We start from the raw sequence: 72,089 nt of genomic DNA on the forward strand, positions 1-72,089 counted from the left end.
ATTTTCTAAAAAAACCTCGTATCTCAGTTTTTGGCATAATTTGAAAATGCCTCTTGCCCTTGACATTGTGTGTACATTTCATGATGAATGGTCCAAAAGAAATGGACCAAAATTACTTGGAAAAAAGTCTGGTTCCATTGACTTACATTAAAAGTAAAGTAGGTTTTTTCCTTCTCCTGTAAAGTTACCATTTTGGAGATACAAGGTTTTCTTCCGATAACAGTGATATATAATCTTTGCAGTCTGCACTCTGTATTTCTGTCACATTGGAGGCATAGAGGTTGGATGCATATGCAAGTTGCTTTTATTACAATATCAAGACTCAAAGTCTAAAAAAACAGAACAGCGAAGGTCCACAAAAGAAACAAACCCATTACATAACAAAACCAGAAACATGACGGGAGAAACCAGGAAACAAACAGAGAAAATGCAAGACAAGGACTAAACCAAACACGGGGGTATAAATACACAAAGGGAAAACAAGCAACACCTGGAAAGAACAAGAGAGCAGAGCTACAGACAGGTGGGGCAGATAACAAGGGGGCAGGACCAAGAAGAAGACACAGAACGAAACAACAACAAAAGCAGATAGCACAAGAAAACAAAAGGCACATTAAGTAAACTAATCAATAACTTGATAACTACTTTTTTATTATCGATGTTATCGATAATATTGATTAGCTGTTGTAGTGCTAACAGATAACCAAGTTTTTTAACAATACCCAGCCTGAGAAAGGTCCCAGTTAATTTAGACTAAAAGTACCTTTTTTCAGTGTAATCTCACCCTAAAGTCTTAGCAAACAGCTTTGACTGAATAATGCCCTGACTTCGTATCAGTTACAAGAAAAATGTTATTGGCTTAGTTTGATTCACACCACAGTATATATGTGCATGCCATGATGCTAGCTAGCAACCAATGTTCAAATAGCTGAAGTAGAGCTGGGCGATATGGCCAAAAACGTTATCACGATAAACAAAACTCATATCGTTCGATATCGATACATATCGCGATAAATGTCAAATCATTATTTCTTTCACGTTTGAAGGCTGATTTTGCTCCTGGGTGGTTAATTGCGGTTTTAAACTATCACTTATGGTCCGATCGTGACAAACACTTGGCAAACAGTGGAACATTTCACTAATCTGTCTTGGGACAGTGGGAGAAAGTTTCTGAGCTGTTTTTATCAGCTGGAAAAGCACAGCTGCAATTTTTGTAATAGTCATGATTTAAGAAAGAAAGCAGATTATTTTAGCTGTCTGGTGTCGAGCGCTCGGCTACCCCGCTACAAACGCTAAACAAGTGGCCAACAACAGCGCTGAACTCTTTAGTTTCTCAACGACGTCAACTCGGTTCGGTAGGTCACTGCTGTCACTCCTACCACATCCATGTCAGAGCAGATCACAGTATTCAGACACCAGCTAGACGGCTGGGTTTCTCTATGCTACCGTAGTAGTTTAAGGGGTGAACCGCAGTATATCTGACGCTCGCTGTGTAAAAGCATTATCTGCAGTGTGAATCTCTCACACCAGTCACAGAGTCCTCCTTTTAGGCATGTTTAAACTGAAAGCGGTGATTTTGTGTCTTGTTTGATCTACTGTATCATCAATTCACTGTGTCGTGCCGGAGCGCCGCTTCAATTAGCCAGCAGCTAAAAACAGCTAGCCTGGAAAGACAGCGCTCTCCCGCTCTCCAACGCCTCACAGCTTCCTCAGTTTACTTTCGAACATGAACCTACTTCTTTCTTTCACTTTCGTTGCTCGAGAATGCACTAATACTAACATATGATGGTTTGGCGCTGTAACACGGCGCTGCAGACGTGATTTAACACCGCTAAAGTTGTTAGGATGTACGGAAAGAGGTGAGTTCACCGTAGGACAGTTACGTCACTGACCTCGTCACTCTGTCACAGGAGAACAGATCGCCGGTCGCTCCACTCAAACAGGGACTGTATAACTCCACGTTTCAGATGTAGCTAAAGTATATTTGGCGACCCTTTTTTTTTTTTACTCGTGGCCTCCTCCCTCTCTAATCAAGTCGAAAAACTCGGAAGTGCGCCCTCTCCTGGCAACAGCAGAGTAGAGTCGCTTTCCTTGCAGTAGAAAACGCCACCAGGGCTTTCGCTAAAACGTGGAAGTGTGAGAACAGTGTATTATAACGAACATTTTTCGAACCTGTCTTATAGCTCTATCGAGGAAAAGTTATATCGCGATACTTATCATTATTGTTTTATCGCCCAGCCCTAAGCTGCAGCTGGTCAGCTTTCTGTTTAGACAATACATTAGATGTTTACCCCTAAAAAACCTTGATTATGAGACAAAAAATACACTCAATGTATCCTAAGAGTGTGACATTTCACACTTATAATGATAAATACCGTTTGAAATAAAAAAAATACATTTTAACTGTAGATATTTTGACCAAAAAAAACACTGTTGTGTGCTTCAGTCTTTCTACCACATAACGACCGCTATAAGTTCTCTGTGTGCTCAGTTTGCAGATACCAGTATTTATACTCTTTCCAGAGCTTCGTCCATACATATGCAAGATACATCTGTACGTCCAAAGAAGAACTGATGTCATAACGCTATGTGTCATGGGTATTTTATGAAAATCTGCAAAATAAAAATTAAAGAAATGGTCAAATCATTTCTCTTCAGCATGGACTAGAGTCAGTGTACTCGATGAGTCTTCCTCTTTTCACACACAAACAGCCCCGTCTGGGCTTTGCTGCGACTGTGTGTGTCCGGGGAGTTCACCAATCTTCCCTCAGATAGAGGAGCTGAAGTGTGACGGCTCGTTAAAGAAGAACAAAGCCCCTCACCTTTCTTTATCACTAATATGCACCTGGAGAGCTGCTGTGCTTTATGATAAACACACACACAGACACACAAACACACACGTCAGAAAATGTGTTTACACCCCTTACCACAACTCACCAAAAGCTCAGCCCTATTGCAAGAGCCACTGTAAACAGCCAAAGTCGATTTGTGTGCACTTCATTGTTGCTTAACAATGCTGTGCAGAAGTCAAGAGATCACACTTCAATCAATTAATTAATTAATTTCCCATCACAAAAGTCATTAGTTACAAATTAATTATTTGGCATCAGGAAAAAAAAAACACCTTGTAGATGTAAAGTCAGAGACGATAGCTCATCTGCTGCTGCACAGTTTGCGTTGGTCATCCTCTAGTCCTTCATCAGTGGTCACAGGAAGCTGCCCACAGGACGCTGTTGACTGGATATTTTTGGTTGGTGGACTATTCTCAGTCCAGCAGTGACACTGAGGTTTAAAAACTCCAGCAGCACTGCTGTGTCTGATCCACTCAGACCAGCGCAACAAACACTAACACACCACCACCACATCAGTGTTACTGCAATGCTGAGAATGACCCACCACCCAAATAGTACCTGCTCTGTGAGGGTCCATGGGGGTCCTGACCACTGAAGAACAGGGTAAAAGGGGGCTAACAAAGTATCAGAGAAACAGATGGACTACAGTCTGTAACTGTAGAACTACAAAGTGCACCTATATAGTAAGTGGAGCTGATAAAATGGACAATGAGCGTAGAAACAAGGATCATAGTGGTCATAATGATATGCCTGATCGGTGTATATATAACAGGAAATCACACAGAAGCCTCAACAACTAAAAAAATAAATATTTCAAAATCAGTGTTTAGTGTGTTTACCATTTGCTTTTATCACAGCTTCCATTTTTTTCGGGAGACTTGGTTTCGGTTTTTCAAAGAAATCTGCAAGGATATTTTTCCACACCTCCAAAGTCTCCTCAGAAATCTCTTGTGCGAAATGAATAACTTGGACTTAGTGACTGCGTTAACTGGAAATTAATTCATTGAAGTGTGATTTCTTCAGTTAAATAAATAAAGGATGGCCTGTGACTTTTGCACAGTACTGTATGTCTCATGCGGTGTTTTCTGCACAGTAATAAGCAGATGGAGATGGACCAACAGCGAATTTCTACAAACTATTTACTTTCCTCCTGGGAGAATCAAATCCAGACTGATCTCAACTCCAAAGCAGCAGGGAAACATATCACTGTTGTCGGAAGAAAACCTGGTATCTCTGTTTCTGTTGTTTTTCAGTTTTTGACATCATTTGAAAATTCCTGTTGGCCTTTACACTGTATGTAAATTTCATGATGAATGGACCAAAAGAAACGGCCCAAAATTACTTGGAAAAAATTCTGGTTCCATTCACTTACATTAAAAGTAAAGTAGGTTTTTTTCCTTTACCTGTAAAGTTACCATTTTGGAGGTTTTCTTCCGACAGCAGCGACTTGTTTCATTCAAATGATAAACTGAAATGCACTCTTTCACGGTAGCAAATCAGATGTACAGTCTCACGGGCTCTCGGTGAAAGGTCAGTAGCCTGGATGAGTAAATGTCATGAGAGAATGGGATGACAGAGTGGTCTAAAGTTAGCTGCCTGTGCAGTATAAACGTGCGTGTGTATCCTGACCCCAGACCGAAGCAGCCACTGCCACACCTCCATAAAGCACTCCAAAGATCCTGTTATGTCCCTTCACTCGAAACTAATACCACTCCTTCCCACCTCATCTGCACTCCCCCCTTCACTCGCTCTCTCTCCCCGATTTGATAACAAATATTCCCTCACCTAAATTAGAAATGTGAAGTAATTATACCACCAGCCCTCCTACGGGTTATTCATAGGAGTCAGCCGTTGTAAGGGAGCTTTCGTTATATAAATAGGTTACTTCAGAGGGTGACTTTAATTATGTTGGTTTCAAACAGAACATGAGTGCACGATTCCAGTGGGATTCGGCATCACCGGCTCTTTGTTAACTGAGCACAAATGTATGCCAGTGAGGAGCATCAGCGCAGACTCTACGCTCAATTTATTCAGCCGCCGGTGAATAATTCCACTAATAATAAAGATCGCAAGAAACACAAGGATCTCCTTTCAAGAGCAAAAGGAAGAAAAAAGAGGAAGTGTGCATGGTTTTCAAGGACACGTTTTTAAACAATCATGTTGGTTTATACAGATTGGTTGTTGGGTGAAGATATTTTGTGTAATTATGTGATGCAATGCATTGCGTCATGTATATATGTATGGGTTGATAAGTGGCTTTAGGGCAAGCTGACATTGGCAAGTTTGGGTCAATTAAAACAAACCCTGGTGCGATTGCTCTGTTAGTGTGGTTCAACAGAACAAGTGAGAACACTGCCATTTTAACTCTGTTGTGCTGCAAATAACCTCCTCTTTCTCAGGTGTTCTTGGTCTGCTTCCAACTAACTTTGGTGTGGTTTGTTTGAAATATGAACACAAAACGGACCAATGATGTGCAAACGGATTGAACACAGAATGAACCAGCTGTTCGTCTCGACCGAAGCAGACAATTTTCGATATTTTGTATTGCTGGGCTGCAGGAGTCAGTTTCCTAGTCCACCAGCTAAATAGGGAGCAGGGAGCCGTTTGAGATTCAGCCCCAGCGTGTGAAAATTGGCGTCGTCAGAATGGCAGACTGGGTCAAAGGTAATTTGGTGACCAAAAAGTACTTTTAAACTGAAAGTTTTTGCATTAAACAGTGCTGTGTTACAGATGTTCACTGTTATACAAGTAAAGTTTTTAAAAATCATGAAATGTCTGCAATATACAGCAATGGGCAGCCGAACGTTCTTCTCTTCATTCAGCGGTCAATGGATGCTGAGCAACGATACCGTACTCTAATGGAACTACATTTCTTGGCGGAATACTTATTTATGTCCATTATTATTAATAATACCTTAAATAATTGTCTAAAACATTGTGCATTTTAATATATTTTGTGTTGGCTGCCGTTTTATAAAAGCAATAAGCCCCTTGAGGCAGTGGGTTACTACAATTTTTTCACTGGGAAGGGAGTTTTCGCGAGAACACCCTTCCCCGTGATAAAATCGCAGTAACCCAGTAAATGTTTTATAAAAGCAGCAAAACACTTGCTTATTTCTTTCTCACAGGACATACATAAAAGCCACAAGCTCGGTTAAGCCAGAGTACAGCATGGTTCAGAAAGACAGTGGATATTATCCCAGCTACTGTTGCCAAATGTATGTCCTAAAACTGCCCAACCATTTGTGATTTTTTCTCTCCGTATGACTTCTGTTTACAACTTTGATGGTTTGATGTCACATATGTCATTGTGAATGCTTTGTTCTGGACCAACAGACCCAAACTACAACTACAAACGCATCCTTTAAAAAGTACTAGCAGGCCTCTGTCACTACATTCTAACAAAAATCCTCTTACAGAACTTGGCCATCCAGCAAATGAGACGTCCACCTGAAGCAGCCAGGCCTTGAAGTACCACATTAGTCTCTAAGACACATTCTCACTACACACAACATTTTCTAAGAGGAGGAATTCACACTAATTCAAAGCATATTTGATGCTAATTCATGTATAAACGTATGCTATGTTAGCTTGCCGCTGTATAGCACACCTCACATACAAAAATGTTTACAAAATTTGGTTCAGCAGAAGAAGAAACAAACTACTCATCCATAAAGTTTTAGGACCACGAATGCACAGCCTTTGAGATGCTTTCAGCAATAAAACAGCGATGTACGCTCGTATGTATGTATGTATATCTTGGTCTCTGTTGAGCACCAGCACTGGGGCAAACCTGCATCCCCATGCTAATATTTCACAATCATACAAAAACATAATCCATCTGTTTGACAGTGGGGAAATTTATAGCTGCCTCATTGATTGGTTTTGCCGGACACAATGGCGGTAAATTGCAGGCCGTCTGGTAAATGCAGCCAGTCAGAAGTATACAAGTAATTCTTTCACGGCTGCTGATTGAAACATAATTCCAATATGCACCCCTCGCCTCACCCTTCCTTAAAACCTTGAAAATGACAACATTCCCAAAAGTCCACTGTTTTAATTTGGGAAAAATATTAATTAGGGGTCAGATTTGTGGACATTTTATGTGATCTTTCAAAATAATTAAAATGTCAGAGAAAATAAATATGCACACAGGGTTCTGAGAGGCTAAAATTTCAATCCATCTTACTCAAGTGCTGTGGGAAGAAAATGACACTGGTGTAAAAGATTTCCCTAAGATTCCATCTGCTTATCAGCAATACTTAACCACAGTTATTCTTTTACGCTTATAAAAATAAAACAGTGCTAAGATTTGATAAGCAATTAATATGAAAAAAAAAAACAAACGTACAAATTAACCTACAAACTTTCACACATTTTTGAAACACTAAAATACATTTTAAAGAGCATAACAACCATTATGGCATTGAGCTCCAGTCCCAGCACTTGCGAGAAAAGGATAGTTTCTGAAATGACAGTTTCAAGTAAAGAGTTGCACAATAACATGCTGTAAAGAGCAGAACGTAATCAGAGCCAATACAACTGCGAGACGCACCTCTAATCTCAGGCAAACCCAGCATGAGACATGGCTGCATATATATCCATTGCGTCACTTTGGGTTGACAAGTTCTGGGGACAAGGACAGGAAAAATACATGCAAAATCAATGAACAAAACAGGTTCGCAACTAGACTCACAGTACTTACAGTACAATCACTATAATATTTCGACTCCATGTCTAAGAGACTACACTATATTTTTAATCCGCAGCCCAGCAGTCTAGAACTGCAGTAGAAAGCCTTTCACTGCTGATGATGCTTCTTAGATATCACTGCAAGAATTAAGTGATATATGATAATAAACACAGCCATCAGCGGTGTATTGAATTTGATTATAATGTTTAGTATATGCCGCGACCCAGAAGGATAAGCGATTTAGATGATGTATGTATGTTTAGTATATATAATGTTTAATATTTCCACTTGATTCATGTATTTTTTTGCACTTCAGCAATATAATAAGAAGGTGCAAAGTTTGCAGAGTCCAACCAATCATTAAATCGTGTATGACTTCGGGTATTTCCGCAATAACTACTAAAACGCGAAAAATGCCGAAGTACTGTACGGAATACAGCGCTTCAAACGCCCAGATTAAAAATAACAACTTACGTTTTTACCGGTAACTTTATTATGGTAACTTTACCTTACTGCGCGAGGAGAGCTGCCTTAGGTTAGCTAGGTTAGCTAGGTTAGCTAGCCTGATCAAATTCAGAGGGAATTCGCTCAAAACGCTCATGTTGAATCAACACTCAGTGTCCGTATCAAACGTGTGCTGGTGTGAATTATATAGATGGGATACAGACAGACTATTACCTCAAATAATAACAGCGAGAACACCTGAAATACGTTATTTGTCTCACCTGTAAGTTAGCTAGCTGGCGCTCCTCACAGCAACACAAGCGACCGTTGGATTTGCTCTCGCGCTCTTCCGTTAAATTTTAAAATTTAAACGGGCGCCTGTGGCTCGCGCGGAGTGCAGCAGGAGGAGCCGGATAAAGGCTTCATTTAGCCACACTAACACGTCTCTTTAGTTCACTGCAGCTTCCTGTGCTGCAGATGGAGAAACGCTTCCACAGCACCGTCCGGAGGCCTATTTTATTATTATTGCTTATAATCTACTAGTGTTTTTATTCTTTTATGTATGTCGTTTCCATATGACAGACTATACAAAAGCTTTTAGAAAGTGCTGGGGATCAACCCAGGCATTAAAAATAGCACTGTAATATTGTTTCAGGCTGGTTGTCTTGAAATTTTAAGTTTACTTAACTGCAATCAATAAGTTAATAGAATATAAAACACAGATTATTGTTCTGTTAACGAACTATTATAAGTCCCATGAACTCAAAATGTTAATCAGAATTCTTACTTTTTAAAGTTAAAACACTGAATCAATTTACAGTGTGGACTAGGGTTGTAACCATCCCAGAATTTTGATTTTGTTACCAAACAATATTACGGCTGTAAGTTAAAATCACTCACTGAACACTAAATGTTTATTAGAACACAGAAAAATATCAATTTTTTACAGCTTAATAATGTTTTATTTTTATTTTTTTTATTAATCTCTTTTTTTATGAAACTCTTCAAATGGAGGTAAAATACAATGCCAACCAACTTTGGGCAACTCCATCCTGGGTTTTAAAAATAGTACAAACTCAGTCATTTCATAAAGTGTTGAGGAAAAAAAGACATACCTAACTAAATAAATAAATAAATATGGAGTCATGTTTGCAGTGTACATTCTGTCTACGCTGTACTGAATCAGTATGACTTACCGTTAAATATACAAGGAAATCAAGGTTTTCTCCAGTCTGAGTTATCATATCAACGCTGTACACTCTGCGTTTATCGCTCCGCACTGCATTTGTAAAGTTTGCCTCTTTCTGCAAAAGGCCTTTTGGGGTTGGGCTTTAATCATTAAATGCAAACTGCATTTTGTACTACAAGTAACGCGGGGCAGACATGTACATACTCGGGTCAAACGGTGCAACACAGATGTGAATGATTGCACTAAAATATTAATGGGATATGCAAAGCAGCCAGGGAAATCACAGCACTGTTTAGCTGAGAGCGGCAGGCCAAGGAGGTGAACTGATAAATGAACAACTGAACCAGCTCCAGTGATTGGCTCACGCGTCTGCCTCTCATCTGTTTGTACGCAATACATGTATTTATGACCAGAACTGAAAGTGTGATGGGTGAACGTGCTGTAGGGGGTTAAGCTGAAGGGTAATCATCATGAGCATTCACATGTTGCCTACTGGTGAGTGTTGAGACACAGGGAGAGGGAGAGAGAGAGAGAGAGAGAGAGTGCTGAGTTCTGACCTTGTTAACTAATGTCCAGCAAGGATCCAGTTACCACTGCTGCCGTTCTCAGCTCTTTCAAAACAGAGAGGAGGGGGAACTTCCCCTCCGCTGTAGAACCTCATCTCTGCTCCTTCATCAGTCACTTCAAACAGTGTCACTAATTGACATAGGCTCTCCAATAGATTGCCAATAAATTATTTTTTAATTTGTTTTAGGCAAAAGAATCTGAATAAAATCCTTTGTGCAGTTGAACCCATATTGGACCTATTTGACTTAACTACAAGTAAATTTACTATTTCTAAAGAAATAAGAACATTCAAATGCAATTATGCATATGGTTACACGGTTACCAATATATTCTCAGCATTTGTCATAAAATATGCTGTGACACAATTGATATTTAGAGGTGTTTGTCCATGTTAGACATATTTTCTGCATTTATATACAACCTCATTTCCAAACAAGTTGGGATGCTGTGCAAAATGTAAATAAAAATAGTGCAGTGTGATGTGCAAATCATTTAAACCCTATATCTAATTACAAATAATACAAAGACAGCATATCAAATGTTGAAAATGAGAAATTTTATTGTTATTTTTAAAATATGTGCCCATTTTGAATTTGATGCCAACAACACATTCCAAAAAAGTTGGGACGGGGGCCTGTTCACCACTGTGTTTCATCACCTCTTCTTTTAACAGCACTCTCTAAGCGTTTGGGAACTGAGGAGACGCTGCTGTAGTTTTGAAAGTGAAATGTTTTCCTGTTCTTGTTTGATACAGGATTTCAGCTGCTCATCAGTTCAGAGTCTCCTTTGTTGTATTTTTCTTTTCATAATGCACCAAATGTTTTCACTGCTGACAGGTCTGGACTGCAGGCTGGTCAGTTTAGCACCTTTAATATGGATCAATGCTGCTGTAATACATGCAGAATGTGATTGTCTTGCTGAAATAACCAAGGCCTTCCCTGAAAAAGACGTCGTCTGGATGGTAGCAAAACTGTATCGTTCAGCATTAATGGTGCCTTCACAGATGAGCACGTCACCCATGCCATGTGCACTAATGCCCCCCTACACCATCATGAATACTGGCTTTTGGACTGAGCACTGATAACAAGCTGAGTGGTCTTTAGCCCGGAGGACACAGTGTCCATAATTTCCAAAAGGAATTTCAAATGTTGATTCATCAGACCACAGTACACTTTTCCACTTTGCCTAAGTGCATCTTAAATGAGCTCAGGCCCAGAGAAGGTGGCAGCATTTCTGGATCCTGTTTATATTTGGTTGCTTCTTTGCTTGGTATTCTTTTAACTTGCATTTGTGGATGCAGCGATGAACTGTTTTCACACACAGTGGTTTTAAGAAGTCTGAGCCCATGCAGTGATTTCCACTGTAGAATCAAGAGTGGTGAACCTCTCCCCATCTTTACTTCTGAAAGACTTCTTATAGCCACTCATGTTACTGACCTGTTGTGAATTAACCTAATAAGTTGTGAGATGTTCCACCAGGTGCTTTTTAGCATTACACAACTTTACCAGTCTTTTGTTGCCCCCGTCCCAACTTTTTTGAAACGTGTTGTTGACATCAAATTCAAAATTGATATATATTTTTCAAAAACAATAACATTTCTTAGTTTCAAAATTTTATATGTTGTCTTTGTACTATTTCCAATTAAATATAGGATTTACCATCACTGCATTTTGTTTTTATTTACATTTTTTGAGTTGTACTCATAGGCCTATGGAGTGAGTCAGTGTAGGCTAACGCACAGAACTCTGTACTCTGTTGAACTCTGAGCCAGAGACAGGCACAGGGTCTTAATGGCACTTTTCATCTCCAGGCACATGACTTGAGTTGGGCCTATCTGCCGTTGCCAGGAGCAACATTTGGTCCACTTTAGCGTGCCCTGTGCTTCCCGCCTTCTCTCCATTTCAGATAAAGCCACTTGGCGAGATTTTCCCTCCGAGATAGCATGCCAAGAACTGCAACCTTGCCTTGCGTGGAGTGCAGGATTGGCCAACAATAAGCAGATAGAGATATGACCAAAAATATTTATATAAACACACGTGTACGTCATGACTCAGTCCCCACTGGAAAAATACACTTCCAGTGGAGCTGGAGTTTGAAGTGAAAGTGTGATATATCAAAAGAGTAAATAGCACAGAAATGTTACAGTTGAAAGCAAATAGCTGGTGTCCAAAGGAAAAGGGATGATAAGCAATGCAGGGACAGATGTTGCTTTGCTCTGATAGAGTTAAATAGTCTGATTATTATCATACTAGGGTAAAATGGGAATTCCACCAAATTTTACATTATACATAATTCAATCTCTCAGATGTTAACAATCCTTCAGAGCAGTCTGATGTGAAATAGTACACCGTAGAGAATTTTCTTTTTAGTGGTGGTGATGAGCATCAGGGGTTTTGGTGTCTACAACACAAAAATAACCATATTATTTACATTCTAAATTGATAAGTAAACCTACAAAAGGTCTTCTGAGTTTTTGTATGTAATGTTGATGGTAAAATAGTGGGATATCCAAAACAAATACGTTTTATTTGGGTACTATTTTGTCTTACAACATTTAGACAGGGGTCATCAAATAGATTGACCTAGGGCCAAATTCTCACAGAGCAAATACTTTTTGGTCCAGACCCCTACTTATATAGCCAAACACCCCAGTCAGTTAAACAGCTGGTGTTAATAAAGAACACAGTGGCTATTGAGGATGGCTTGTATGCACCATACGGCCAAAAGTACATGGAGATCTGATCACACTTAAATGAGCTTGGTTTTGGGGTGTGTCTGTGGGAATTTGTGCCCATTCAGTCAAAAAATTATTTGCCAGGTCAGGCACTGCAGGCCACTGGAGTTCCTCCACATTAAACTCATCAAATCATGTGTTTATGGACCTTGCTTTGTTCACAGAAGCACAATTAGGCTGGAACAGGAAAGGGCCTTACCCAAACCGTTACCACAAAGTGAAATGCATATAATTGTCTAAAACGTCTTTGTATGCTGTAGCATTTACATTACTCTTCAATAGAACTAAGGGGCCGAGCCCAAACCCTAAAAAACAGCCTTAGGCCATTATTCCTCCTCCACCAAACTTTACTGTCAGCCCTATGCATGCTCTCCCTGCATCTGCCAAACCCAGATTCGTCCACCAGACTGCCAGATAGTGAAGCGTGATTCATCACTCCAGAGAACACATTTACACTCCTCCAGAGTCCAGTGGCGGCGTGCTTTTCACAATTCCAGCAGACGCTTCGCTTTGTGCATAGCGATATTAGGCCTGTGCTCATCTGCTCAGCCATGGAAACCCATTTTGTAGTTCCCAATGTACAACTACTGTCCTATGTGCTTTTTTGTTAGCTTCTTACAGGCCATGACGAAAGTCAGAAAACCTATCTACATTTTCGATGTACCTGACTTCATCATCTTACTTCAAAGTGTGTTCATGTGGTGCCTCGTGGCTGGACACCCATTTTTCCTCAGTAAAAGTGAGACCACTTGAAAGCGCTATTAGTATTAGCTCAACAGAATTTCCCTGGGACCTCAGCACCTTGCCTCCAACTTCGCTCCTGCACTCCCACACGAAATCAGGTTCCCATGCAGCCGTGGTTCGATGTAGGCCAGCAAAATCATTGTTACGACAGTGGGGGTAAAATTACACCCCAGCGTTGGTAGAGGAGGCTTTTTCTTCCGTCTGTGCGAAGATGCTGCGTTAAGTGCGAGAGCCTGAGGAAAGATGAAGCACGGCGTCGTTCTTCTCCTTAAGTAGCTCTCTGGGGACCTTGGCTGTCTCTAAGGAGCCGGCAGGTACTTGGGCCCGCTGTCTTCACCACTACTACAAACGTGCCTGAAATCTTCACATCTCACATGATAACACGCCGGTTCCAACTAAACGCAGACGCTCTCCCTCTCAAGGAAAGATAAATATGTAGCCCCGGAATCACAAATATGAAACCCTATGGGGACCGCTTCCTAAAAATAGCAAATCTATCGCACACCACAGTGGCTGCCACAATACATTATAAACCATTTAAATTGGCAAACAACTGAAAGTACTAGTAAGGCTTCATAACTAAATGCATATGGCCAAGTGTAAGAAGATGCTTATTTAAAAAAACAAAAGGTGCAATCTGAATTAAACTGTTGTGCTCACACCAGAATTAAGCCACAGCGTGACAGAAACAGCGGCAATCGTGTTAGTGTCAAACTAACGCCGCTTTTTCCCTGATGTTCCATCAATACCTCACTCAGGTGTAGTGGGCTGAGAAGAAGTGAGGAAAGAATGGGAGGGAGGGAAGGAGGGAAAGGGGGGGCTAACAAGACTTGCTGCCTTGAGCCACCGCCGTCTCTGACTGACACTCTCTTAAGTGAGTAAAGATTTGTTCTGCTAGGAGCGGCAGTTTAGAGCACAGGGGAGAATCATAATGCGTGAGAAGGAGAGAGAGAGAGAGAGAGAGAGAGAGAGGGACTGAAAACAATAGCAAAACTCAGACGTCATACAAAATATGAAAAAGCATTATGACACAATATCATAATCTACAAAAAAATTCCTTTATGTTTGACATGCCATCTCTTTCACTGATTTAGTTTGGCGTGTAGTGTGTAACTCTTTGCCAGAGACTTCTATGACAAATCAACTCTCTGGAAGCTGCTCATTTAAAACGTTTCAGTGTTTAAAACAAGAAAACTGAAGAACGACGGGAAAAAAGCACAAGGAAAGAGTCATTATGCAGGCTAAACAGTGCACAAAGTCAGCTAACATATTCAGAACAGTCGCAATCAGTAAGCCCTCTGACACAATATGTAATCTTGAGGGAAAATCAATGACGTGTCCAAAACTATAATTGCTACTCCCAAACTGCTTCAGTAGCAATATGCTTCCGAAGGAACCTCCAACGCAGCAAAAAAATGCCCCTCCACTGTTCGCTGGATTACAGAGCCTTTTAATGACCTGATCCTCAACAGAAAATTACAGGCAAGAGACGATACCCTTTAACCTCCCAGGATCCTATGAAACTGAGAATAATAAGAAAATTATGCCTGGCTAATATGCATTTCTGAATCAAACACATATTATGATATAAAACCTATAAATAATTTATAGAGCCTGGTAATGACAGCTGAATAGTAACTACACAGAATGCATAGTAACAAGTAGCCGACTGGATGTCAGTCTATTATGACATCCTCAAAATTTCATTCCTAAATTGTTTATTTCCGCAAAAATAACTGCACTTTTAAAGGCTTTTTCTTTAAGATTATTCATCGCCAGTTTCACCCACTACTGAGGGTCTCCCACATCACACAGTTCTACCAAGCTGGAATGGTGAAGGCTGCATCCGTCCTTCATCCGAGTCACATGAAACCAGCCACCACATCTTTTTGAACTGCCACTAACGCAACATCATCGGTCAGCTCAACACGTTTGGAAGAGAACACTAACTGCCAATTCTGTTACGTTAGCTAACAGACCCCCAGGCTAGTATCGCACTGAAGGGGGAAAGGGAGGACCATCCTACCCACCCAGAGAGAGTGAAGCCAATTATGCTCTCTTGTAGTTCCGGCCACGAATGGCTGTGTTATCACAGGGGATTGAACTCTCAACCTTCCGACAACAGGAGACTGAACTCACAGTCTCCTGATGTGAGCTCCCAACAATGTTTAGATGGTTGTGCCTTGGATCCTCTAAAACCTCTAAAAGCCTTTCTGAAATGTGCCACTGCTGTTTTGCAGGTGCATTCTGTCCTGTCCAGCTTATTTGCAAACCTCAGAAAAAATGAAATGCAGTGACATTTATTGGCCCTCATTCATCAAAACAAACTTGACCGCCTTTAATGATGTACCAACTTCTCTGCATCTGATTCATGAAATTTTTGTTTGGCGTGGAAACAAGTGGAGATTTGTAATGATGAATCAGCTTCAGTGCATGAAATCAAGTGCCAGCCTACCAGTGCCTGATTTACATATATTTTACATGAAACATGACCTAATTCATGTCATTCATGCAGATGTTTTGGTGGAGATACAACAAAACTACAGCATTCAGTGGCTCATCTATGTTTGCAGGTGGAGTTCTGAGGTCAAGCACTGCACCAAACTTCGTAGTGATTTAAATGACAACGACTGGAAAAAATAAGATGAAAATAAACAAAACTTTGTTCTTGTTTGTCTTAGTTTTTTTTAAGATGGTAGAACAATGTGATTGTGTAGTGTGATTATTTTTTACAATTATATTTCATAAGTATAACTGTTTTTTTCTACTTTTATTTTTATTATTGGTATTGTAGATGACATTGATAGTAGTTTGGGTTAATTAACCACAAATCAAGCATTTTTAGAAGCTGTTAAACTATTACCCTCAAATTTACACACACACTTCCACCAGACGCGAGTTAGATTGTACAGATACGCTGAAGATTGACGAATAACAAAACAGTCCGTGAAATTTGTGCATGCTCATTTTATGATTGAATTTGACAGCATGCAGCTTCTATGAAAAAGGGTCATTATATATTGTGAAAAGGTCTTCACCTGTGTCATATGTTGACCATATAAGCCACTCTTAGTGAACAGTACTATTGTAAAATGCTATGTTGACTGCCAGGTGAAGAAAAACAACTGATTCACAACCAGAATAATGTTTTCATAATCAGAGACGGGACAATCACACACTGTGGTAAATCCTCAGATAAGCATGCTGATTTGCACGTATACAAATCTAAATTACATCATCAGCTGAGGTACAGATGCAGGAATAAATATGAAGCAATGTGAAGATGCCTCCAGGCTATTGCTACCTGAATAAGATGTGTCCTATATTTCTGTCCTTATGCATAGACATGGTTTATGGGACGTAGCCCACATTGTGAAATTCAATCATTAGGACAGTCACAGTGCCTTGACTTCATATAAGAGCCCCCAGCCGGTTCTGACTTTACAATCATTATGATACACTACTGCCCTAACGCATGGCAAGAAATGGAGAGAAAAAAAAATTGACACTCGAAAAAATGTTTTAATGGGCCACCCTCCTCCAAAGCAACAGCCGCCTTTTGCAAAGACTAACCCTCCGCAATTAGTCTAATTAATGTGAAACAATGGAGCGCACGGCCACTTATCAAATTGATTGTTCTCCCTATAGAAGGGGGAGCGCGGCAGGCCCGGCCTTGTAAAGGGCGACTAATTTCGGGAGATGATTGGAGTTGTCACGTTGCTGTGGGCCAATTACCTCCTGACTCCGGTCATGGGCGGCGGAAGAGATAATTAGCATGCGTTTAAGAGGGCCGCGCGCAAGCCCTATTCTAATTAGCCGCACATCGTCATAATACGGCCAGTCGAGGTGGAGAGAGTTCACGCAGTGGAGGAACTTTGGTTTGGTGGTCAGGTGACCATACATACAGCGCAACCCCCACATACTCCCCTCCCCCAACCTCATAATGATTGGGATTTTTTCCCCTCTTTTTTCTCATTGGACGGGGAAAAAAGCTCTCGCTGAGTCCCCTAAGCTCATCTCCAGCAGCTTAAGGGAGCCACTTTTCTCAGAGTCCTATAAACTGTCTCCCTCTCTTCTGTAGCTGCCGCAAATCCATCATTAATCCTTTCAATTAATTTATTCTAGCGGGCTTCTCTCAAGGTTTAGCCCCCGTGATTTAATATAGCACAATGTTGCCGCACCGGCACTGAAATTAGAAACTGCAGCCTCTGCAGCACGAGGTGAAGCGCCCTTCTGCTTTGTTCTGGACCCCCCACCTTAAAAAAAACACGCAGGAAGTGGCGGGTGAGAGGTGTGGCCTTTTCGTGGAAAGTGGAGTGTCTAGTTCAGGCTACTGAACCTGAAAAGAGGATTCTCCGGTGGGTCTACATCCGCGACATTCTCTTAATGACCGTTTTACATTTTTAATTAATTCCATTTGACACCATTGAGAATTTTCATACGTGGTAATTGCAGGAGAAAAGGGCTCGGGGGTGTAGAGTGTGTGCTAATGTATCTCTGCTCAGCTCAGGCTGCTCCTCCACCGTTCTGCAAAAGGATGGTTCGGTTGGAGTCTGAGAGTCAGAGTAGGCCCTGAATAACTAACGATAGCTTTGCTTGAAGTTAGTGGTTCAGTGCAAAGACAAAGGAAGCCACAGTCAGACCCCTATCTGCCAGTCTCTGTTAGCACTGACCGGACCACCTCTTACCTAACTATGACAGTAGTTCCTTTTTGAAGCATATGTTCTGTCTATCAAACCAGTAAATAGACCATGACCATGTAACAACACTGGAAATGGAAATCTATCCCAGACCTTACTTTGTAAGCAAGCAGCAATTTGTCCTTCTGGCAATTTCATTGTGCGTTTTATATGCAAGGAGGGAAAGCGTGGCAGGGAATCTGCATCTTGCAGCTGAACTTGTTTCCGTCGTATTGTAAATGAAGGCAATTATTCAGTTAAACTAATTACTATTCCAATTAACACAGCCTAAACGACGTTCTGACCTCATTATCATATCTTTAGCAACATGCACAGCAGTGTCAGAGAGAGGAGAGAGGAGACGCACACGCTTGTGTCCGCTTTATGATGTGACATAGCATAACCTACACTAATTAACATCAGCAGCTAAACTAGTGCTAGCAATGATTTCATGCGACATATCAAGCCAGCTTTTATGTAACTGTCTGCAGTGGCTGTAATGACTGCTTATAGAATTTTCTCATATTTTTGATGAACGATAATCTACTTTTTAGGAGTAGAGACCTTGCATCTGGGGTGTTCTACCATGCGTTGAACATAGCAAAGGCAAAAAGTAAGAGTAACAGGCAAATAAAAGATTCAAGGTTTTTTTGTTAAAATTAAAATGAGTATCATTGCCGAGTAAGAAATAAAAACCACTAAAATATGGTGACCATGGGTCACCCTGTGGAGCCTGAAACAATCATTCAAGAGTCGTAGATGTCAGGTCGGGAGGTTTTTCAGACCTTGTCATATGTCTTAACGTATTAGCGCCACATGCACAAGCTCAAAAAGAAGGTCCGGCTCAATGTTTAGCTCTCAAATGCAAAATCAATACTATACTGATGAAGACGTGATGACAATAGTAGATAATTCACTTAGATCCTTCATGTCCTTCATCAAGTGACTGAGTTCTCTTTGAATACTCTTTCAACACACTTGCAATCATCAGGGATAGAGTCTGAAGCACAACTGAAAAATGTTCAAAAAGTTGTGTGCCATTACACATTTCCACCAGAGAGGTCTCCAAATCCCCAAATCTTACATAGCGTAGCTTTAAATATAAGCATGACTACTAATAAGAAAAACAGGTAACAAATCAAATTCTAATATAACTAGTCTTTTCTCTAGGCCTAAAACAGAGTAAAGTAGGTGTCTGTCTAGTAAGGCTGCACAATATATCATCTTAATTGAGCTCTTGCAATGGAGAACAGTATATATGACAAATTCTGTAAAAATCATATAAGCATGGTAAGGCATTGTTTGATGCCATGTATTCAAAATGCAAAAAGGAGCATAATTTGGCTTTTTAATGTAAAATCCAAAAAAGGGTGGAATGGTTAACATATAATTTTTCATTGGAGGCTCAACTGATTTCGTGATATTGGCCTTTGCAATGCTGATGTGGCAGAAAGCTGCATGAACCTTCTCACTAATTACTAAATGTTTTATTGAATGCTATGAGCAACATTGGACCATCTGTGGATGTTTGGATGAGTCCAGGCATTTACCTGATCTAAGAAACGCAAATCATTTTGGTCAAAAATAATGCTTAACCCTATTTCACCATCTAAGTGGCTATACATTCTGAGATATTGGCTTTATGGCAGCATGTGGAATTGGAGCTTTCTGTATGCTATTGTGTTATCTATCACGATATAAAAGATGGACGGTGTTGCCTTTATTGTTGCTGAGTGAATGTGCACACATGCTCAGAACAGAATTCGGATCACTAAGGCCTTATTATTGATTTGTATAAAGTAATAATAAAAAGCAAGTGAAGTGTGATGTATATATTTAAGAATATGTTGGCTTGCTCAATATGGTAACTTGTGACACAAAGAAAAAATAATCTACAAACTGTCATCTTTATTTGGCTTGAATCTTTATATATCAGAATGAATGCAACAGCTTTAAGACATTACATCGTTATGGTACAGTACTGTGTAGAAGTCCAAAAAACACCATCCTTTAATTTATAAAGCCATATAAAGGCCAAGTTCTCAGAGTTCTGTCCCCTCCCTGAATCGGCCTCCTCTCATACTACAACAATATGTTGAAAGCATGGTCTGAACTCGCAAACTTGTACATTTGACAGGAAATTAATGAATGAACAGAGGTGTCTGAGCTTTGTTTTCAATATATTGTGCGTCATATTGTAATCATGATTTGTGACAACAGAATTGTGTTCATATTGTTCAGCCCTGCTATCTAGGAAATCTTTTGTTCTGTACTGGACTGAGCTTGGAGAGCAGTTAGCGATGGAGCAGTGGAGAGATGCAGGGTGACAGGAGAGGCAGGAGAGTGGTCCGCACGGAAGGGCTGCGTAACGAGGCGCCGGGCGCGGAAAGCCCAGGGGAGCCCCCGTTCTCCGAACCCTCCAGATTAGATGCCGCCACTCAAGCAGGACAGCAGGGAGAGGGAGGTCCCCCAAAACACGTCAGGCGTCATGTCAGTCCTGCTCCGCCTGTCTCTCTCCCTCTCTCTCTCCTTCTTTCTCGCTAGCATGTCCCTTACATCTAAACATCTCTTTATGTCAGAACAAATTGGCCAAGCCTCAGATCCCCCTCTGGCTGCTGAAAAGTCAACAGAGAATTAATATATTGGGGGTTGGAGGGTGGAGAGGAGACAGGAGTGGAGATGAAAGAGCAAGACAGGGGAAGAAGGAAGAAAAGGGAAAAAGGAAAAGGGAGGAGAAGGAATTTGCTAGTCGCTTGTACAACTTTATAACAGGGACGGCTGCAGAGATGAAGAAGGAGCACAGGATCTGTTTGCATGTACAGCACAGAATCTCTTTAACTCTCTCTGCTGTAGTTTTCTCCTACTGATTCTATTAGAGTTCTAGTGGAGCTAAAGGAAAAGACCTGTGCTGTGGAAACAAACAAAGCAACGTAGAAGACTAACCGTGTATAACATCATCTGAAAACCCAGGGGTGGGGCCACAGGGGCCCTGGGCCAAGTAAAACGTGACCCCTTAAAGGGCAATTCCACCGTGTTTTTTTTAATGTCCGCATGATAAGATTGTTTAGATGTAAACAAAGTCTTTCAGAGTGGTTTGATGTAAAAGGCTCTTTTCTAGAGAAATTAATCAATCAGTATTGTTGACAGAGGTGGTGATAGGAACCAGACATCCAAAAAGTTGCCTCTAAAAGCTCCTTCACAGAAAGCTATTACATGGAGTGGTTTTAATTGTGCTTCCTGAGGTCTGAGACATTGTTTTACATTAGTTTTAAAATAAGAGTTTGGTCTAAAATATAATTTTTAATTGTTTTTTAGGACATGCAGGGCGTTATAAGGCAAAAAAGTCACAGTTTTTTTCAGATTAACCACTATTCACTATTAGCACCATCACATATTGAAACTCACACAACGTGTAGGTTTGCTTGCTGCTTTGGATAGCAAATAAAATGTTTACATTTGTTTTGTAGACATCGCAACTCCTGGTTCCCATCACCACTGTAAAGAAATCTGAGTTGATAGGTTTCTCAACAATGAACTATTTTACATCAAACCACTCTGAATAACTTTGTTTACATCTCAACCACATAATTATGCAGTATTTATTGAAAAATGGGTAGAATTACCCATCAAGTAGTAGCAACTGATTGCAAGAAATTGAGAAATTATAAATTATAACTTGTTAATTAAAGTACAAATAATGTCAGGGCGACCAGTTAATTTTTGTCTGAAATTGACGTAGAACATTTCTGTGGACTGTCGTACCATAAAATTACCCTATACAAATTACTACGCAAGTGGCAATTATCGGGGTCCAAGCATGAAGCACCTTACAGGGCCTGTTTAGGCCTTTTAGCAGACAGAACACAAATTAGTTTTTTTGCTCTGTTTTGTTTTTTTTCTCTTTCCCTGTAAGCACTGCTGGGGATCGTGGCAGGTGGGACTGTTGTGGGTGAAGTTTGTACTGCTGTATTTATGTTATATGTAACTTTGATATAGTGGTTTAAAAACTAATAAACATACCGATTAAATAAAAAAGAACACAAATTATTTTTTAGAATGGTCTCTATTCATAATAACTGGTGTAGCCCAACTGTAGGCAACAGTGCAAATAACAGAACCAAAGTACATTTTGAGGGAGACTGGAACTGCAACTCTGACCTTACTTTCCTTTCACTCACTCTTTCTCTGAAAGCCATTAGGCTCCGGTTTCGCTCACCTTCCATAGGAAGACACTGCCCTTGAAGAATACATGGAGCTCTTAAGCAGGTGTACCCCTGCCAGTCAGGGGGCTTTAAAAAGATCTAAATCAGTCTTTTGCTACACACTCAGACCCACACACACACACACACACACACACACACATACACATAGCATCTGCATCCCATTTCATCTCATTTACAGTCACATTATAGAGGCAGGTGGCAGTGTAATCCTTGACAAAAGAAGCAATGTATTTTCTAAAGTAGAAGTGAGTCTCCATAAAGAACATTTTGCATGATTCTTTTAACATACAATACCAAACAAAAGTCAGATACCACCTTTCATTTATTTCATTTCCAGTTAAAACGAATGTCCACCCTTTGCTACTTTTAAAGCTTCCATTCTTTTTGGGAGACTTAATTTCAGTTTTTCAAAGAAATCTGCAGAGAATTTTTTCCACAGGGTTGTATTTTCTGACTCTCACAATCCAAGCAATCTCAAACACATGCAGTGATGTTGAGGTCTGGGTTCTGAAGTGGTTAGTCTGTTGTTGTTTTTTGTCTGTTTCTTTTACTCGGTAGCAGATACACATCCTTTCAGACCCATAAGCACTGAGTTGTCTTCTCACAAGCAAAGTATGCACAGTAACACCTGTGGAGGAATAAGTACTGTTTATCTCCCAGTTGTGGAAACTCCTGTTTTTTCAAAATGACCCTTTGATTTAGCCCTACTTTATACAAGTTTAATATCTTAGATCTAATCTGCTCAGAAATGTAATTTCTGTAAATGAATAACTTCTACATAATGACTGGGGTGTCTCTGAATTTTGCAAAGCAGTACCTTTAATATTGTTTTAAAAGTCATTGAAAAGAAGCTTCATTAAATGAGATATCAACCCATATTTACCACATTATTTTATGAGATTCCAAAAAAAAAAAAATCTTTCTGGCCCATCTTCACACCCACTCTGTTAAAATGAAAGTTAACTGCACTTACAAATGCAGTAATATCAAACACATTTCATGATGTTGAGATCTGGGCACCGGTCAAATGACATATGCTAAATTGGTTGCTCTCAGCTCTGTATCAGGGAAGAGTTCTGTCGAGGAATCAGAGGAAATAAGCTCAGCTTCTGTCCTTCAAAAAGATCTACAAATCTTTCTCACTACCTAATTAGCCACTAGTTAGCGCCATGCACCACTCCAAAGCGGCAGGAATGAATTCTGACTTTTAAAGAAGATTAGCTTTAGCACAAACATGGCTGAAAGCCATTCCAAGCTGCACATCCACCCAGTGACCCAAATTTGAACCTTAGCTGTGCCCGCTAGTCTCTAAAAGCCACTGGCCATCTATGTATGTAGCATATACTCACAATGTATGCGTGCACTACCAGGCCTAAGGATATTTGTGGGCTTTTTTTCATGGGGGAATGTAGGAGACGGGGGGTTTAAAAGACTTTCCTAATCATCTCAGAGATTACAAATGCAGACAAAGGGTGAAGAGGATCTCCTGTCTCTTTTTTCACCCTGAGCAATGTGGATTTAAGGCCAGGTCCATACACGGCGCGGCTAATGCCGTCCATGGTGCGACTAGCTCATCGGCATTCATTACTCTGAAACAGAGGCAAGCAGGCGGAAAAACCGGCCGTAAATTGGCTCCGGGTCTGAGGGAACGGCCGCGGCGGGGTGGGTAATCCACGGCTCAAGTGGCACACCCGCACACGTCTCCCTGCGACTCCACGGCTCGCTCCGGAAACCGCCCGCTCTGCGCCACATCAATATATTTCATCTGGAGCACCGAGCAGCAAAGGGGAGATCAGCAGAATGGGCCGAAATAATAGAATATTCATCCCTCTAATCCATATTCAATTCTTCGGCATCTTCGGCCTCTCTTTCCCCTCCTCCCATTCGCCTCCCCCTCTTTTTTTATGCTGCCATGCATATGAGCTCGGGCTGTACTTCTCATTCAAATGAGCTGTTCTCTCTACCTCCTTTCTCTCGCCCCATGTTAAACACACATGTTGGGTTTCTGCCCCGCTTCACGGCCTTTGACAGGACGAGAGCCTTCTACCTGTGGTAAGAGAGAGAGAGAGAGACAGCCGGGCACGGAAAATCCAAATACAGAAGTGAAATGAATTAACTAAAGATGTGCAGAGAGGAGCAGCGAAAACTGTGCTTATCAAGCTCCTCGCTGAGATAGAGAAGTCAGGCTGAATCCCTGACAGCTCAAACAGACAAGATCTCACAAATTAGGAGATCACAACCAGATTCAGTCTCGTAGTGAGGTCTCAGTCATGCAGTTAACAAAGGCCCAGGAATTGAGAGATATCTGTCAGTCAGAACATACATGTGCACTATACTGTGACTGTTATGCAGACATGAGGGAAAATAAAGACACACAAGGCCTTGCATTACAGTGATATTAACATAGTTAAGGAATGTTGGTAGGCATTCAAGGGGAAAAATCCCCCCAAAGAAAACTTAAACCTAAAGAAAACTCCTTCACATCCACAGATTTACTACTATTTTATTATTATCAGCATTACACATAAAAAGACGTGTAGGCCCACTGATTATTTTTAATGGTAAATACAATGGCTATATTTGTGTTGTAGACATTGGTGATTCCTACCACCATCCCTGTAAAAAAATCCTTTATATGCAAAAATTATTTGTAAAAGTTGGTGGAATTCCCCTTTGGTAAAATCACATTAGCCCTTGTAACATAAGCCCTTGAGTGGCTTATTGCTTTTATAAAACAGTGACAAAATTCATAACAAAGTGTATTAAATGTTCAATACACAGTTTAATTTATTATTGATAATAATCACAACAAGCAGTTCTTCCCGCAAGCAATGTAATTTGTTAACAGTAGACTGTGGTTTCCAAGCAACATAGTGCTTTTGATAACTGCAGTATGTGTGTATATCAAGTCTTTTTAAGTGTGGAATCAACCAAGCAGATTTTGGAACCTGATCTATCAATTTCATAAAGAGAATTACATTCTACAGCTCTACACAACAACCTGCCCATTTACGGTTAGCCTGCATAGCTCAATTAAACAGGTATATGTGTGCTGCACGTGCAAAGAACACATTAGATGTGGTGAAAATAGACATTTCCTCCTGCAAAGGAGAAACTGTTAGCTGCTGAACATGTCACTGGGCTAGTGATAAGAGCTGACGTTGGGTCACCAGTGGCTGTATGTGGTCATTCACAGATGAGACGATACAAATTTGACATATTGCACTTCTGCACACCTTATCGCACATCTTGCACATCTGGACACTCCACACCTGGACACTCCACACCTGGACATTTTATTTCAGTACCAATATCTGCACATATTTATTCAGTATTGTCATTATATTCTGTCACTTCCGCCTCCTTGTACATTCATTACTGCACTGCCTTTTTATCTCAGGATACAGATCTTATTGCATATTTTTGTATATTTCTAGTTGTATATATGCCTGTAGACAGGTTTTTGTATATATTCTTCTTTTTATATTGTATCACCCATATCATTATAACTGTCCTGTGTTGTGTGACTGATACTGGCTGCTAAATTTCCTTCGGGATCAATTAAGTAAGTATCTATCTATCTGTCTATCCATCCATCCATCCATCCATCCATCCATCTATCTGAAGTGAATGGATGTGGAAAGAATTGGCAGCTATGTTTCAGTAAAAACTGAGCTATCAGTTTCGCATTTGAGCTGAACGACACCGGATGCTTAAAGATCATGGACGAGAGGAATTTGGGGGCAGGTTTTAGAAAGAGCATATCTTGGTAGGCAGTGCAACAAATTGTCAAGCTTCAAAGGTTTAACAGGTTGTCCCCAGACATGTATTCTTGATACGAGATCACGTGCGGGCCCACAAGAATTGTGGTAAAACCAATTCCATAGCAGGCTACATAAAGTATTAGGACACTTTTACTAAAACTTACTCAAACAGAATGAAAAACTTACTTTCATACAACACTGAACCATTTGTGTATTTTTCAGCACAAACATTTCAAGTGAGTCCTGTCTTTCTACCTTTGATTGTTCACCTTCGACCTGCTCCCTCGTTAGATCCAATCTGATGACATCATCTTGCCTTTCACCGCACTCTCGCTTGGAGCAAGACAGTGTCCCGACATGTTTTCCTTCGTCTGCTTTCTTATTCTCCAAAGGTAACCGTCCCCCCCACCATCTCCATCTATCTATCCGACTAACTATTCCTCCATCACCCTCAGATTACAGGATAAATGAACAAAGCCATTACTGCTGTGTGCCGACAGGGCCTGCGAGCGCACCGCTGACAAATATGGATACATTTCAGGACCACTGAAGCCACCGAGGAATAATTTTGCAGATTTCATCAAGAGTTCTAATTATGTTCCTGTCAAGTCCAGAACGCTGCAATCCATAACTGGGGGAAGCAGTCGGGGACGAGCCGGCGTTTGGGGGGCGTAATTTATGCCCCGCGGAAAGAGACCGGGGGGCACGCTGGGTGTTTCGGCATGTGCAGTGCCACCTGACTAACAAGAGGATTGGGATAAGATGGAGCAGTGGCTTGATGGAAGTGATGAGACAAAGAGTGAGTAGTTGGGGAAGGAAGGATGTCTACAGAAGGTTGTGTAAGGTGAGACAGTAAATACATACTCACCAAATATATATATATATATATATATTTGGATCCTCAGTTGAGACCTAGTAGTCTGTACATTGTCCATTAAACATACACTGTCCATCAAAAGTTTGGGAGCATCACTTTTATTTTGAAATTTTCTTACATTTGTCTTGTACTGTATATAACATTTGTGAGGTTTTATGTAACAAAAACAGCTGTAATTAATTTTTACATGACATATTTTTCAACCTCGCTTTATCCCTTAGAATTAACCAGGAGCTCCATTATCATTGGCTGCCCTGTACTTAACCTCATTCAGGCTGAAACAGTCCTTATAACTTCAGCATGAGTGGGCGTGGCTATACTGTTATAGTCTTTAGATGCATATATGTAGATGTTTTGTTTTTCTGGGCATCACAAAAACAATGAATTCAAACTGAGCTGTTTTTGCAGCAAAGTTGAGGACTGCATGATATGTTTTGAAACAAGGTTTACATACAACTTCAAACTTTTTTTATTTAAGAGCAAGAAAAAATCAGTTTTCCTTGATACAGTCCTGTTAAATAAGAGAAATACAGGATAAAATAGCTTTTTACTAAGACTATTTTTTGCAGCTTCATATTTACTGAAAAAGTAGCTTTAGTCTAAGTTGTAATATCACAGTTTTCTAAATTCTGTTCTAGATCGCAAATTGCTTTTAACACCCGGTGAGTGCTTTAAACACCCAGTGAGTGCTGACATCACAACAAGGAAATACGTTGTGTGAGGTGTGACTGACTATTTAATATTACATTATTGCAAACATAGAAAACATAACTGTAATAAAGTCATTTTGAAAAGCTAGATGTCCTCAAACTTTTGATGGGTGGTGTACAATGTTTAACAAGGACATGCAGGGTCATGTGAATCACTGCTCTTATTAAGCATTAAAAGCTATTTAACCTCTAATGGCGCCCACTTGTGGAGAGTCTCAGGCTGCTATACGTGAGTGAGTGCTTGAGTTACAAGCCGGCTCCATAGGATGATTCACATCTAACGAACAACAAACTTAACTAACCATGATCTTGTGCTGGTGATGAACTGCAGATGGTGCAGAGAAGGTAATGAGGATTACAACACAAACTGAGGAAGAACACGACACAGTGTAGAGGGGGAACAGATGAGGAAAACGGGAAAACGGTATGAGAGAGAAGATACCGAGGAGAGGGAAGGAATAGAAAAGTGAGTTAGAGAAAAAAAAGAAAGAGAATGGGAGGAAGAGAAGAGAGGACATTGAGAGGACAGGGAGGGCACAGGTCTGCCTCTCGAGTTGCCCAGCTTTACCCTAATGAGATTTGTGTTGATTAATGGTGTCAATTAAGTGGCAGAGAATGAAGAGGCAGTGGGCGTTATTGTGCATTTGATGCAGATGCAGGCGGTTATTTTAAAGGGCTGGACACGTCATTACTACTTAAGGAGGAGCTTCAACCAGCTCCTCACTAACTGTGAACTGTCTGTCCAAAACATTTCAACATGCAGACAAAGAAACTGAAGGAACTGTTTGCGAAAAATCAAATTTTCACAATTTCCCCCAAATGCAGTCATTCAACCAAGACATATTTAGTGCCTTAAGGTTGCTTCTTTAGTTCTGCACTGGTGCACTGAGGCTAATGTACCTAACCACCCTACCAATTAGCAAGGGGGGACCATCATAGCCTTCTAGGCCAGGGTCACAACCCAAATTTTAAGAAGAGCCATTTTGTCCAAAAATCAAACCATTTTATGTCCATTTTATACGCCATACGACATATATGCCACCATTAGCTTAGTGCTAATGTAGTACTAGAAACTCCATTGTGGCGTTAGCAGAAATGAGTATTATCATTAAGGTGCTTTTTTTTTAATTTATGGCCCAAATGATGTATAGCTTAAAACAGTAGTAGTAGTCATCTTGGAGCCATCCTGAATATGTCAGTACTTTAGTGCATTTTATATCAGTATGTCATACAGTGTCAAACACCACATAAGGAAGTCCACACTCCCAGAAATAAAGGTCCTAAACTGTCTCTGGGGTGGTTCCCTCAAGGCTCCGTCTCAGTGCCTTTAGTCAGGGAACATAACTGAACCATAATCCACTGAAATGATATGTTCTAAGCTGTACTGACTCCACACACCCCGTCTCGTCTCCAGGCTTTTATTTTACTGTTCTGTTTAAAACATTCGGTTATGAAAAGGTACAAATACGAACTTTTCACCTGGAAAAACCTATTTAAGGTTCACAATCAGACCTTAAAACCACTGTTGGAGCTTTGAGGAACATTTACACTGTTTGTACCTTGATGAATGAGAAATGTACCTGAACAGAACCTTTATTACTAACAGTGTACTTGAGATCACTTAAATCAGGTGAGGTATGTGTACGAGGATTTGGGCAGGCAGTTTGCACACTGATATTAGCTGCACTAGCCTTGTAGCTCCAGTGCAAAACTAAACAAGCAAACTTCAGACAAACTTGTGTAATTGTGATTTTTTTTGCCAAACTGTTCCTCCAAAAACAACAAAAAATGAGGGCAGATGCTTTTTTTTTTAACAAAGGAGGATCATAACACCTGAATGTGTGTCTTTGTCAGAAAGAGAAACTGTGTGTGTGTGTGTGTGTGTGCTGGCTAGTGCACTGCTGGTTCTCCCGGTGCTTGAAGATCCATCCATTTCTAGGTAGATGACATGTCCTGTGCCAGGGGACCCCATTAGAGGAAAGGGCCGGAGCAGCCCGCGTAACCCCTCCACTTCGCCCCCAAAAGGAGGAGTGGGGATTACAGCAGCACCCCACGATGGATGAGCCACCATTGAACCGCAGACTTCAGGCCCAGCCATAAATCTGAAAGCACCCCAACGTGTGTGGAGGGGATTGGAGGAGGGGGCCAGGGGGCTCACACTTTTGCCTCTTTGCTTGGCTTTCTGCCCTTCCGCTAACTTCTAGCGACCCCCACGTCTCCTTGTCCGGTTTTGTGTGCGGGTGGCCGGTGCCGCACACACAGACACACAAACACACCAGCTGCCCTTTCCACTGTTTACACGTCCATTTCATGACGAATGGACCAACACAAAGTCCAAAATCACTCGGAATAGAATCTCTTACATTAGCTTACATTCAATTTAAAGGTATAATGTGGCCAACGTGAAAAAATTACTGCTACGTCTGTTGGAAACATGTTTACTCACAACCTACAGCTGCAGAAGTCTCGTCAGGTGAGGGCCTCAAAGCTAAAAGTTAAGGTTAGCAAGGTAGCTGCTGATGCTGATACCTTACCGCAGTTTGTCTTCTTTTCTCTGGCTGAAAGTCTAAGTAACTTGTCTCTGGTGTCGATTTAATGCTGAGTAAAGACAAAATTGCATATATATTAGCCTGCAGACCAGTCGCTAAGCTAGCAGTCAGGATCGACACCATAACGATTCCAAATGGCTGTATGATGTATTTGTGTAATGCATGCTGGGTATTGTAGTGAGAGAACACTGATGAACTAAAACATGGAGGTATAAAATCATGAATTCTAGCAGGCTGAGGGAAACTCCAGAATATCTGACAAATAAAAAAGAAAACACAACAAATAACATTAAAGTTTTGGGCCAAGACGCCTGTAAAGTAGTTTAGGCACCCTGGTCAAATTGACACATCCTCTACAGAGAACACACTTCTGCACATTCTAATGCATAATTTCTATTTACTTTCTGGATTTAACGTTTTAGGATAAAACAAAACATAACAAACAAAACATGAAAGTTATGGCACACTTTATATTTCATGTTTTCATTTTTTCCAATATGTTGTACAAAAACTGTATGGTAATTGTATGCAGACGTGTAATTTGACCAGGGGCGTTCAAACTTTTGAATACGTCTGTATATTCTGATTGGGCAAAGCCGACACCTGCCGTTTCTGACAATTCATGGTTTGCCTGGTCTTCTGGACAATTCTTAGATTTAATAAAGAGAGGTAAATTCATGCTTTCTCTCAAGCACATCCAGCCACACACTACAGATTGGCTGTTATGATTGAATTGGATCATTTGTCACAGCACAAATACTGCAGGAAGCCGGTCTCTAACAGACAGCGGCGGCTTACCAAGGCTTGTGTGCGTTACGCTGCTCCATAAAACAGCCAGTGGTTATCTCGGCTGCTCCAGCCAGCAGAATTAACTTTCCCTCCGCACTGGGTTCATATTAGAGATGGGATTTGATCCCCAGTGTACAGGGTCACCAGAGGAGGGTCCCGGAGGTTTGCACCATCAGCTGACTACAAGCACACAGATACTCAGTTAATGCTCTGTTCTGAAACTGTCTCACACACACACACGTTTGTTCTTATACCTTGTCAAGACAAGGGTCATACAAATGTCCAGAGCTAAGAAAGAGAATAAAAACAGTTTGGTCAGAGCAATATTTAACATAAGGTTCATAAAACTGTAGGAACAAAGACTACATCGAACCGCTGATATATAGGCTGTATGGAGGCCTAACAAAATGGCAGGTTTGGAAGGCTATTAGACCCGACTGTATTTGTATCGATAAGATGTCCACGTGCTTATGGAATCTCAGCAACATGATGTGATAGGAACAATATCATGTGGCAGTGTATGAAAAAGAACAGAGGACATTCAGTATTGAATAACTACATAAGTAAATCTATAGCCTAAGCAAAAACACTGCATACGTGCCACATAAATCTTGTAAAATGATACATTGAATAAAATCATGTTAAACGTGAGGCTGATCCAAAAACATTTGGGAGTTTGGAGGAAAGACATATAATAAGCTAGTGTGGAATGAAAAACAGTAAACAATGATTATGTTTTTGATTGCATTTTTGTTCATCAGCTAAATAACATTCATTTATGTTTTCCAGTTTTCTGTTCTCTTTTAATGCCCGGAGTACAATCAACAACACAATAAAACAGGCCAGCTAACAAAATACTATCATTTGATAATGAAGGTGCTCCCCTGCGAGAGGTAATGTCTATTTTTAACACATATAATGTGACGTCTGCACACACTACAGACATGCTTAGATCATTTTTAATTGGGGTTTTCAGCAATGCAACTCTCTTTATATACATGAGCTAACCAAAGGCTTGATGTGTGGTGGACATGCTGACGAGCGCACCATTACCCCCCACTTTGAGCTCCACCTTCATGAGGCGTGGATTGGTTTAGTAATTTCACCCTCAGTTTGTTTTCCCTTCCAATAAGTCTACATCCACACTCACCTTCAGTCCAAAATTCCTTATTGTCCCCAGACATTCTTGTTACAAGATCATGTTTGGTCCCGTGAGTCTACTCTTTACAGTGTGTGAACATTCCACGATGAATAAATACATGCATACAACCTCGTTACATTAAAGCTGCACTAGGTAACATTTTGTTGACATGGAAAGTAGCATTACTGATTCAAGAGAAAAAAACAAAAACACGCTGAAATACAGCGTCTGTGCGCTGCTTCGAGTCACCCTGTAAAGCCTGAACCAATAATAAAAAAGTAGATCCGACTCAATGTTTAAATGTGCAAAATCAACATTTTACTGATGAATAGTAAATGATTCATTTATCTCCTTGAAAGACGTGTTTCACCAAGTTCTGACCGAGTTCTCTTTTAACACACTAACAGTTATCAGATTCATCCACTTGGTGAAGGGGTCCGAAACACAACCCATGTTAAAGACGTTAAAGAATGTTCCTGCACATGTTGCATGCAATAACACATTTCCACCAGAGGGGTCTCCGGATCCCCAAAACGCACGTAGAGTAGCTTCAAGGTACATTAAAGGTTTTTATCCTTCTCCTACAGAACTGTTACCATTTAAAAAATCCAGGGTTTTGTTGCAGCAGTAATTCTATGGGCCTGTTTACACCTTGTGTTAACATGCAGATCGCATTCAGATCTCACTTAAAAGAGGAAAAGCCTGAATGCATTGTGTTCTGTTTACGATTAGATCATTCAAACCATTCAGAGGTGGTCAGAGATGAGCACACAAGGATGTGTTGACGTGTTTTCAATGTGAGAAACTAAAATCAGATCTCCTCTGGTCAAAGTGGGGACACATTTTAGTGAAAAGGGTAAAAGGGATATGGCCCACCGATATCTAGCTGTGATCCAGACACAAAATACCTGCTAATGCAAAGGCTGCCAGAATTTTCAGGAACTAAAATTTAACCATAACCTCAACATCTGTAACCAAAATACTAATGACCTGTCATGTTAAAAAATGAAGCAGACGGAATAATTTTAACTCTGTTTTTATCCGTTTTTCTACATTTAAAACAGTTTTATTAAAAAAAAACATCATGCGCCAGTGTGAACTAAAGGAACATGCATGCCTTGAACAACAACAGGCCTCTCTCTCTCTCTCTCTCTCTCTCTCTCTCTCCCCCCTCTGCTCTCAGCTCGGCGCACTCAAGCACAACTAAGCCAGCGCCGAGACACAATGAGACCATTTTACAGTAATCATCTCTTTTCACACTTGCTGATGCTCTTAAAAGGTGCGGAGGATCATGAACTTCCCTTACCTCTCCCTGCTCCACAGCCCAATATCCCTCAATCAGAGCCACTGCCCAAACAGGCAAACTACCAACAGACATCCAGTCCAGCACCCGAAGCCAAATCAGTCCCAGCTAAAGTGTAGCAGAGTTGCCCGACAAGCTGGCACCTTCAGACTAACAGTGGATTACTGTACCTACAAAATTATACTATAATGAATCATCCACCCACTGAGAAAGTGATGCATCGAATTTACTTGATTCAAACATGGACAGAATTTCCATATCAGTGAAATATATTACATCAGCACAATTATGGCCAAATGTAAGCCAAAACTATATTTCAGTAATGTGTAAATGATGTGCACAAGTAAATGTAACGCATCGCAGTTGCCGGTGTAATTCCATGTCATGCATTATCAAAACAGAGTGAAAAATTCAAATCGAGTCAAAGTGAAACAACAGTCACCCACCCTGAAATTAATGTAGATCCTCACATTATCAATTCTGACTCCCCTCTTAGAGAGAGAGAGAAGGAAGAGTCACTAAAAGCACACCCTCCCCTCCACCCCCGAGACACCACATATGAATATACATCAGAAATTAATAAAGCGTTGGGCTTTGCTTTAATACAGTCACTGGGTCTTTCCTTTCGGGCCGGTATGAGGCAAGCCACTTAGGCGCATTGGGGTCAGCAGGGTTAGTCTGCGAAAGGTCCTGCCCGGGTTAGCAGGCACAAAGTCAGGCTTACATAATCCGAGCCCCCAAACGCCGATCACATTCTGATTATCCAATTACAGGGAGGCGACTCAGAGTTTGGGGCGCTTTCGGGCCGGTCGACAGCCGAGGAGGCGCTAACATCAATTTCGTAAGTGCTTTTAACGGATTACGGAGCTGCCGGAGCTCGGACTTAGGGAAGGGGAAACGGCTAGCCCTGCTACTACACCGCCACATTACCGTAATTGGGAAGGGGAACGCAGGGAGGAAGAAGAGGAGAGAGGAAGGTTTTCTATGAAGGGAGATGCTGAGACATTACACAAATTTCTGGGGCCTGTGCAAATGCAGTCTGTGTAGGCCCCACTGTCATTTCTTAAAAATGTTTGACAATAATTTCATCAGCTAAGGACGTTGCTTTACTGTACTCCAAAGAAAACGTATGTGAACAAGGTTTCATTAATTTGAGAGTTATTTCTTTTGTTATATGATTCAAATGTAATTTTTAAATGATACATATTTACATGGTGAGTTACAGAAAGAATTACAGTTGATTCACATTTTGTTTTTTCAATGTGTTTTAATGTCAAGCAAAGACAAAACTGTGCAAAAATGTAAAAGATGGTTATTATTTTCCTTTTCTATTACAACCACAAACATGAGAGTTTAAGATCTCTACTTTTAATTTAATTCCTCTTCCTGTTTCAATCAACGAGTGAGAAATTATCTAATAACACTATTCTTTTGTTGTCACTGGTAATAAATGCAACTTCTAATGGTTTTATTAACCCAGTTTTATTAGTACAGCTGTATGTGATGTTTTGATATCTAGAAAGTGATCTGTTTAGTCTCGGCATGTCCATGTTTGTGGTGAGGAGGTTCTCACCCCTCCCCTTTCAACCGTTATTGCTCACTAGCAGATCAACACACAGTCACAACACAGTCCTACTTAATCTGATAACAGAGTAAAAAAAAAAAGATTTTGTTTGATTATAATAATTACAAATATTTTTCAATAGTCAATTTTGGACATTTTGGACTTGTTACTTACTTTGGATGGACTGGTCTTTTTGCTTTGAGTGACCTTACGCCTTATTCATGTTTATATGTTTAGCATAAATGATTGAACATTCAAATTTGTCACTACTAATACAACAATAATGCCTGAGCATAATTTAAAGACGCTGGCTGTTAACTAGCAAACGCAGCCTTGAACAGTTGTACTTTTTTTTTCATTCAGACACAAAAAAGTTTACTTAATCACAGAAAATGTGTTTCGATAGTGACGATTCTTAATGTTCCACACTGATTTTCAGACTTTGGGACAGATTTACTTCAAAACAATGGGATCTAACTGCTCACCATGTGGCCATGAGGGACAGGGATGCAGCCTCACTTCCTGCTCTAAAATGCAGGGGCGTGGTTAAAATAAGACTCCGCCTATGGACTAAAACCCCTTGTGTTTTGGTAGTGACATGAAAACGTGAGACAGAATTTTGAATAGTTTTGTTGTTGTTTAAAAATTAAACTGATCTGATCTAAATCTAAAATCTAAATCTTTCAACTTTAAAGTAACCAACAATACATTTTTTAAAACAACACTGACAACAAATGCAGTTGAAATTTAGGTGTAGGGGTTTAGGGCAGTCACCTACCAGTAGAACGTACCCTATAAATGACAATTTTGTATATATTTACTATCTCAATAATGCCTTGGGTTTAAATAGATAATCTTTGTGACTATATAAGGTCTCTATTTTTTTAAATTGTTACAGTTTTTAAAAAGTTATTTTACTACAGGGCTTACGTTTGAAGTAATTTGGCCAAGTATTTTGCCAATATTTATTTAGTTATGACATTAATTGCTTGGAAAGTTAAAAATTGTACACCAAAGCAAATTTTTGTCCAGGCCCCTTGAGGGCCCCCTCTATCTATGGGTTATTCCCCCAGCTGTGATGCCTCTGAGAGAGGGTCCACGGGTATTTGACTTTGTCTTTGGAAATGGCAGTAGCAATGATCATAAAAGGCATTACGGGTGGGACACGTGTTGTTTATTCTAAACCTGGGTTCACTGTTTTATACCAAAGGCTGATTGTTTTTCAGCAGTGAATGTGATGGAGATGGAGAGAGAGTGAATGGTTTAGCGGTTTAACAGTAGTGAGTGTTCCTAAGCACATACCACAGCAAATTGCTCACTAAACCCAAAGCTCTTAACTCTCTCTTTCTTTCGCCCTCCCTCTACGCACTGTTTTGTGCTCACGTCGAGTGCTGTCTCGAGACCAGCAAGACTTTAAAAGGCTCAAAAAAAAAGTAAAACCCACATTCCATATGTAATTCCCCATGCATATTCACAATAGAACATTATACATACATTCTTTATGGTAATGCAGTTCCCCAGAAAAAAGAAAAGGAAAAAAACTACCAACTTCTCAATAATACAAATGCTTGTTCAGGACATTACAGTGAATGCAGTATCGGGTGCCATTACAACTCATTCATTCTGAAAGCTACAATGGGTCTCAGGCAAAGCATAATTATAAAAATGTCAATTTGACATATTCTTCCAAAAAGCCAATAAGGCTTATCTAAACAGGCAAATTGCCACTTCAGATGAAGTCGATTCCAGCAGCTTGAGAACGCAGCCCTCCACTTCCAGACGGGCCTGATGTGTGCGTGTGCGCGCGCGTGTTTCTAATCTCCGGCTAATCTGTCCCAACGATAAAGGCCAGACACCTGACTCCAGCAAGGGTTTATTATCTGGAGTGTAAGAGGGCACAAATACACACACACACACACACACACACACACACACACATACGTACACTAAAGAAACTTGTTTGAATATCACAAAGAGCAGAAAACCCCACCGCTATCTGGATATATTTGACTTAACAATCCGATTAGGAAGTAACTGATTGGAGACCCCAGCCTCCAGCCGCAAGCAAGCCTTGATATCAAATCTACAAACAACACCAGCATTTGTTTTAAAAGCATATTTATCTCCAGCAGACCATTTAGGGAGGACTGATATTTATGCTCTATCAAGAGGAATTTCCATGCCTTTTAGCTTTAGTTATCAACGGATCTCTTGCGCACAAAGGGCCGATAACAAAGGCATTGCTTTGCCATATTGTCGGGCCATGGCAATTAGAATGGGGTGCCTGAGGCCACTCTTACTGTGAGGTGAGTGTGTGTGAGTGTACACACACACACACACACACACACACACACACACACACACACACAGAGGAGGGACTGACGCTTTGTGCAGGATAACCCATGACTGGTGGAGCTGTTTTATAATTGAGGTCCCGCTGCCTTAAGCATATAGCGTTTGTTAGCGGCACATCCAATCCACTCTCCCCTGAGTTAGTGCTGGATACAAAGAGCGCCTATAGAGGACAGTGAGATATTTTAGTCATATCGAATGTGACAATCATTCATAGCTCTTCCTTTTTCCTTCTGAGTTTAGGTGTGTAGCATTGTGGTACTGTGGTAAAGAATTGGACTGTATATGCACTGTACTGTGCAGAAAAACTGACGAGGTAATATTCAAACCTATGTTTGCTAGACTATTTAAGTATTATCAAAAAAGTAGCTAACACTTGAGGAAACATTTGAGTTTCACCAATTATAACTGATTGCAATGTCTACAAAGCAAATATAGCCGTTTTACTACAAACCCAATTCTAAAAAATTGGGGACAGTATTTGGTGTTTCTTCGTGTTGTCATGTTAAAATAAGCATGGATGACCCTGAAAAAGACGATGTCTAGAAGGCAGCATGTGTCCACAATGTGTCTCTATCTGTCAGTGTTAATGGTGCTTTCACAAATGAAGTTACTCCCCTTTACCCTCCATCCCATGATCTGGATCGTCCTTTTCCTTTTTGGACCAGAGAACACTATATATATATCAATAATTTCCAGGAACAATCTAAAAGGTTGACTCATCAGACAACAATACATGTTCCTACTATACATTAGTCCATTTCAGATGAGCTCAAGCCCAGAGAAGCCGACAGCATTTCTGTACGTTGTTGACATACGGCTTCCACTGTGCACAATAATGTGAATGGATGTGATGAACAATGTTTATTGCTAACAGTTTGTCCAAGCATATTCCCGTTTTTAATGCAGTGTCATCTGTGAGATGGAAGGTCACAAACATTCAGTTATAGTTTTGCAGAGATTTTTCCGGATTCCCTGAATGTTTTACTAAAATGATGGAGGGAATCTGGAGAACTTCTTCTTAAAACCCACTTATGCAGTTTTCACGAAGACTCTGGCTCACCAGTGTTCTCTTATGTGGGGTTTGTTCTTAGGTAAGAGAGGAATCTACACACTCAAGAGCACAAAGGTGAGAACAGTTCTGCGCTTTAAGAACACGTCATGAATCTGACGGTTTACATCAGGACTTTTCTCAGGAACAAATTTAAGAAATAACCTAGGGAGATGTTGGTGAACGAGGCCCAGTGTTCTTAAATAGCTGGACCAAGTGGTGGGGAAGCTGGACTCATCCTCTCTCATTAAGGACTCGGCTTTCCTGGATGCTCCTTTTATCGCCAAGCATGATCACATCACCTCTTTTAAAATGTTTTCTGAACATTTAACAACGGTTTTAGTCCTAAACAGTTCCTGTCACAAATTCTTTGGAATATGTTGCAGATATCAATTTTAGAATGACTGTATATTTGCAAAAAACAATGAAGTTGTACTGCTTTTGCTTTAATCCAAGTCAAATTGGATTTACAAATCACTGCTTTCTGTTTTTATTTGATTTCACATTCTGTGGCAACTTTTTTGGAGTTGAATTTTCAAAATGACAATGAATATGTGTCTTCAGAGTGATGCTGATGATGGTAAAATAGTGGTAAATCTGAAAAATATGTTTTCTTTGGGTACTATTTCTCCTTTTAGGCCAAAATCCTCTCAAAACTATTGTAAAACAACAACTTCAAGTAATAACTTTTTGTGAGCCAGCTTTTTGAGACTTCAGGCATGTGGTTCTACTGCTCTGGTTGGACCATTTCACATCCAGCCACTCCGAATGATTTTGCTTATATACTAATGATTTAATTATAAAGAAATTTAGAAAAATGCAAGAAGTATTTTAGAGCATTCTTTAATCATTTTTCTCTCTAACGTCTTGAGGACAGGCAGTTCTTACTCTGACTTAAGAAAGTATTTACTCTCACTTAAGTAAGTGCTGTGATTACTCTTGTTTTAAGTGCCACCATTAGAAACCAACTAAAACACTGTAGACTTTAAGCTTTAGTTAAGCCTCTAGTACTGGATTTGCAACATCAAGGCTTTGTGGATTTAACCAACTGGCTAAAAGCACTCGGAAACAGTTGCGTTCACATGGGAGTAAATATGACTATCAAGTCCTGTCAGTTTTTTATCAAGGCTTTCTTAATGGCAGATTCATGAGACGAGGTAAGAACCTTCACAGAGATGGCGGCTTATCCTTTGGCAAATGACAAATTGAGAATTTTACGTTAACCTTACAGAAATATGAGCAGGAAAACTACGAATGTCCTTAAGCCTTCAACTTTCTGCCTGATTCACGTCATCAACTGAACTTTTTGTTGTGTTAACGTTTCATGATAAATGGGCCAACAGCACTGGCCCAAAACTACGTGTTACATTAATGTTCAATAATGTTAAGAATGTTTTTCCTTCTCCTAAGTTCCCATTTCACAGATAAAAGGTCTTGTTATGACAGCAACAACATATTACATAGGCAATATTACTGCGGCAGAGTAAGTCGCTCCATTTTCCATTAGATTTGTTTCTGTTTCATTAAACTAAACCAAGAAAAATCACAACTGGAATAAAGGAAAAAAACTCTTTTCTGTGCCCCAGACTTCAGTCATTCTTGGGGCATAAAAGTGAAACTAAATGAGCATTTGAGACTTACTCCCAGCAGCACTGCCTGAGTGAAAAAAAACCCTTTATAAGGTTTTTAAGTGCCGCAATTATTGACAAGCAATGTATTGCCTTCATTCCTCCCCCCCCAATTCCTTCCTCTGATCGGGTGAGGGAGAGAGAAAAAAGAAAACAGCAACTCCCATGAGACATCAGCAGCTGTCAGCTCATTTAACAGCTGCAATGAGGTAGTTTACAGGGCAGCACTCGCCACTTTCACCAGACCCAGTTAAGAGGCCTTAAAAAGAAAAAAGAAAAAAAAAAAAGCACGCACACCAACACGAGCACACTCCTACATTAATCAACCCGATCCGCGCTCACACTTACTGCAATACATCAATTACCACGCTTTTTAAACAAATTCCGCCTCGGCGACAGACACCTTATTAGGGCCTGGAGTAGAAGTGCAGGGGTAGGAGTAAAAGTCTATTAACACAGCCTTCGCCTGTTCTATTGTCTCCAAGTCCACAAACAAATTCGACTCTGCATTACAATTAACGGGCGAGAGAGAGAGACACGTAGAGAGAAAGAGAGAGAGAGAGAGAGAGGAAAAAGCAAAGGGAATGAGGGAGATACGGTGGGGAGGGGGAGGAGGTGGGAGAAATCCTTGTAACGACTTCCAGCTTGCTAATTTCACAAGCTAATAATAAAAAAGGACATTGCTATGCACGGGCTGCCCTCCCTCTTCCTCCACTCGCCGCGGCTCACCAGAGGGCTGCCGCCATTGTTCACATGAAAGACAATTAGACCCAGGAACATCAAACCCAAAAATGACAATCTGCTAACCAGCCCTGGGTATTGAAGGCATTCTCCTCTCCATTTTCTGGCCTGATAGACAACAATCCTCCAAAGGCCCCCTCTTTTCAGAGAGCAGAAGAAAAGCAAAAAAAAGAGCTGGGTGAGAGAGAGAGCAAGAAAGAGAGAGAGAGAAAGAGAGAGAGAGAGAGAGAGAGAGAGAGAGAGAGAGAGAGAGAGAGAGAGAGAGAGAGAGGTGGGGGTGGGGGATTGGGGGGTGGGCTGGGGTGGAAATCACCCCTGTTCACTGATTTATGCATCTCAGAATTTATTAACCTGACTGCCGCCAATTGAAGCTCTGCCACTTTTGTAGCCCCAAGCTTCAAATTCCCGACACGTCTAAAGAAATACACTAATAATGGCAGGCACGTATTTCCATATGGATTGGGGGGTGAGAAAGAAAGAATAAGGAAGGCATAACAGTGGGCGTGTGCTTCTGTTTGAGTTTTGGGATGGTGGGGGTGGTGGTGGTGGGGGGGGCGGTATGTACGGGTTTTGCAACAAGTCGCCTAGTTTCCTCCCAGGGCGACTGTTCCGAATTGCCAGCAAGGGTTGGGTTTCCAAATCCCTGAGTTTCAGCCTGGACTGTCATGCTGATGGGCTTCCCTTCGCATTCCTCCCAAGCATCACTCATCATAACACCTCTGCTCATCTCACCAGGAAGACCCCATGATACCAAACCACTGAAAAAAACAAAGCCCATGACTTCTTACACATAATAAGGTCGCTACCGTCAAGGGAACCGCGAGTGAACCCGACTGGAAGACTATCAGGAATTCTGCATAATGTAGCGAGGAAGGGAAAAAAATTAAGACGCAAAATCAGTCAATATTTGAGAATCTCACTCTGTGCTTGGCGTGGGACGTCCCCGCCCCCCTCGGAGCTAAGGTTTTAGTAGAGGAAGCTGGCTGGGGCCCGGACCAGGCGCGCTGGAGGGCCAAGAATAGAGGTGATCGATAGCTTTGACTGCACATTCTCCAGGGTGGAGATCATTGTCTTTCTGAGTGGGGGCTGAGATCTGATCCGCGCCTGCTGGATGGGGTGGGGGTGGGAGGGATGGTGGCCGGAAACTGGATGCCAACGCTGGGAGAAGCAAGCGCTAGGCTAATGCGGTGAGGTAATGTGGCAAAGAATAGAAATGTTGGGAAAAAATAAAATGGTGCCTTAAAATACCAACTCGCACCGATCCATTGAGAGTATTACACGGTGCTGTACGCAGCATGCTACCTGTGGTAGCTGTTTCAGAGCTGCAGCCATTGAGCCACTGGAATTTGGTCTTTTTAAGCAAAGGCTTTACCTTATAAAGGCTAAATAACTCTTTAATCCCTTCCATGTAATGTATTTAGCATTAGCTTTGAAACTGCAGGCGAATAACAAGTAAAACCGAAATGAATCCTGACATTTGACCCCAAGAACAAATAAACAAGGGGGATCCCCAGCAAGAGTGCTACGTAATGAGTAATTCATTCGCTTCCGGGGGTCACGGCTGGTGTTTGGACCCAGTTATCAGCTTTTGAGCGTCCCGCTTGGACCGGGGATGGAAACCCATATTGATCAGGCCAGCAGTCAATGCCCATCAGGAGGAACCAGACCAGGCCATTAGAGTGGCAGTCAATGGCCAGAGCCAGCGAGGAGGTAACTTTAGCACAGCCTCGGAGGCACATCGACGAGAACCTAATCCCCCTCTAAGTGGCCGCTCTGATACTGCCGTGCACTTTCTCAAACGCTTCCCATAGCAGCACGTCAGGGATTTTTTTGGTGGGGGGGGGGCAGGCAATGAGTGGAATAAAACCACTGCACAGCCCTATAGGCTGCCATTGCCATTCAATCATTGCTGTACTGACTAACTGCACCATGTCACTGAATGTAAAGGAGAATAGCATTGCACTGCTGTACATATGTAGACTGCCTAATCAATCGCAGGGAACGGTAAGGAACTCAGGACACGGTTTCAGTGTAAAAGCCGGCCATGGAGAGCAGAGATGTGTGAGGTTTGATATATTAATACTAAAACACAGCGATTAACCCTTTGCTGCTAATTGCCATTGCAATGCAGAAGCCTGCAATCTGCAAACGGCTCCTTCAAAACCCCAGAATTGTTTATTGTAAGCTAGGAGCATCCTGAGTGTTTTCATGAATCAAAGCATTCATGATCCAGAGTGTGTACAATTTTCATCAAAATCAAACATACCAATCTTCATTCATGCCACACCAAGGCTTCACCTGTGCTTTATTTATTGCAAGACATGTTATATGTGAAAAAGTTTGTAGATGTCTAGACATGTTTCTTCCTAAATCAAGGGTAATAATCAGGACTTTACCCCCCTTTGCTGCAGTAACAGCAACTCTTCAGGGAAGGCTTTACACTAGATTTGGAACATTGTGAGGATTTGACTGCATTCAGCCACAAGAGCATTAAAGAAGTCAGACACTGATGTTGGATGATCAGTTCTGGATCTCAAATGCTGCTCCAACTCATCCCAAAGGTATACTGGATCACTCCAGAGAATGTAGTTCCTCTGCTCCAAACCCACTGACCCGCCAGGGCTTTATAACCCCACAGTATTGGGTATGGTGACCTTAGACTCATGTGCAGCTGCTCTATAGTGTCCAATGCTATTGGCTTAGCTTTTCTGTGGAGATTATACAAACTGTGTAGGCACAGTCAAATTCATGTGCCAGCAATGGGAACCTTAAAGCAGCTGAAGTGATGTCTGTATACTTGGGACATATCTCAATGGACAATACAGTGTTTTATCCATATCATACACCAAAGGGTAGATTTTAAAAGTGATTGTGGCCAAAACTCATCTTAAGTCATCTTAGGGACCTCAGCAAAACTGCATTCTACTTTACAATATAAACACTGCCTGTTACATAATATTCATTCAAATTCAGTTTCTTCAGCTCCTTTACAACATTTTCAGTTAATATTGTTTTGTTTGTTTTCATATATTAGTATGTTGGCCATTTAATTCTCTTAAATCCCTTCACAACATTGTTCAAGTTTAATCTGCCACATTTGTCTTTTAGTCATTCCGGACAGCTCTGCTAGCATTCTTTTTGTATAGCATTCAGTGTGTCTGGATTATTTGGAAGGCTACAATGATACATTGGCTTCCTGACAGCCAGGAAGAGCACAACGTTTAATGACTGTCAACACATCCTCTGCTCCAGTAACTCTGCTACAGACTGCTGCAGAAGCAACACACCATATTACTTCAGCATGAATGGGTGGTCTAAACTGCTGCAGGCTGATTGGGTGGTCTTGTGTTCATTGTTGTGACATCAGAATGAGAATAAATTTGAAACAGGCTGTTTTTTTTTATTTTCCGTATATGGACTGTAGTAAATGGTCCAGTTTGAAACTTGACCACGTATAACATATTTTAAAGTAGCATAAACCAACAGGAGCTTCAGAAAGTCACCCCCATCACAATGCAGAGCTGCTGCAATACAGAAGAAATATCTGCGGATCATATCTAGCTATGAAATAAAGGCAATAAGTTACAAAAAAAACATACACAAAATGGTGCTGAACAAATGGGCCTGGCCCGACTCTCCATCCAGAGGGTTAGCCCATGCGTCAGAACCTGGGGCGGATGCGCAGCGGTGGGCGGGGCCCCGCGGAGAGCCTGGTGGTCAACTGGTGGTGAGCTGAGCGCATGCTAATTAGCGCTCAGCTGAGGAATGAGCATGCATTAGCCACGCGACTAATCAATGGGAAAAACCACTGAGCAAACTCCTATTCAGCCATTTATTTTTAGTCCCTGCTAACCTCTGTTCCCCGGTTCTCATTAGCAGCTTAAGTCTTGGAGGAGCGTGTGTGTAGGGATGAAGAAATCAGGCACACATATATCCTATAAACACACACACACACACACACACACACACACACACACACACACACACACACACACACCACACACACACACAGACTCCTCAATTCCTGAATCACCAACCATGAGCCACGTTAGATACCATTGCCATGCAGGCCAATACTATGAGGCAGTCACCCAGTATATACATCAATGAGAGCATATAGGGATACACATTGAGCCGTGATGCTGTAGTTATCTTAGTGTGGCCTCACGCAATGTAGACAATGAGAATCATACAATCGCTTAACCTCTTTTCACAGCAGCATTAAAATGCAATCTTCTGCCCCTTTTGGAGGTCTCTCTGTAAACTATGCGTGTTTATCTTCAATAACGTTGATGGAAATGTTTATGACTTATAATATTAAAAGTGTTTTTATTGTGTTTAAATGCTATTTATTTATGACATTTTGATATCAAGAACGGTGCAGATTTATCTCAGCACAGCCCTTTTTGTGGAGAGATAATCTGTCACAGCAGGGGGTTCCTTTACCTCTCACTGCTCGCTAGCAGCTCAACACAGTCACGATATTTCACATACAGAGAGCCAACAGATAATCAGTGTCCTAGATAATCTTATAACAGAGTGGATGTATAAAATGATACAAATCCATTAGTTACACACACACACACACACACACACACACACACACACACACACACACACACACACACACACACACACATTATCTAAGCTGCTTTATCCTACTGGGTCGCAGGGGGTGCTGGAGCCTATCCCGGCAGTCACTGGGTGGAAGGCAGGAAACACCCTGGCCTGGTCATCAGTCCATCACAGGGCTCTATTATAGTTATATAGTTACTAATAATGATAAATTAAGTAATAATGATAATTAATAGGAACCTGTAAATAAGAATAAGAATGTTTCCAGAATGATGAACAGAGCCCTGATTCTTAAGCGAATGCATGTTTAATCAAAATAATATTAACAATGCCTTATATTTAAAGGCATCTTCAAAAGTGACAAACACATCTCAAGACAGATAATTTGACAAATAATTCCTATGTAAATAGATTATTTCTTTTTATATTATTATTATATATTATTATTATTATTTTATAGATTATTAGAGTATTCTACAGTTCACATATTGAATACGGCACCTAAAGGTATGTTTCGCCGTCTTGTTTAGAGGATTTAAATCTGCAGAAGTTGCTGTTGTAGATAAAATAACAAAAAATGTTGCTGTCAAAACAAAACCTTGTATCTCTATTTTTGTTTTGGGTTTTACCCTTTATATTGTGAGAACATTTAATGATAAATGGACCAATAGAAAAGCTCTAAAGCTACTTGTGACGATATCAATACTAAAAGTGATGCCACGCTTCTGAATGACAGTTACCTGTAAACATCATTCCTTCAGGATTCTGAGCTCAGAGCAACTTTTTCATAGTCTTTTTCTTTTTATATTTTTTCAACAGCTTTTCTTTGTTCACACATCGTGTGAACATTTTATGACAATTTGGCCAAAAGAAGTGGTCGAAAATTGCAATGAAATGTGCGTTAAAGTTAAGTTAAAGTTATGAGCAGATAGTACTAATTGTTCTTTATTCCATTCTTTTATGAAGATTTTACACAGTAAACAAAGTATTTCTTCAAATACGGAGTCAGGGTCACCAGTTCATTGCTGTGAAGTCACCTAACATACTTTTAAGTGGTTCATTACCACATAGGAGCTTAAGGCAGAGGGCTTTTATAAACCCTCCATCCATTAGCCAAAATGTGAAAGTGCTACACTTTTTTTTTGTTTTTCCCCATGTTTACCCACACAGACTGTCATTCTCTCTCACTCACTCTCTCTCCCTCTCACTCTCTCTCTCTTTCTGTCTTTCCTCCTCCCTCCCTTCTCCCTTATCTGCCGTCCTTTTGGGAATAGCAGCGATTAACTAAAGTAAACTTGGCTTTACTTATCGTATTGTGCTCAGGAAGGCCTGGAAGGACTAGCAGCGAAAATAATTCGAATGCAAATGCTGAACCCGGAGCCCTGAACATTGTTTGGCTCAGTCGAGCCTGCCGTCAGCGAGGGGAATGTAACGTTTGTTGGGATTTTGGCGAGCACCAGGCCGGGGCAACCCACATCCTCTCTCGGACCATCCCTCGCTGTTAACCAGCTCAGCTAGAATAGAGAGAGAGATCACATGCTGCATGCTGGGGATTTTGTTTACAATGCAATTTCTTCCATTCCTTCCCAATTTCACAGACTGGAGAGAGAGAGAGAAAGAGAGAGAGAGAGAGAGAGAGAGAGAGAAAGAGATGACTGTGGAAAAGAGACTTAAGCCTATGGTGGCTAGAACTAGGGCTAAATGCTGTAATACGCTATTAAATGTTTAATCCCAGCTGGGGGTAAGAGGTCGCTCTCTCTGGAAGATACAGTGAGAGATCAATGGCTTCACACAGCAATGTTCTCACACACACACACACACATACACACACACATACACATAGTGCAAAACAGTCCCAAACAGCAAACTAGCAGTGTTAACGGATTTCAACAGAAAGGAAAATATGAAGGCCTGTTTGCAATGGACCCCAAAAGCTGGCCCTGCAATTTGATGGACGGAGAAACGCAAGAGATTATACTCAGAAAAGCACTGCAGCTCCATTACTGAAGTCCAGCCCAGGTCACCACATTAGACCTACACAGCACGACTGGCACCAGGGGACACGGAGTAAGCAAAAAAAAACTCTATTGACCAAACCTGTGTACAACCAGTGATAAAACTGAGTATGACTGAGAGAGGGTAACGAGTAAGCAGAATCGCAGAGAAAAGAACATATAAGGCCAATCCATCACATACATTTATTACCTACAGCTTTTTTCTTACTGTAAGCTCATCTTCTCTCCTTTCTTGGCCAATGAGACGGAATTCCCCTATAATATCTCTCAGTACATCCCTTTCTTCATGTTTTCTATGGTGACGTGTCGTGGCCCAGCATCATTTGCAGAGAAGTAACCCATATCATGATGCTCCCACCTTCATACTTCACTGAGGGTCTGGTATTCTCGGGATCAAACGTTCTCCAAACATGATGAGCTGAATTATGTCCAGAGAGTGCTATTTTTGTTTCGTCTGACCAGAGTACACTGTTCCAATACACTTGTAAATTTTAAATAAACTAAGAAATTCTATTGTTTTTTGAAAAATATATGACCATTTTGAATATGATACCAGCAATGCGCTTCAAAAAAGTTGGGAAAGGGCAACAAAAGACTGGTAAAGTTGCGTAATGCTAAAAACATCTGGAGAAACATCTCACAACTAATTAGGTTAACTGGCAACAGGTCAATAACATGTTGCTGCAACCATAAATGCAAGTTAAAACTCTAACATGCAAAGAAGAAACCATACATAAACAGGATCCAGAAACGCCGCCGCCTTCTCTGGGCTCAAGCTAATTTAGGATGGACTGAGGTGAAGTGGAAAAGTGTCCTGTGGTCTGATGAATCAAAATTTGAAACTCTTTTTGGAAATCATGGATGCTGCACCTTCAAGGCGGAGGAGAGGAGATCACGCTTGTTACCAGCACACAGTTTAAAAGCCAGCATCCATGATGGGCTGGGGGGCATTAGTGGACATGGTGTGGGTGATTTGTGAAGACACCATTAATGCTGAATGATTCAGTTTTGGAGCAACATATGCTGCCATCCAGACGACTTTTTCAGGGAAGGCCTTGATTATTTCAGCAAGACAACGTCAAACCACATTCTGCACATATTACAGCAGCACTGCTCTGTAGTAAAAGAAACGCTAAACTGACCTGCCTACAGTCCAGACCTGTCACCACTGAAAACATTATGAAATGAAAAACATGACAATGGAAAACATTTCACCTTCAAAACTACAGCAGTGTCTCCTCAGTTCCCAAACGCTTACAGAGTGTTATTAAAAGAAGATGTGATGCAGCACAGTGGTAAACAGGCCCCCTCACAACGTTTTTGAAATGTGTTGCTGGAATCAAATTCAAAATTGACAATACAATTTCTCAGTTTCATCATTTCGTATTGTTGTCTTTGTACAATGTTCAATTAAATATAGGGTTTAAATAAGTTGCATATCACTGCATTCTGTTTTATTTACATTTTGCACAACATCCCAACTTTTTAGAAACAAAAATTCAAGTCAAACAAACATGTTATGATCAGGGCAATGCGTATGTGAACCTACAGAGGAGGTGTGCTTTCCCTTCCCACTGTGGTGTGATACAGCATGTGCACTCGCTGTCAGGGCTGCAGGGTTTGTGGTTTTCCCACCACATTAGACTAGTTTGAAAATGCTGTCACAGGAGAAAACGACAGTAGAAGTTTCAGCTTCTGGTGGGCTTTCACCTTTTCAGAACTCGACCAATGGGTGTGTCTTTGTTTGTGGCAGATTTCGTTCTTCTCTATGATGGAAAACTTGCTGTATATGGTTCTATAAAAACATTTAAAATGGTTCTATGTAACAACCAAAAGGGTATTACAATTATATGTGACCAAATTGCTTCAAAACTACTGAGTATTAAAATATTCAGTGGCAAATTTCAAAGTAGTTAATTTCATCAGTGCCATTGAGCCAAACGGCACTAATTGTTCCATAATCTAGACTGTTGATTGAAAGTCTACATTATATTCGAGATTACACTGTGCATGTTAATAATGTCCATTGTGGCCAGTAAATATACCCACTTCCAGTAACTCGTAAGTGTAAAAAAATTAGTGCATATTGTATCCAGTAATATTATAAACTCTGACTGAGTAATTTAGTGAAGAATCGCACTTGAATAAAAAAAAGCAATACTGAGATTCACAGTGCTACAGTAGACATAATAACCACTCAGGAGCTATAGGCATAGAATTTTTTTAAAAGCTAGATAAGACAAAAGCCGATGTGTCTGTGGTCGGGGGAGGTGGCTGAGGAGGGAGGAAGAGTTACTTAGAGAAAGAAAATAGAGCCCCCCCTCCAGCACGCATCCCCCTTATTGGTGATTAATCAGCCGACTCACAGCCTGGTGCACATTAACCAGATAATTAATAATTTCTTAGGGGATGCCAGCTTGGCAAGTGTTTTATCAACCTGAGCAAGAAGGGGAGGGGGAGGGGAGCAGAACTGCAGAGTCTGTGTGTATGTGTGTGTGTGGGGGGGGGGGCTGGAGAACCATGGGATCATCATTATCATCTGGAATGAATATTCATTAGGATTTGAACCCACAACCCACTGGTAATGAGTCCGGAGCCTCGCGCACTAATCCTCACCTATGGGCACCGCTGAGCCCTCACCTGCGCGGAGGAGTCACACAGGGGGCAAAGCTCTCTCACACACACACACACACACACACACACACACACACACACACACACACACACACACACACACACATATTTTCAGCAGATTTCCAAAGATCCTTCAGACAAGTGGTTGCTGTTTGTTTACAAAACGCATATGGATCATTCTAACAAAGAACAGGCCAAAAAAACTTTAAAAACTACCTGGAGTGAATATGGAGAATTCCAACGCTGCAAAACCAAGTTATGGAATAACTGAAATTTGGGGAGTGGGCAGGGGGCAGGGGGAGTGGTGGCAAGGGGGGGAGGACCATGCCTGAATCCCCACCTCTTTCCAATCTAATGCCCTATATATTCCCATCTCTACCGTCAGTTTCCTGCAACGTTTTCGCAGCCCCCATCACCACCTCATCTCCTCGCTGATCCTCAGTCCTATGTCAGTCCTACTAAAGTTATTTGTTAATAAAGCACTGTTTAAAAACTACTGGAGTATAAAATGGAAAGTTCTAAATATAAATATGAAATTATGGTCAATATTGTGGGTTGTCGGAATTTTTTATCTCCTTAAAATCAGCACTGGACACATATGTTGGTATTGTTCACTCCTAATTCCAGTCCAGGGGACCACACTTGGCACATTTTTGTGCTTTCCCTCATCTAGTATTCCTGATTCAACAATTAACTAATTAACAAGCCCCTCGTGTGCTGGGTCAGTTTAGAGGAGGGAAAAACAAAACTGTGAACAATGGTCCAGGACTGGGAAACTCTGAAATACTGCATTTTCTGCAGGACCTCCATGAGTGTTTTATAACAGATTCAGTCTGAAGTGGTTTGAGCGCACCAGCTCTCCACTCAGCTCTGTGGGAAGTGAGTGAGAAAGAAAGCATGAGTCCTATTTCTTCCTTCTCTGTTTAGCCAGAAATGTTTTCCCCACCACTAACGTCAGTAGCTCTCAGGGCTCACACCTTCATCCCAGCCACGGCTATTCCTTCATACGAGGGCGTTCCCCTGACACTGCGGCGTAAAACGCACCAGCTTGCTATAGTCAATCCCCCTTACACAGTTTCCAGCTTGGAAAAGTCTATGTTGTGTATAAAAGGAGCTTCCAGGAAAGCCAGTCTTGAGCAAGGATGGGTTGAGGCCCTCCAAAAATGTTTCAGCAAATAAACAGGTTGAAAACAACATTCCTCATGGATGATGGCCATTTTAGGTTTTTTACCCTTTTACTCTTTGGCACATAACATCATTAAAAGATTAAAGGAAATCTCTGTACATAAAGGACAAGAACACTCTGACAAACTATTGTCAACAAACACTGTTTGCTGCTGCACCCAGTCTTCTGCATTGTGGAAGCCAGTCGTCAAAAATGTCCAAAAACACTGCTGACTTTTCTGGGCTCAAGCTCATCTGAAATGAACTGAAGCAGAGTGAAAGCAAGTACTGTGGTCAGATGAGTCAACCTTTCAGACTGTTTATGGAAATAATGAATATGTGGTTTCTAAGCCAAAGAAGAAAAGGACTATCCAAACAGTTACCAACGTAAAGCTCAAAATCCAGGATCTGTAATGGTTCATAGGTGTTTTAGTGCCCATGGCTTGGGTGACCAGCATCATCTGTCAAGCCACCATTAATACTAAAAGATCTATACATATTCGCCAAGCTACATTCTGCATGTTTTACAACAACATGACCGTGTAATCACAGTCGGGGTGCTAGACTGGCCAGTCTGCAGTCTCTTATTGAAAACGTGGAGCTTTAAGGAACAAAACACAAAAATGAAGCCCCTGTAAGGGAGAAAGGCAAAATTGTGCTTTCAAACCTGGATCAATTGGTGTATTCGGTCCCCAAATAATTATTAAGCCTTGTTAAAAGCAAGTGGTAAACACTGCTGACCCAACTTTTTTGGAACATGTTACAGGCATCAAATTTGGAAAGAGCAAAGAAAAAAAAACACAACGTTCATATCTATGTTTTTAATTTAATACAGGTCAAACAGAATTTACTAATCGCTGCTTTCTGTTCTTCTTTCTTCTTAGCATTTCAAATACTTTCATTCCTGAAGTGAGCAATAGTTCAGATACCCAGTAATTTGTGTCCACACCCACACGCTTCAACAAGGAACCGACCCCTGTGAATTAACGTCTGTGGAACTGGGAGCTTTTTCACATGATTATGTTGCAGACATGGGGTTAAACTGGAAAAAGTGGCCTGGACTGCATTTGGGTACCTGTTTCCCCCTCATAGCCACAGCCCTCAGAAGCGAAACATCAAAAGGCCTTCAGCCAAATTGAGAGTGACAGCTCCTTCATTTGTATTCACCATGACATTACAGATCTAAACTGGAGTCTTAAGGCTTTTTTAACTATTTGTCAGGGGAGGCCCATTGTTCTTCTCGTCTTAGATCTCAGCTTCTGAGACTCGACTCAACTTCTCTGCATACTTGCCGCTAACTTTGAAGGATCGTTTTGCTTCATGTCGCGGGTGCAAATGCGAACGGGGCCGGCTGTCAAAAAATTTCTCAAATCCAGCGGAAAAAAAAGGAGAGGGGAAAAGAGAAACGGGACCCGCATTTATACCTGAACGTGTCTGCATGTATGAATGGGGTGGCGCCAAATAAATGCAGAGTTCTGTACAAAGTGACGATTGTGCAGGAACTGTGGCTGGGGCGAAACAAAAGAGGTGTAAATAAAACAGGGGATGCAGTCAGTCTAGGTGTGTCAGATTGCAGGGTTCTCAGCGAGGTAGATGTAAAGATAAGATCTGCATTCTTTTGCGGTTTTATCCCACCTTCACCATTTCACAGGAGATTTCACCTAAAAAGTGCTAATGTTGCTCAGACTGAATGAAAGCTGGCAGAATCCTGTTAGTCCCATGCAAATAAGATCATGCTAACGGCTCCCTGCTTGTCCTCATTCACTCTTAGCAACATTAGTATGTTTGGATGAACAACTTCTTAAGGTATGGTCATTTGGGCAGAAGCTAGCCATCCCAGCTCAACCCTTCAGGGTTCCTACCAAATCCCAAAAGACACGCATCCACACTGCCGAGGCTACAATGCCTGAGTATCGGGGCTAGGAATAGGCAATACCACTGATTTTCTTTTCGTTCCAATATCTCAATAATGATGCTGACATTTTTAAGTCTTCTTGCACATAAAAGGGAAGGGATGTCTTTGTGACATCTACAGTTAAAACTGATAAATGCAGATGTCAGTAAATATATGTTCAGTTGGTTTAGTCTCAACTAAACTGTCCAATCTAAGGCTGTAAAATTGCATTCCAGCCTAAAACTGGAGTCTGATGTTATTTGCTGTGTAGTATTCTGTACAAAGTATTATATATTCTTCAGAACTATCAGATTGATAGACTTGTTTGTAGATGATTGATAGATCATCACTCTTCTTACACTACAATACCCAGCATGCATAACACATCTGATTAAAATACGACTGCCAGCCTTAATGCAGTAAATGTTCCAGCCTTGTACGAAACGTGTATGACTTTGTCAGTCACGTACAGTCATTACAGTAATGCCACTAACTCCTGAAGCTCACAGTGGCATCAGGTTCACTATGAATGCTTCGTTATAGAAACATCTTCAATCTGATGGACGCTATGCAGTCACTGCAGAGGCAAAGCAACCTAAAACAGTTGCCTAGCATATAGTTTGGATTTGAACAAGTGCTAGATTGAGTAATAGTCCAATTTAATATTTAATTTAGCTGAAGATGTAAAATAATTTAGACAACTTGGTACTACGTTACAGAGTGCACTGTGTGCAGTGCTTCAGTTCTGTCCTTCAGACTGAGAGTTTTTCTCTAATGATAGGCTGGTTATTTGAAGCCATGTCAAACCTGCCAGCTATCTAGTTCAGGCCTACTGTTGTACAGTGCAATGCCTGCAGTAAATAATGAGACCAAACTCAAATAGTTTACTAAAGACTCCAGATTCAACTCGCACTCACGTCCAAGAGACTGGAGGCTTGGCTCAGACTTGCACCCCAGTGACACAAGACTCGACTCGGACTCGACCCCAGTGACTCGTGACCGGGAGACTTTAGAGTCAACTGGGACTCTATAGATATCTGCGTCATACAACCATTGGGAATCCCTGTGGTGTCAACTAATCCTGAAAGCTAGTGAATCCACTGATCTATAGGCTAATAAATACAACCAAAATCTTTATAGGAAAGCCTATCCACCTAGCCATCTTAGCAACGCCCCAGAGCAGTTATTTCCAGTCAGATAAGACCAGGCTCTTATCTCTTTGAATGGGAAGAGAACAATAAAACTGAAACTAAAAGCCACATTAACGTTTCACAAACATATTTGAAATCACTGATAAAATCTGACAGCATAAAAAACAGCATAAATAGTTTGTAGTGTTTTATCTCAATGCAAAAAAACAGATTTTTCAGCTTGCTCTGGCTACTGTGCCTTTCTCCACAACAAGCTTAAACAGCCAGCTGATTGGCTTATTTTATTGAAGTGTGGTAAACAGATACCATGTCGAGCATTATGAGCTTTCCAGAGACAACCAGAGGCAAGTTTTAGCCTTAAGCGAGAAAAACAAACCAAACTGAGGCTTACTTATCCCACTACATTGCTTTAGCCTTTAGCTTGTTGTCCTCCTAACATGTCATTTCTGTTGATTGAGTAATCCATTCTCTGAATAACGCACTTTTTTCTCATTCATGACTGCAGTAGGTATTAATCTTAGCAGTAATGTTAGTTATCTGCTTTCCTTCTGCATTCACCAGCTTACAAATGAATAACGTTTCAAACAGGCCGACCCCAAAACTTCACCCAAAGCACTGGTTTTTGAAAGTTTCTCCCAACTGCAAAACACATCAGGAGCAGATTTTCCTAGTCTTTAAAAGAGAAAATCTCGCTCTAAAGACTGCAGCACCCCCTTTAAAATCACTGACCCTACATTTGCTCAGAGCTGATGTTTCTACTCTACTGTACCTCACTCTCGCCAGCCATTCACACAACACTACAACGCATTAGATCGATTTCACAGTGCACCAGAAACGAAATCCGCTAAACAGCGGCCCAAAAACTGCAAGCACATGTCTCATTAGGCCTGAATACCCAGCTCCCCATGCCAACACATGAGCAAGCAGGCGATTCTGCTGCAACAAAACTCCTTTGAAGTTCAACCCAATATTATATAGGGTGTCACTGTTTATTTCAGATAACTAATGCTCCAAGTCTTTATTTGCTGCTATTTACTGGCATTTTACCGAGCGAGGGAGATGGGTCACTGGAGAGAGAGGGAGAGAGAACTGGTCGGCTCTGTCTGCTCGGGTATTTAATCACCGTCAGTAGGTAAAATCGTCTGTGACAACTAATCCAAAAAGCTGATTATATTTATTTTGGCTACAGTGGCTGGTAATTCGTTAAAATCAACAAAGCCTTTTCATTAGCCCCCTGCTGTTGTCCTCAAAACAGACATTCTGCCGGTCCCCAAAGCACAGAGTGGCGCGATCGCACATGCACACAAACATACGCCTCACATAGACACAAAGATGCGAGGGAGGGAGGGAGGGAGGGAGAAAAGCAGCGGAGAGGGATCTAAATAGTGAGTGGAAGAGCAAATGAGCAAGAGAGAAAAAAGAAAGAGAGAAAACAGTGAGAGGAGGAGGGGGGAGAGGAGGAGAGGTGCAGCCCAAACACTGCCCTTTCTGTTTATTCCTCCATGTCTCACGCTAAGCTCCCCAGACAGCACACACACACACACACACACACACACACACACACACACACACACACACACACACAGCACTCTGCTCAAGTCTCCTCTCCTCTTAGTTCCTCTCTCTCCTCTCCTCTCGTGTCAGCCAGGCCTTAAACATTAAGCTTTAATACTCTGCACCAGCACAGCTTCACCAGCACAGCTTAGCACGACAACCTGAGGAAGCCTTTTCTTTCTGTCATTAGTAATACTGAACTGAACTGGACACAGGAAACCACAGAAAAGCTTCTGTTGTTAGCTTATTGCAGAGGTTATGAGAGGCTTGAAAGAGGAATTCATTTCCTCTTATTTCTCAGTTTTTTCAATAAGGTTATGCTTGAAATGTAAACAAAGGCATTCAGTAGTCTGGTGTGAAGCGCTCTGTTCTAGAGAAACGAGTCAGAACTGTTCACAGTGGTGGTGAACAGGAAACAGGGACCAGACCTCTGAAGTGTTTAATGCATTTCAGAGCTCCCTCACTCATTTTTGTAATGATTGAGTACTTTTGAGTTTTTGAAAGTTTTTTTCTGATCCAATCCTGTAACAAATCTGTTCTGAAATAGCACACACTCACACTGTTACACGAGTTAAAATTACAATTTACAATTTCAATTGAAACAGCTTATTTTGAAGTTTTTAAAGGAATAATATCAGATCTGTATCCGTATTGGCCGATACTCAAGGTTTAACTCAGTATCAATATCAGAAAAGAAGTCCCATCTCTACTTTAATTTGTCAATTGCTTAAAACAGCTGTTCCACTGAATTGCTGTATATGTTCACTGAAATGTAGAACATGATGGTTAAAGCAACTTTAATGCATTAAAATACATTCATGACTGACCCTATTTAGGAAATCATGACTGCCTATGCCCTAATTTGTCCCTCTCATGGGTCTGAGTGTTTGTGTGTCCATTTTAGTTGGCCAGTGCTTCCACCATAGCCTTGATTATGTTGGAGAGCTTAAAAAAGATCTACCACATCAGAGACAGTCTACTCCTTAATCAGTGGAGAACCCTCTAGGCCTTCAGAGAAGGCCGAATAATTTCCTGGAATTAAAAATTAGACAGCTGTAATTTTTGGTTCATTTTTATTTAACAGAATCAGCCTTGTTGTATTTAAACTCTGGAAGAACCGTAGAAATATTCTTACTGCACTGTTAAGTTTTGGCTGGAAACAAAAAGGCTAAAATCTTAAAGGTCCAGCAGAAAATTGTCCAAACAGAATTTTCCTCTCTGTGGCACAGAGCCAAGATAGCTTTTCCATTGGTTAGATCTTTGGGAGCTGGACAGCCTTACATGTTAGCTTAACCACCAACAAAATTAGGAATTGACAGTGGAATTAAGCAATGGTAGCCTAACCAGCTTTTAGTCGGTTGTTAGAAATGTAAAGTACTCTTAAACTTGTACACATCAGCTTTTTTTTACACCATTTTAAACATTATCTGCCTTTTTTACACTGAAATTAAATTAAATTTTTGTTGCAATAAAATACAGCACTGTGTCAAAGACTACCCTTAATTTATAAAATGTCCAATTATCAAAATGGCCAATAAGTACACGGAGATATTTCGTAGGAGATTAGATCTGGGATAATCCACTTGAATAATGAAGGGGAAAGTCAAAGGAAAGTAAGTGGAATAAAAGACGTTTCCAAAACCTTTTATCTTTGAGAGACAGCAGAAAATCTCCACTCTTGCTTTAGATCTGAAAACATCCACAGGTCTTTCTGTCCATCCTTTCACTGTGAGAAGCCAACTCAATGCTATTATGGAGAAAAGGAAATCAAAGAAGCTGCTGGTGTTCTCAGAACAATGGACTGACCACCCCAGAGTCCAGACCTCAACATCACTGAATACGTTTGTGATCGCTTTGATTGTAAGACGCAGAAAATGCAACCAACTTTTAAGACTGAACTTGGATGGACACACTACATAGGCCTACTGGAAAAAATGATCTTTAGGTGTCTAAATATCAAATATCTGTTGATAATGCAGAAAAATGAATCATTTGAACTTGATAGCCATAGTGATCGGAAATTAGACAAATGAAAGAGTCTCCGACTTTTGCACAGTACTGTATGTTCAGGTTGAGTAATTTGTGTTAACGTCATTTAATGTTTTTCCTCCTCCTATAAAGTCACTGTAGGGTTGTGTTACGACAGTGACGGTATATTTATGAGCAATCAGGATCGTGTGCTTTTCCCTCATTACAGGAATAGTGTCAGTTCCCAGTGCTTCATTCAGTACTTCCTCCAGCTTGTGTGTGGAACATGACAGCAGTACATGTGATTGCGCTGTGAAGCTCAGCAGTAGACAGTGGAGGCCCCAGGGCTCCGGCAGAAGAGTGGGGGGGGGGACTGCTGAGGCGTGATCAAACAGGGCCACCGAGTTAATTCCCCACCACCACTGCAAAGAAAGAATCACTGCGTGTGTGTGTGTAGGTGTGTGTGTGTGTGTGTGTGTGTGTGTGTGTGTGTGTGTGTGTGTGTGTGTGTGTAGGTGTGTGTGTGCTGAAGCAAATCACGGACTTGCACAGTGTCACCAAAGCGCACAGACAGAAAATCAAGGGTGAGTGTCAGACACAAACTATTGCGTTAGTGTCAAAGCTTCTCTCACTGCTCTGCTAAGCCACCACTGGAGGGTTTGCATTCGCAGGCTTTCAATCATGGGTCTATAGGCTTTACTCCAGAGGCCCAAAGAGCGGATCGTATGGCTGTAATCAGATCCTATGTGCTGTGTAAACAAGAGCTTCTTGAAGAAAGAAAGAAGAAATAGCTGTATATTTAATCCTGCTGTATCAACACACTGGCTAAACACAACAAATTAGACTAAGGGAGGCAAATTACTACCACCTTCATCCAATCAGATCGGAACCAGCAGACGGCCAATCAGCATGTTTTATTTCAGTCTTACAAGTTGGGACAGGAGAATGTTTATCATTTTGATACGTCACCTTTCATTTTAACAGCACTTAATAAACGTTTGAAGACACCAACTGATCCCGTTTTGAAAGCAGAACTTTTTGTCACTCTACAGTTATAAAGGTCTTCATTTGCGGAACCGTATGGGGCCGTTTTCAATAGGAGACAGGCAGACCAGTCGAGCACCTGCACTCTCTGATTATGCAGCCATGCTGTTGAAACTGTTGTGACGTCTCTAACATTAAAACCGCATCTAAAAGGCAGCGCATATATATATATATATATATAAAATGGTGCTTTCACAGATGTGCAAGTTGCTCACTAATACTCACCCATACCAAGACAGACATAAGTGGCGAGCCTCGACCCATCCTTGCTCATAAAAGGATAAAGGTTCATAAAGCTTTCCTGGATTCTCCTTTTGTATCCAAGCACAACGAGAGGAAAGACCGCTAACTCCACCACTGATGGAGAAGATGTGGAAATGGTGGACAGATTTGCCGACTCAGATCAGTTATTAACAACAGAGGATCCAGCACTCCAGAAATACGACACAGATTGGCACTCGGAGAACAAGGATGAAGGTTTTCTCTGTGGTTCTTTATAGATGTGAAAGCTGGACATTAAACAAGTGAAACAGGAAAAATATAGATGCCCTTGAACTTTGATGTTGGTGAAGACTTTTGAGAGAATCTTGGACAGCAAAGAAAACAAACTAATGGATCCTACACCGAATGAAGCCTCATCTCTCACTCGAAACGTAGATAACCAAACTGGATTTCTTATTTTGGACATATTCTGAGAAGAACAAGTTCATTGGAAAAGACCATTATGCTTTGAAGAGCTGTAGGGGAAAGAGGAAGAGGACGACCAGCTACAAGACAGATGGATACCATCAGAGGAATCCTGATCCAGCCACTGAGAAGCCTGAAGACCCAAACAGAACACAGGATTTTCTGGAGAAACACTATCCATATGGTCACCCAGAGGTGGAGACGACTCGACGGCACTAATAATAACGATTGAATCGAGTGATTAATTAAGATATTTTTGAACATTTCACAATGTTTCTAGCCTTAAACTGCTCTGGTCCCAACTTTTTTGGAACATGTCGCAGGCATCAATGCCAGAATGAGTCTAAGTTTACAAAAAAAAGTGAAGGTAAAACAATAAAGATCTCGTCTTTGTACTGCTCTAAATCTGCTGCCAGAAGAGCTGTGGTGCCTGTTGGCCACATCAGCATGTAGAATCAGAGATTTCTGTCTGTTACTCTGTTTTTTATGACTGTGTAAAACATACACAAGGCTTTTGTTGCTGCTGGATGCCCTGTGATTTTGTCCGAGTGAGCGTGATGTTCATTTACAGCACTACTGGCATCAGCAAGTGCTTAGTATTGATTTGATTAATCAGAGTAAAACATGTCTGATGTGTGACTTACTATGTGTTTTCTTGTTCAAAAATCCAGTTGGTGAGACAAACTAAATAAAATCTCTGCGTTTTCTGCCTCTTTAGATATCAAATCCACTTCTTTACATATCAAATAAACACAACAGCGTTAAGACATCATGAGATTCATGTAAGAAAGTTGCATCAGTTAATCTATGAACTATAATTCTATGAACTGACCACTCGAAACATGATGCCTTTCCTGTCGTTTCCCCTTATTTTGCCCCCTCACTGGTGGTTCAATCTGTGAAAGAAGTGATTCCTTCTTTGATGCTGCAATGAAACAACAGAAGCCGTGTCGCCCCCTGCACTTCCTGCAGAGTACTGCAATCTGTCAAAATGACCATGTGCATTTTATTAAGTCTTGTGTTGTGGAAAGAAAAATCCTATACATTTTTGCCACATTTTTGTCACACACGACACTGAAAAAAGCAGAAATTCTGCAGTGCAGAAATTCCAGAGTAGTCGATATAGAATACAGTCGAATGTAAAAGTCTGAACACCCCTGTTCAAACACATATATATGTAGTATAATGACATCTGCAGTTTCCAAAGCATCTTCCCAAGCAATTCATTATTTGTCGAAAGCTTGATTTAAATAGGGATAATTGTTTACTTTTTAAGAAGAAAACGAGACAATCGCCATTTAGCAGACTAGGCTTTTAGCAGCTTTTTCTTTTTCTTACTCTTTCGTGGCAAAAGCTGGAGGAGTCATTGAAATAAATCTGTGTAATGTTTTGAGTGTGAGTCCTTGAATGTGTGTGAGGAAGTTGACCATGTGGACTGTGTGGTTATGAGTCAGGCACCGTCTTCACGTCTGTGCATGTCACCCCATCATCATCTGACCAGCTTCGCTGAGCGGCAGAAACCTTTAGAGAACAGTGCAAATGCTGCCGAACGTTTGAGCGAGCACACATGAACAAAGGCGGCCACTGTAAACGAACTGAAATAAGTGATTATTTTACAACCAGCCCAAAAACCGAAATTGATAGTGAGCAAGTAAAGCGAGGAGACGAGCCTGAAAACATGCTACCATATTATTGGTTAGGATATTTTTCTCCTGCTTTTGGTACAAACTGATGTGGCCAAATGGCATAAAGTATTTAGAGGCAGGCAAAGTTCACTACACTTCAATCAAAGGTTACAGAGAAACAAGAATTTGGTTTATTGTTAATGACATGACACAATGGCTTGTAATTAATATGACCATTATTTAATATTTAATATGACGTTAACCAAAAGGTCCATTTTGATTTCAAGTTGGCCTTAAATATGTAACTATGTAATTACATTTGAATAGTGTAGCAAAACTAAGACAAAATCTGTAGTAATTTACAAACCCTTTTCCAAAAAAAGCTGGAACAGTATGTGAAACGCAAATAATAACAGAAAGCAGTGATTTGTAAATCCACTTTGATCTGTATGTAAATGAAAGCAGTACAAAGACATTTAATGTTTAATCTGACCGACTCCTTTGTAATTCTGAAATGGAGGCCTGCAACAATCAGACAAAAAGTTGGGACACATTTAAACGTTCAGAAAATGTTTTTAAATGTTTAGGAACATTTCTAAAGGTTCAGTTTGTATCCACAACTGTTATCAATGATGACGAATTGACTTTATTGGCTAACCAGGGCCCTAAACAGTAGAACTGGTGGGTTAAGACGCAAAAGGCCTGTTACAGATTTGAGCAGGCTGCAAACTAAGGCCATCCAACAGTCTGGGGACTAAAACCTTCACCTTTAGCCAGCCAGTGAGGGACCTGAGCCGGAGATATTAACCCGTTTATGGAGACTCCCACCCAGCCGTTTAGCTAAAGCGGCCAGGGAGTGTGAACAGAGACGGCATGAGAGGTGAGAGAGAGGGGGGCCTAGGAGGACGCTAATTGGTAGCCAGGGTCAGCATGAGGTGAAACCAGAAGAGAAAAGAAGAGACCTGAGGTTGACAAGCCTCTCTAAGAGCTAATCTGGTGGGATTGCTGAGTGGGTGGTTCAGACGAGTGTGTACATGTGTGTATGTCTATGCTGTGTGTAGGTGCGTTGTAGCAGAGCTTAAGCGGACTCCCACCATACGGAAGAAGAATGAAATAAAGTGTTTGTGCATGTGGGAGAAAGCGGGAGTCACCTAACCCAGCTGTGTTGTCCATCTCTGCTCCATTAGGTGGCTGGTAAGAGAACTCCTGTACCGCAATACTTTTAACGGCAGAAACGCTATCCCCACGCTGCACATCTAATATCGCATTCTTTACACATCCGTCAAAGGCATCCTCCATTTCTTTCACGAAGACATGTTGAGGAAGATCACTTTACCCGTCCAGAGATTTCAACACAGTCAATACAAAGAGTCTAAAGCACAAGGGATTTCACTGCTTGCACACTGCCCATCAAAACTTGCCTTCTTTTAAATTTTAAGAAAATGATATTTTATTGTCACAGTAAATTTTAAATTTACGAAGAAATAATACACACAAAATTTCTGTATCATTCAGTGGTTGAGAAGTCATTCAGAGTGGTTTGATGTGGTGGTAATAATAATCAAGGGTCGTTATTGCAGCCATTAACAAAATTATAGCATTTTACTTACTATCCAAAAGGACCAGTGAACCTACATGTATCTTCTGAGGGTTTATATCTATATAAGGTTGAAATTGGTAAAATAGTGTCATATCTGACTATTTTGCCCTACAACAGCCTGCATGTACCACTCCACCATGAATGGATTTTTAAAAATTAAATTTAGGCCAAAATCTTACCGCAAAAATTGTCTCAGGCATCAGTTAGTGAATTCATGACCAATTCACATAATACATTTCTGTGAGAGAGGTTACAGACGCATTAAACGTTTCTGATGTCTGGTTTCCGTCACCAGCATTATGAACAATTCTGACTCGGCAAGTTTCTCTACAACTCAGCATTTCATATCAAACCACTCTGAAAGACTTTGTTTACATATTGACAATTGAATTATGCAGAAATTTTGAAAACATGGTGATATTCCCCTTTAATATTTAACAGTTATTTACTAATGCTATGGATATATTATGCTTCAGCACTTAGTTTCATGTTCCTTAAAGTGTTTTCCTTGACATGCAGGAGAGGTTTTGCCTAGAAAAAAAGATCTGTTTTCACTTCCAATCTTAAAAGCACACATAGAAACTCTTTCCCCCCAAAGGTGGTTTTAAAGTGGAATTCCACTAATGTTTCAAATTTCTGCATAATTTGAGAAACAAAGTCTTTCAGAGTGGTTTGATGTGGACTGGTGCATGTAGAGAAACTTAGATTCTGATTTCTTAACAGTGACAAGTTGAGAAGATTCAGCGGTCGCAATATAGCCTTTTTAATTTGCGATCCAAAACAACCAGTGAACCTACACGCGTCTCCTGAGTTCATCGATAATAAACAGTAAGAATAGAAAAAGAAAATATCAGAAAACGTTTTTGCCTTTTAATGCCCTGCATGTAGTTCTCTGACATACATGTATTAAAAACCTTTAAACCTTCTCACATTCAGCGTAAAGCATCTTCTAAGCTACTTATCCTTCTAGGTTGCTGGGAGAGCTGGAGCCCCTCCCAGCAGTCATTGGGTGGGAGGCAGGATACACCCTGGACAGGTCTGTTTAGTTAAATACTAAAAACTCCATACTTGCATTAAACTCTGCGAGTGTTATAGTACTACTCTTGCTCTGGATCGACACAACAGAGTTAAATTCTTTAAATACTGGAAACTGGCCAATCAGGAATCATTATTCTCTGTGGTTCTAGGTAGACATAGTTACATGAACTCTCCTATTGGTCAGTGCTTAAAGAGCTGAAGAGTAGGCCCACCATGTTATTCACTGTGAAACTTCTACAGGATAAATATATGTTAGTATGTCTGTCATAAACCAGATAAAACACAGAATGTCTTTAAGTAGCCTCAGATGACTCTGATGAATCTAAAATGGCCAAATAAAGTTAATGTGAAACACTGTTAGCTTGCCACTAACAAACTACTAGAATGTCATAGGGACACTAGCAGAAATGAGCATTACTTGGTCAAAACATGGCTTTTTTCCTCATGTATGAAAAAATAAAACATGACTATGCAATATTCACAATGTAGAGTGTTTATCAGTTGTTTTTTTACAAAGAAAAAACGCAACATCTATTTATCACGTCAAATTATTGCAAACCAACAAGTAAACCTTTGTCCCCTGTATTAAAATGAAAGCTGTATAGAACACAGCCCTGAGTGAACGTACCCTTTACTACACACTCACATGTAGGCCTCATTATTATGACAAAGCAAATACAGATCCTGCTTGATGGCTACTTTAGTGAAATATTAACAGGCAAAATTAGCAGTATGGGGTGGTGGGCACCAACAATGGGACCCGGGCCATTTCTCAGTCATTAAAGCGAAAGCATAAAGGAAAGTGGTGAGTTATTAAGTGCGCTTGACCACAGGACCCCTCATCATTTACGCTTTCTCAGTACCGAAGCCTTCTGTTTTTTTTGGCTGGCACTTCCACCTGAATATGCAGCAGGGTCTCGTGCCAGAACAATAGACGCAGAAGTCCCCTGGGGTGAGATGCACACGCGTGTGTGTGTGCAAAGTGAGTTTGAAGCAGGACAACCAAACATACGCCACACACCACTTAACCCCTGCTCAGCCTGCATGCAGCCTTAATGTGGCGGAGAAAAGCACCATTACAGTTAGAGCAGAGGCTTAAAACTGTGTCAATGCCAGAGCATCAGCCACACTGCCCCTCTCTCACACACACACACACACACACACACACACACACACACACACACACACACACACACACACACACTCTTTGCGGCAATCTTCATATTTACTCAGGCCAGTGAATATTTTGAGATTTCGGCCACGGCTGGGAGAGAAGCAAGAGGCATCAATTATTTAGAGGAGGTAACCCGATGCTTCCTCTGTTGAGACAAATCTGCAGGCTGCTCCCTGGGGAGAATAAAAAATGAATTAGGGAGAATTTATTAGAGTGTGTTTGAGTAAGAAAACACACACACACACAAACACACTTGTTTTTAGACAACGTCAGGACATGGGGTCATACGTGTGGCCCATATATGTTATGTATGCAACTATGTGCAGTAGTAATAATACTGCCTATTTGTACTGTATACACACTGTACTGTAAATAATTCATTTTTCAGGAGATATTTCTAAGGAAATTAGATATAGAATAAACCACTTGCATCAGTGCAAAAACATTTTTTTTCCAAAACTAGAGCTTAAAAATAAGATCCAGACTCGTAACAGACGGGGAGGATTGGGTAGACCACCAAAATTGTCCCCATCAGACAAACAGTACTTACAGCGTTAATGTTTCTTATTACAGATGTGAAAGTGTTTCTGTCCACTCTCCCACGTGAGAAGACAACTCAGCGCTATGGGTCTGAAAGGATGTGTAGCTGTCAGGTAGTTCTTATGGAGAAAAGGAAACAGACCAGAAAAGAAGAACATTTACAAATCAAACAAAGAAGCTGCTGGTGTTCTCAGAGCAATGGACTGACCACCCTAGAGTCCAGACCTTAACATCACTGAATGTGTTTGGATTCTTGGTGTGGAAGATCGCAGACTTCTTAGAAAATCTGAAAGCAAGTCTCCCAAAATGACTGAAAGCATTTTAGAATGGAATGAAACTCTTCATATATATCACTACTTCTATGTATGATGTCCTAACCCAGACTTAACCTGACAGTTTTAACCTTTCAGTTTTTAAAAAAGATAACCTTTGTAAAAATCATTTTAATCAGATCCATTTTGTTGATTCTGATATTACAGTTTACTCTTTGTGCTTTTTGCACATTTCAGTTCTAAAAGTACAAAAACACACACACACATATGTAACTCCGGGCCTGATGCTCCAGTCTACCGGCTAGGTGTGTATTAGAATGTGTGTATATGTGCTGCCTGATCTCACTCAAACTCTCAAAAGCAAAACGAAAAAAATGGAATCAGAGGTGTTTGGAGAATTTCGCTTTAAAAAACAAACAAAACAAACAAACAAACAAAAAAAGGGCTCATCAATAAAACAGAGCTTTTCACATGTGCGTTTTTGTGCCTCGCTCTTTTGCCGGCTGTTTTCACGCCGTGTTTGTTCGCACGTCACAGGTGCAGCTGCACACTCAACCTCCAAACAATATTCCTCCTCAAAAGAGTTTATACAGCACGGAGGAGCGAGAGTGAGGGGAGGGAGAGAAAAAAAGACAAAAAGCCCAAACGAGTGCAGGTTGGAAGACTAAATGTAAAATGACCCAAACAGCTGTTCACATGGCGGCTCAGAGAGAGTGCGCCTGGAGCCAAATCATACAGGGGTATAGCTGAGGGGAAAATAGGGCAGCACTTTGTCTTGATGGTTCACTGTAGATGCTTTAGAGATGCTCACCTTCACCGTTACACCTTTACACCAACAATCTGGCTTAGATTCAACTTAGTATGTATTTAAGGAATACTCCAGCATTTTCAACCTAATCTAATCTCTACCTATTACATCTTTACAGTAGATTACAGATTAGCACACATTCTGTACGCTTAGAAATGAACAGAAAACCCACAGAACCAAAACACGCATAATGGAAGCCAATGGGCAGTCGCTTCAGAATCACTGAGTGGGATTTAAACTACATATTAATTGGGTTCAGGCACTTCATACATAAACACTGAGCGAATGTTATTCGATGCTGATCTGAGAGCAGATTTCTGGTGGGTAAGACTGGTAGGAGAGGCTAGTATGAGAGAGCTCCTCATAAACTAAAGCCACTTAGAAGTCACAGGGTCACATATTGGCTTAAATGAGCCACCATATCAACAATGGTTTGCTGGAGTTCGCAAGTGAAAAGTGACCTCATTTATATTAATATGTGACCTTATTTATACAGCACATTTCACACACAAAGACAATTCAATATGTTTTATGTAAATAAAGCAAAATGTGTGTTAAAGACTGAAATAAAAAAAAACCCAATATAACAGATAATTAAAAGGAAGTACGAAGTACATAAAAGCAAAGTAAAAACAACGTCCAGTCATCGTCGCCTATGAGGGTTGCGTCTCCCTGTACTTGACATTGACTGGTTTGTAGAGGAGCGTCTGACATCAACACGTTGTCAATTCAGTGGGTAACATTTTCCGTTTTAATGGAGAAAAATAAACATCCTCCTTGGTTTTTTCTCTGGATCAAATTACAGTTAAATATGTCGTCTCTCCTCTCCCCACGTACGACTACTGCGGCTCGTTTATACTCCTCTCCTGGATCGTTTTCTTCTTCTGTTGTTTAATGGGTGATGATAGCTTGCCTCAACTTTCTGAAATAGCTCTGAAAGTCTGAACCATCCAAAAAAGTCTGCAAACGAACCGAACTATGGTTCAGTTTGATCCAGACCGAGACCACCTCTTTTGGTCAGACCAAATTTTAGTCCTTTAGTCTGGACCGTGGTCTGAGGAATCTTTCACACCTGCTATTTTGGTTCGGACCAAACTGAAGAGTCTGGGGGTCTGGATGAAACAAGGTAGGTGTAAAGGCACCCTTAGTATCTCATAATAATGACTTACTGCCTTAGAATTTAATAACTCATCATTTCAACATAAGATCACCACATCTCACTAAAAGTCATTATTTTGAGGTTTCAGGTCCGAATGTAAAGGGTGTAAGCCCTATAATTTAACATAACGCTGCTGGAAACAGAGAAGGGGGTATGTTTCTCCTCCACCTGGAGGGAATGGGCTTCCAAAAATGAGCGAGCGCATGAGAGAAAGAAAAAGTGTAAACAAATGAAGAGAGAGAGGTGTAACGATTCACAAAATCCATAATTTGGTTCAATATGATACAGTGGTGTCTTGATTCAGTACATTTTTGATACAACGGCTGAAAATCTGCTTTATGTAAATATTTTAATGTTTCCATTAATGTTTTACTTTATTAGAGCATTCAACATTATAAAAAGTACAATATTTTATAATTACATACACCCTAAGGGGAATTCCACAGATTTTTCAAAATTCAATTGTTAAGCTGTAAAGTCATTCAGACAGGTTTGATGTAAAACGGTTCACTGTAGAGATTTCTTTAGAGTGCTGGTGATAGGAACCAAAAATAACCATTTTATATTTTATGTACTACTAAACTAAACGACCAGTGAACCTACACACATTTTTTGATCATGTTGATGATGGTAAATAGTGGCTTTAGACAGTCTATGCATAATCATTTCATGTAAGATCCATCTGTGAGGTAGCCTTCAGGGGCCTTAACCTCTTAGGTTTCTCTAGAAACATTTCAAATCAAACCACTCTAAATAAGTTCGCAGGATAATTAAGTACTGCTGAATGAACTGTTAGATACCTGTTGAATTAAAAGGCCCATACTGACCGATACAATATGATACGCTGGACTATTACACTCCTGTTTCTTCTACGGGTGCATGGCAGCTCTTGCCCACCACAACACCAACAAAGAAGGCACTTTTGCAACTCGGCAATGCAGCACAGGTCCGGTTCTGCCCATTTGCATGTTAAAGAAATAAATTAATACATTTTTCTGTGCAGGCCTAGAACTCTCAACCACCCTAAATGAGTAACACGTCAACAATAAAGCGCCTGTCACGCCGCAGACAAATAAATGTATATATAAATAATAGGATGTATATTAAAAATGAGAGGTTGTTCACTCTCTGCATAGCAATTGTATTGTAACTGGTGTAATCTAGGCAGAGAAACAGCAGCCGTGGCTGAGATTGCAGGAGATACGCATATTTAACAGCGCTGATAGATAACCCACTTAGAAAACTTGTGACAGGCTGACGGAGATGCTAGAGATGACCAGAGGAAATGCAGAGAGCAGGGGACTGGGTCGGGGGGGGTGGTGGTGGAGGGGGGGTATCCCCTTTTAGCTCTCTGACAAGGAGGCATTCGATGCACGTACCAATTACGCTTCCATCCCATCCGGCGCTGAAGGCATGGCAATGCAATTTTCACATTATAATCAAAGCCATATGACAAAGCCCGGGCCATTAGAGAACAATTTCAAGTGTTTCTCAGCAAGACGATGATTTCGGAATTGCACTTACGTATGCCGAGTGCTTACCTCTGCGTGAATGCACCTGCTCGACGCTTTCTCCTCCCCTACCGGGGCGAGCGAGAGAGAGAGAGAGAGTGTGTGAGAGAGAAAGAGAGCGAGAGAGAGAGAGAGAGAGAGAGAGAGAGTGTAAGAGAGAGAGAGCGCCACAACAAAGAAAACAACTTAACAGCCGAGGTATTGAGGTGTAATTTGAGTTTATCTGTGTGGACAGATAATGACAGCTTGAACTCCATTTAGAGGTGCCGGGGCTTCAAAACCTGTACTTTAGCCCACTGCAGCACTCTGCTCCCACCCACATCGCCGGCAACCGGGCGAAGACGCACAGCCAAACATGAAAGTCTAATGTTTACAGATTACATCTCCCCAGTGGTGCATGCAGCAATTCTGACCAAGAGAGAAAAGGTAGAATTTGTCACAGATCACCGTTAAGTGCCCATATTTTGCCCAAGTGGGCTCTGAAACCTTCACTTTTAGAGTCTACTTTGGAGGGAGAGTGGAGAGTCCAAATGGCTTTCATAGGTAAATCAAGCTAATATTCATAACACCATTTCATCATCTTATCTTCATATGTTTTGTTTTTTGTAGATTATAAGCATGATTGACTGTTCTAATGCTAAATACAGTTGGTTCCCCAAGAAAGAAAAGGTAGAATCTGTCGCGGGTCACTGAGAAAGCGCCACTCCGGCCAACATGAGAGATCTAACCATTTCTACATCAACTCCAGTGGTGCCAGAGAAGTCCCAGGAGTCCGTTTTTTTGTATAAAGCTAGTGAATGGAGAAAGAAGCCAGACAGCTAATATTACTGCTAGGAAGCTGAATATCATGTGTGTTTTTAGCCTCTACATCAGTGGATTTCCCAATGGGTCATAAATCATTAATTCCAGCTGAAGGCTGAGGGATACAGTGATGTGCTACAGAATATTACATAACATAATAAATAACATTAAACACTCGTTTGAGCTTTAAGTGCCCATAATTTGTCCAAGTGGGGTCTGAAACCTTCGCATTTAGAGAAGTCAATTGCTGATGATTGCTCCATCTTTACTGCTCCATATTTAGAGGACTGTGTGGCTGATAGTTTCGCAAAAAAAAACAGATTTTTACATTTTTCCTTTTATCCCCAAATCTAGTCAGTCTTCTATGACATGTATTGCAACGTTTGTTTCTTCAGTTTTGCTCAGCACCTTCACTATATTTCCATGCAGCCTTTCTAATTAGTGAATTCAGCTACTTTACGGTGAAACCATTGCTGACACAGGCCTTTAGTTGCACACATACAGCTTGTATAATCTCCACAGAAAAGCACTGCCAATAGAATGGGATGCTCTTGAGCAGCTGCACGAGCCAAAGGTCACTATGCCCAATGCCAAATGTCGGACAGATATAAAGCCTCCAGAGTTGGGTTGGGGACCGGTGGAACAGCATTCTTTGGAGTGATGGAGCAATACCTTTGGGATGAGTTGGAGTGGAGTTTGTGATCCAGAACTAATCCAACATCAGTATCTGACCTCTAATGCTTTTGCGGCTGAACGCAATCAAATCCTCACAGTAATGTTATAATATCTAGTGTAAAGCCTTGCCAGAAAAGGTGAAGCTGTTACTGCAGCAAAAGGCAGACAAACCCCTATTAATACCCCTGATTTCAGAAGAAACTTTGGATGGTAACTTGAACCCTGCCATGCCATGAACACATCTGCCATGTCATATTTTGTCAGGGTTCAGGTAAAGTGGTGTCTGTTGGATGAGCAGGTGTACACAAACTTTTGAACATATACTGTATGAAGCCTACAAGTAATGGGAGCTAATATCCAGTGATTAGCCCTGTGCAGGCTGCATACCATACAGTCCTCAGTTTTGAATCTGTGACACGTCCACTCACTGGCTATAAATGCCAAAAACAAACATTTTTGCCACATCAACCATGTCAGTTCTACTCTTCCACATCTTGCATGACACAGCCTTCTGTGTCCCTCTCTCTCTTTCTCTGCTTCTCTCTCTCCTCCATTTGTTGCGGTTTAGAAGCACCGAGTCATTTTTCCACTTCAACGGGCTGCCTCATGACACTGTTTTATAAAACATGTCAGATCACTCCTCCAGTGGCCCTCTCCATCTCTGAGAGGCGCCTTTCCATAACCCGTCACTTCTATGAAGAACGCTGACCCCTGCCCAGAACAGCGCGCATGAAAACAAGTTGACAGGGACCTCCATAATGCTGCTCGGCCTCTACGGAGAGAATAAAAGAGGGCTGCGTCCCTGTAAGAGGCTCATTAACATTGGAACAGCTACTCCTGCCGCCACTATAGATGCCTACCAGCTACAGCGCACTCCGAAACACTCGACAGGTTACACAAGCAACTCTGAAATCACTTTGCGGGTAGGCATTTGCATTTTGCTGAAAGCGAAACGTAAGCAAACACAAGCACTTTTTTATGCTGTCTTCCTTTATCATCACACCACAGCTTTATACTGCTTTGGAAAACGTTTTCGTTGCCAGTAGAGAATCTAGTGTTGCTCTGTTCAGGATCTACTGGTCTGATGTATTATTGCACCTGTCTTTTTTCTAAACCAATGCAGTGGCATAGTCTCGCAGGGACAGTGGTGGTCTCATAATCAGAAAGCTCCTCTGGGGACAACCTGCTAAACTTTTGCTGCTGGATTGTGCCACTAACAAGAGTACGCCCCCTCTAAAACCTGCCCCAAATTCCTCAAAACACGATGCTCTTTTAACATCTGGTGTACAATCTTAGGACTCTCACATTCTGGAGAGTCTGGAAATTTATAAATTAGGATCTGGAAAATAAAATGAATGAAATGTCTTGGAAGTATTAGTGAAGTTGGGCTGTTACGTCACAGAGATTGCATATATTAGCCTATCTTTAGCTGCTAATGCACAGTTTGACTGTCCATTCATGTTTATTTTGGTTTGGAATTCTACAGTCTTGCAGGTGGACAGATATGTAGATGCTATGTAGGCTACATTAACACACGGCAGCTTCTACTGTTCACTTCTAACACTGCGTCCTAATGTCAAGTGAGCGTGCAAATGAAGTATCACAC

The sequence above is a fragment of the Colossoma macropomum genome, unplaced genomic scaffold, assembly GCF_904425465.1.
Source record: "Colossoma macropomum unplaced genomic scaffold, Colossoma_macropomum, whole genome shotgun sequence".
NCBI classification, from domain to species: Eukaryota; Metazoa; Chordata; class Actinopteri; order Characiformes; family Serrasalmidae; genus Colossoma; species Colossoma macropomum.